This window comes from Haemorhous mexicanus, chromosome 2 (assembly GCF_027477595.1).
Source record: "Haemorhous mexicanus isolate bHaeMex1 chromosome 2, bHaeMex1.pri, whole genome shotgun sequence".
NCBI lineage: Eukaryota > Metazoa > Chordata > Aves > Passeriformes > Fringillidae > Haemorhous > Haemorhous mexicanus.
In genome coordinates this window covers 116,113,037-116,185,125 of record NC_082342.1, presented here as the reverse complement: position 1 = coordinate 116,185,125, position 72,089 = coordinate 116,113,037, and the positions used below count along the sequence as shown (strand labels likewise).

At 43.8% G+C, this 72,089-nt stretch overlaps 2 long non-coding RNA genes across 2 annotated transcripts; both read right to left on the bottom strand.

The window, feature by feature from the left end:
- Positions 1-26,056: 26,056 nt before the first annotated feature.
- Positions 26,057-30,800, bottom strand: LOC132324055 (uncharacterized). Its single transcript, XR_009485505.1, has 2 exons — positions 28,254-30,800; positions 26,057-27,823 (listed from the first exon to the last, which is right to left on the bottom strand). It is a non-coding gene; the product is annotated as an uncharacterized LOC132324055 (long non-coding RNA).
- A 3,371-nt stretch (positions 30,801-34,171) lies between these two features.
- On the bottom strand, positions 34,172-65,177 carry LOC132324054 (uncharacterized). The gene is made up of 3 exons (XR_009485504.1): positions 64,405-65,177; positions 41,342-41,394; positions 34,172-38,996 (listed from the first exon to the last, which is right to left on the bottom strand). It is a non-coding gene; the product is annotated as an uncharacterized LOC132324054 (long non-coding RNA).
- Positions 65,178-72,089: the final 6,912 nt, after the last annotated feature.

Genomic DNA, 72,089 nt, shown 5'->3' with positions numbered 1-72,089 from the left:
AAGGGGCAAAGTTGGAACTGCTACTTCACTTCGCTTCTACTCTTTTATGATCAATTGTGATGTAAATGCTGATGGCTGCCTAACAGGCAAAACAAAGTAGGGAAATGATGAGTCATTTGTACTTGTAGTTTGTCTGAACAAGTAATGTGCAAGTCAAGTTTCATTTAAGTGCAGCACAACTTTCCCCCAAGGATTATCCTTGCAAGGCAGGGCAGTGGAGGACCGAGGAGGGCTTTGGATCTGCAGCCATGGACAGACATCCTCTCAAACAGACAATTTTCATCATGCCAAGGCTGCCCAGCTTCTGTGCCCACTGTTCTAGAGACACTGAGATACACATGGCAGCACCTTCTCTGTATGTTTTGTAACACAACTGTATGTGTAACACAACTGTATGTTGTGTTATGTGAGTGGAATTTTTTCTGTTGCACTTCAAGGATGTGACCCTATTTCTCCTGATGTGGGCTCCCTGTGGAGAGGAAGCACCTATACCTCTCCAGCAGCTGGGAGGAACTGCCTGCCTGCCCTTGCCATCCAAGAGATTCAAAGAAAACTCTGTCTCACTACCCTCACATCTCATCCTCTTCCCAGCTGCAGCTCAGATAGCAGAAGCACCTTTAATGTTTCTCCTGTAAAGCAGCATCTAAATTGCCTCTCTATTGATTATCTTATGCCCTATTGCAATTTTTTTTTAATTAATAAACAAAGATTCTTTTAGTAAAAGGATTTTCTTTAGCAGCAGAATACTTTCCTTCTCCACAAGAAAAGGAATGTCTATACTGGTAATCCAAGATACACCACTCCCTAGGAAGGTGGTAGCACAACTCCCAGTGACTTCAGCAAACCCAGGAAAGAAACCCAAAGCTCATGGAAATCTCCAAAGGGATCTGTGGTGCTGTAGCATGAACCTAACTGTGAGATCCACGCTAAGTGTATCCATCTGTAGCTCAGAAATACTGTCCTTCTCCTGGCAGCTGTTCCGAAGGCTGATCTGAAGCCTGGTCCAAGCTGCCTGCTGTCATCTACTGGGATGTTATTGAAATAGATGCATGGGAAATAAGTCATGGTTGTTCAAACCAGCCAGAAACTGGGGGAAACCAATTTCAGAAGCCAAGGAGCTGTGTGTGCATATATATATATATACACAGCAAAGGTACAGTCCTTTGAAACTGTGAATAGGATGCAGTTGGAAACGTGCTGCAAAGGGAACAAGAACACAGTCTTGCAGTTTTGAAAACTACTGTTTGAATAAGTAATCCAGTTCCCAATTCAGACCTAAAATAGCCTTCCTGTTAGTTCAGTGCTGCAGTCTGTCACAGTTGGCAATGAGAGTTTTCTCTTTTGGTTGACTTTAGGTTTAAGTAACAATAACAATATGCCCAAAGTGCAGTTTCTCTTCACAAAAGGCCATTTTTTGCACATTATTTATTAAAGGGTGGCCCCATCATTTCAATGTTGTACAGTTACATGTTTTGGTAAATTTCCACCTAGAATATGAGGTGCCATTTGAAATACAAGTGTGTTTTCTTCCTAAGTTTTGGTAAATGTGTCTTGGACATCTGCTCTTAGTCCCAGAAGGTAATTTTGCACTTAATCACCTGGCTAATAAAGATTAAAGGTCTGATTCAGATCTTTGTTACAACTGGTGGCATAAATCAGTAGGAGCATTACTGACTTCGGGCTTTTAAAAATTCTGATTAAATGACGAAGGAAAAATTTAATATTACTTAATGAAAGCAGATGCCAGGTAAAGCAGTGGGAAATGTCCTATTATTCACTGAGCAGGCCTTCAGTGAGTCGGTCAAAGGCTCCTGGAACAATTTAGAAGAAGTTGACGGAGGAACCCCGGGAGGTTTGGATGGTCCCACTCTGGCTGAGCAAGCATGTACAGCAACCAGCATCAGCCAGCAAAGCACCAGGGCACGTGAGTGGCAGGAGCAGCTCTAAACCACATCTGGGGATTTCTCTGAACAGGCATCTCGTGAGACAGAACTGCAGTGTCAGCTGTGGGGCAAGAGATGGGCTTTGGAAGCAGCAGGAGTCATCAGAAGTGCAGCTGATCCCAAGGTCAACCAGGAGCAGTGCAGCAAAGAATCTCAGCCATCAGTGTTCGCATGTCTGAAATAGAAAAGTCCACAGGAAAAATTGCAGAGATCAATGTCCAAGCAATCCTGTGCATGATGTATCAGGGACTTATGAAGGAACCCACTTCTTTTGCTGAATTCAGCCAGACATGTGAAACAATCCATCCTATTTCAAACGAGTGGTTGGATAGATTAAACACAAATGTAATTAGCTTTTTCTCTTGTGCTTGAAACTTGTCATTTAAAATGATGAGGAAGCAGGAGAGAGCTCTGCTAAAAGCCCACTGTGTTACACTTGTGAAAAATGCCTGGCTGTTCTGTTTATAGCCAGCTCCATAGCTGTAATCTTCAGCAGCCAATAAGGAACTTCACCATCAGCAAAGCTAAATAAGAACAATCTAATCATTGTGTCTTAGCATTTTGCTTATTGCTGTAAAAACACAAAGTGCTCATATTTACTTGTGAAGGATCTAGGGTGCACTATGGGCTCCTGTGACTAAAGGAGCTGTCCTTCAGTGTAATTTAAACTTCCTTGCTCATTCATAACCACAACCACAAGGTTAAACTGACCTTCTTTGTTCTTCTGAGTTTCATCCCTGAAAAATGCACTGAATACCCACCCCTGCCAAAACTATGGATGTTCCCTTCACATGAATTTTAAGTCTAATATAGAACCCTGTCCCAGGTATGTGACTAATTCTTAGTCACATTAACAGAAGTTTTTCATCTTGAATAAGGCAGTGTGTGTCCTTCCCTCTCCCACCATAAGACATATCTGTCCTAGTGATATGAAAATGAACATATCAACCTCAATCCTTCTTGATGACAGTGCAAACACCCAAACCAAAAGAATGAAAAGTTTGGAGGAAACACACACTGTCCTCAGACCACTACCACAGAGAAGCAAAACATTGCATGAGATGTCAGAGCAGGCCTGGTGAAGGGAGCCAGGAGCTCCAAAGAGAAGGTTTTGTTCTCTCTGCTCTGGAGTGTCTGAGGTCTTCCAGCATGCTTCACCCTGGGAAATGCCAATTCAGGACCATCTGACACAGTGCAGAAATTTTGACTGTGAGAGGCAGTAAAGTGTTTAGAGAATCCCAGAAAATGATTTTGGGACTTGGCAAGCACTGCTCTGATTTCTTGCTCTTGAAGCTTTGTGCTGTGAGATGAGAATCAGAGGTTCAATTACAACAAATCAGTCCAGTGGCATCCGATTCCCAAATAACACAACTGAGTTGCAACAGAAAGTTATGGACTGATAAAGACTAAGCCCTGAATAGAAGCTAAATATGTGTGCAGAGACATGGATACATAACCTCAGAGAGGGAGCTCCTGTTCTGGCTGTACTGACATGGCCCATCAATGACAGTCAAATAGAAAGGGGAAGCAAACCCCTGACAAACAGGCTGATATTGGCTATTTTCAGGCCCCGTGATGTAATACCTTTTTCAGGCACTATCGCACAAAGTTTCTCTTTCTTGAGTTTCTTTTTCCTCTAGAAGAAATAGAAACTTAGCAAGTGCTGCAAAGCAGTCACTCAATGCCTGGATTGTGTCCAACTCACTGAAGCACATGAAAATGCATGGGAGAAATGGGTTGATTATTAGAAAGTCAAGCCTTATAGAAAGTAAAGGGAAATATCAGCAGCTATTTTAGACATCCATGCTTACTCTTGGTCCTTTAACCTGACTGTTTTAAGGCATGTTAAACTAAGTGTGAAATGCATTTATCAGTTACATTGCACTGCCAGTTTAGTGTCAATAGAAAATTCATTGTATCAGAGACAAACTCTTCATGGTTTTGGTTTTTTTAGTAATCTGGAGTAAAACCATGATCCATCATCTTCCAGAGAGGTGAAGAATTTTTTTAAAAATTGAGAAGAAAACTTGAAATGCCAAATACCTATGTTAGTGAGCTTTGTTCTGTGACTTACAAGTAAAACTTTTGAATGTAAATGATAATGAGATGGTCTTGGAATACCTCTAAGCACCTCAGTGTCCTCTAGAGATATGTGTCCTTAGAAGATGTGTGCCTGATGATGTGTCACTCTGTGTAGGAGAGCATAGAAGTTGTTCACAGCACCAACTTTGCCCTGTAATCTACATTTGCTCTCTTACTGTGAGCAATATGATTTTTTTTTCATTTTTCATCTTTCTGGTGCCAATTTCATAGTTAAAGCAATTAAGGCTGCACCAGGTGGGACTAGAGGAACCATTTGAAAAATAGAGTCTAGCTCTGGATATGCAATAGGTGCATTTATCAGCTTCAGCCTTGGTAAGTGGACAGATAAAGCAGAAGTCAAATCCTGAAGGTTCTGGCACCTTCACTTCTTAGCTGTGAGCTCACAGAACAATTTTTTGTCAAGACTTAGAGAGAGCCCAGCTCCTCTTGGCAGCTTTTTGCCCTTGCTCCATGCAGCACCTTTCCTGCTGAGGTGTTACTGGGGTGAGTTTTAGTTTGGCCACGCAGCTCAAGCTCCCCACCCAGAGCTGCAAGGACACCAGGATGAGACACACAGGCTACAGCACAAGCTGCCAGCAGAGCAGAATGATGAGCACTTGCATTCTGATGGTGAACAGTGTGTTAAAAGCCCATGCTGGTAGATCTTCATTCCTGCCTTCAGTGCTGGCTGGCACAGACATGCTGTGCCTTCACTTTAAATGTAGATAGATTCATTCATTCCACATCTCCCTTCCTCCCACTGGCCCTTCCATAACACAGTAGGATTCTGTCACACCCTAACATATTTTTCTCCCCATCCTCACGTTTTTCTTTGGAAACACTCATTGCAGGGAATGGTGGTGCTGAAGCTCAGTGTTACACCATCTGTTTAGCAATCCCAGCCTGGTTTCCAATAGCCCACCTGAAATGCATGGTTACTTCCAGCCTTTCCTTTTGCTGGAGTTCTGGTTGAGCAAGCCACCTTTCTTCTTGCTGGTGTCAGCAACCACAGCCTGTGAGCACATCAGGGTGTGGGGAGAAAGCCTTGTTTCACAGCCAGCCCTTGCAGAGTTTCTGTCAGCTTCCACAGAGCCCAGACGTCACCCAGGATATCCCTGCTTCCCCCACCAAGGGTTGCATAAGTGCTCATGTAATCCCTTGGTGGGTGGTAGGACTGGCCCTCCACGGCCACACCAGCTTTCTCCAGGCACAAACCAGTCCTCAAGCACTGCAGGGATGCACCCAAGTCTTGAGTAGCCTGGTTGTGGAAAGTTGACCCTGGCTGGATGCCAGACACTCACCAAAGCCACTCTGTCACCCCCCTCTGCAGCTGGACAGGGGAGAGAAAATATAATGAAGGTTGGTGAGTTGAGATAAGGACAGGGAGAGGTCACTTACCAAATACCATCGTGGGCAAAACAGACTCAAAGTAGAGATATTAGTTGAATTTATTACTGACAAAATTAGAACGGGATAATGAGAAGTAAAAGAAGACCTTGAAAATACCTGGCCCCACCCCTCCCTCCTTCCCAGCTCTACCTTCTCCCTTCCAGTAGGACAGGGAGATGTGGAATGGGGTTTACAGTCAGTTGATCACACATTTTTTCTGCCACTGCTCCAGCATGGGATCCTCCCCAGGGGACACTGGTCTCCATGAATTTCTCCAAGGTGTGTTGAGCCCATGGGAAACAGTTTTCCACAAATTGCTGCAATGTTGGTAACTCTTCCACAGGGTCAGTCCCTCAAGCACAGCCTGCTCCAATGTGGGTCCCCCACAGGGTCACAAGTCCTGCCAGGAAACCTGCTCCAGGCTGGGCTCCTCTCTTCATGGGCCTCCCATGGGGTCACAGCCTCCTCTCAGCATCCCCGTGCCCATTCTGGGTCTCCTCCCTGGGCTGCAGGTGATCTCTGCCCCCCTGGGCCCTCCTGGGCTGCAGGTGATCTCTGCCCCCCTGTGCCCTCCTGGGCTGCAGGTGATCTCTGCACCCCTGAGCCCTCCTGGGCTGCAGGTGATCTCTGCCCCCCTGGGCCCTCCTGGGCTGCAGGTGATCTCTGCACCCCTGAGCCCTCCTGGGCTGCAGGTGATCTCTGCACTCCTGGGCCCTCCTGGGCTGCAGGGGCACAGCTGCCCCACCAGGGTCTCACCAGGGCTGCAGGGCAATCCCAGCTCCAGCCCCTGGAGCAGCTCCTGCCCCTCCCTGTGTCCTGACCTTGGTGTGTGCAGGGCTCTTCCTCTCACACATTCTCACCCTGCTCTTCTCTGGCTGCAATTACATCTGCACTAAAACTTTTTTTGCTTCCTAAATTTGTTATCCTACAGTTATTCCTACTGGCCCAGCCCTGGCCAGCAGTGGGTCCATCCTGGAGCTGTCAGGGATTGGCTCTGCTGGGCATGGGAGAAGTTTGCAGCATCTTCTCACAGAAACCACCCCTGTAGCCCCCCTCCACTACCAAAACCTGGCCACACAAACCCAGCACATTGGTCCAGGGCAGCAACAGCAGACCAGATTTTGCAGATCAGCAGCTGGATGTAGCACTCCTGGTGATGGGACTGGGGGAAGGAAGATGAGGGCTAAGCACTGTCCATAGCAGCTCATGCCCCAGGAACCATGCAGGGTGTACAGCAGTGGTGCCTGGCAGCTGGAGCTCCTTTTACTCAGCCCACTGCATAAAATAAACCCTAAGGAGATAAAACACAGCCTTTTCCAGGAAAGGAATGCAAGACTTCAAGCACAACAACCCCTCCATATGCTGAGCATCTTCTACAGAATCCCCCATAGCCTGGCAAAGCGTGCTGCCATGCTGACCCACTGGCCACAGCCAGACAAGTCTCCAGGTGCTGGGCACCAATTCATTCTGAAAAGTGCCTGCTCCTGTTTTAGGACCAAATAGCCTTCTTTCCCATTAATGCTCTGCTGTTGGCTCCATCTTCTGCCATCACACACCATGAAAACCAAGCAGGAAAATATAAATGTCAAGGAGAAGTAAAAAACATGATATGCTAATTAGCAAGTGTTCTCAGAGTGTTAGTCCTACATAATAACTACTGACCTGTTTGGGTATATTTTCAAATGCTCTTTCTTTTTTCAAGTTGGCTTCTTCTGCAGCTTTGGATTAAGCAGTTGCCTAAAAGCCTTCATTGTAAAGCATGCGTTGCACTCACCCATCTGGCAACTTTATGTTGTATAATACAAGGGAGTGCACAGTATGTGGCATAAATTACAGACAAGAAGAATGAACAGCACAGCATGTAGGGTAAATTAAAGCAGGCATTCTTCATGGCCCATAGCAGAGAAGGACAGAACAATTTTGCATCATAAATACAGGAAAAACATGTGTTTTCAAATGAGAATTTTTTAAAAAAATAAATAAATAAGATGTGCCCTCAGAGGCAGCAGCTTGTTCCTAGAGGCAGCAGCAACCATGCAAAACCACATAAAGGAGTAAAGAAAGGCATAATGGTAGATAACAAGAGGTAACAGATTGCAGTAGGAGGACAAAGAAAGAAACCAAATGCTGAGATGGAGCAAGCCCCAGTGGACTTTTAAAAACAAGAGTGCAAATTGAAAATGAAAGGAGCAGAAAGCACATACGGATCTGAGGATGAAAACCATTCCTATTGGTTTTTTGGGGCATGAGCATATGTAATGCACACCCCTTGTTAGTGCCATATCACTTGACATCAAAGGGTTCATACACAGGATCTCCTGACCATGGCCTGGTGAACTCAGCATAGCCCCAGGAACCTTCTGCTCTGAAGATCCAGAAGTGCTGACCATCCCATGCTGCTCCTCACCCTCTGGACCATTGTGTGGGCCTGTGTGTCTGTGCAAAAATGCCCACATAGGAGAGAAGGAGTGGGAAAAATTGGACAAAGTGGGAAAAGTTGAGCCAACTCCACTTGCTAGCAAGTGCCAGAGCTTTTACTCTTTGCCTGACCTCTCCAATCCTGGGTGTCCTACTTCTTTTTGTGAGCTTCCACTGCAGCTTATGCCAGCCTAGGGCACAGCTTTTCCACTGTCCTGCCATGGCCCTTCCCTCGTGCCAGCACTGGGAAAAACTTCAGGAGCAAACTCGGCTACACCAACCTTACCAAAGGAAACGGGACTAGTTTCAGATCAGTGCTGCTCTTCTCCTTACTGGAGTGGAGTTACTCAAACTGTGAGCCAGTTTAAGCCACTGAATGGGCAATTTGAGTTCTGGGTTGGAGGTGCAGGACCATGGCAGCTTCAGTTTAGATGAGGTTAAGCTGCCATTGGAACGGTGCTCCGGCTGTTTTCCTTTCCCACCCTGAGATGTTTTTTGTCAATTTAGAATATGTTTTTCTCAAGGCAGGGAGTGTTTCCCATTATGTGTTTGTGCATTGCCTAGCAAGTTGGAACTCTGATCTGAGGTGGAAACTTGAGGCCCCACCATAGTACAAATAATAAATGTAACACAGTGAAGAACAGATGCATTCACATATGGTGCTTTATAATTCAGACAAATAAAAATTCTTATGTTGTATGTTAAAATAATTCTATATGTGCCACAGTTAGCATGAAAACTGAAAATAAAAACAAAGCCATGGAGAGTCCAGGCATTTAGGAGTCCATACCCTACTTCTGCATCCACAAACAGACTCCTCTGTGGCCATCCTCGTTGCCTCATCATGCAGCAGTGCCCTGTAACTTTAGTGTTGTCCAGGTTATGCAGTCTTTTCTTTTAATGTTAATTTCAGAATTCCTTTCCAATCTACTCAGGCAGCTCCCCAGCCAGCCAGCCCCTCTACTGCACATATGGGGCTGTATATAAAATATCCACAACTTTTTCATTTTGCATAGCTCCCAAAGAACACACCATTTTTGTCTTCTTGAGAATGTGGTCCCTAATGGCAGCATCCTCCTGGGGCAGTTTAGGTTTCCACTGGACTCTGAATAGGGACCATTGTGACAGAGGGTATTTTCCTCTGCTGTGCTGGCATTGGCAATAATACTAGCAACAGCTATTTGCAAAGAGGAAGGATATTTGTGGCAATCTCTGGAATATAGTATTATTTAACTCTTTTGGAAGAGACACCTTCCAATAAAAGAAAAAATGACTTTTGAAAGAGTGGTCCAGTACAGTGGACCCATATGGTAGTTCTGAGTGAATTGTATGAGTCAGGTTCTCACAGGTGGATAAAAAAAGAGATGGAAAAAAGTTCTTAAAGTGTGTCTTTATTATTTTTTTCTTTTAATCACACTAATTCAAACTTTGCTGTACCAATTTTCAGAAGATTTATTCTGTATATAACAAGTGCTGCAGATTATGGAGGGTTGTTTTACAGTCTTCAAAAATAATTAAATGGTTTAATTCCTTTTTAAAGCACCAAAATCACATCAGGCTTTGAAGTCATGAGCTTTGCTTCTATAATTAACATTAATAAATACAGACTTAGCAAGGCTGGCTTTCAAAAGGATGATGCATTTCAGGAATACAAATTTGCATGTACAAACTGAAGACACCAAAAGCAGCATTTCTGACTTCTCAATATTAATTTACTTATTTTACCAATTTGCTTCCTTGCTAATCAATGAAACCCTAAGAAAAAAAAGCATTTTGGGCAATTGCCAAAAGTATATCTCAAGGGAGCATAAATCAAGGCACTAGTCTTCTATGCTGAGCATTCATTAGTAACTAACATTAAATTGAAGTGAACCTTTTTACAAGCAGGGAAAACAGGCAATCCTGGAAATTGTTTTACTAGCAGCTCTTTATCCACTTTTTCTTTCCCGGTTAACTGGAGGAAACACAGCCTAAGCAAAACATTTGGCATTAAAGATCTTACATAGTTTCCACCATATTAATAGATTTGGAAAATGTGCAGAAAATAATATCCATAGAAAATGTACATAGGGCCAAGCTGTTGCCCAGAAGCAGGACATCTATCTAATAGGTGTAGACACAAAAATTAACATTTCTACATCAGTCTCATCTATCAGCTTGAGAAATCCATTCTAGTAGATGTGAAGCTCTGACCATACAGAGGATCAGAAACAGTGTTTGGACTTCAACAGCTTGACAATAAGAGAGAGCTGAAAAACATGAAGTATTTCTTCATTCAAACCAAGCTGGTTCTTGCCAGTACAGTGGGGTAAAACCCTTGCCATAATAAGGGATTAAATAGTTGCAGAATAGGGCCAGACTCTCTCCAGCCACTTTATGAACTCAGAAGTTTACTTGGGTTGCTGGACCAGTTCCAGTTTACAGCTGCTAATGAGCTGATCCCCACAATCTTTTTTCTTTTAAATCAGTGAGAATTAACCAAGATAAACTCTTCAGCCCTACACTACTGGATGCCTGAGGAAATATTTTGAAAGGATTCTTGCCTAAAATGTAAATATCTCAGAAACTAACTTCTGGGCATATATTTGGTGTATTACTGGAATTGGTGAACATCTTATAGAATATGAGCATGTCCTGCATCCCATGTGAAAAACCATGTAACCAGTAATTTTCTGGTACTTTTGGAACAGCTGCTCACTTCTCCAGCTAAGTAGTTAGCCCACACTATTAGAAGTGCAATCATGAAGTACTAGAGTTATTTTTCCTTAGTTCTGGTGTGTAAAACCTGGCAACTTTACCTTGGCAAAGGGCTAAGAGTTCACCCAAGCTTGCAGTCTGTCTGAGCTTTAGCTCTGCTTAATGTGGGGAACACCCTGGGCTAGCACCTTGGGCTTTTGTGGTGCCCACCAGCTCCGTGTCAGTACAAGTGACTGAGAACAGCTCATGAAAACTGAGCAGAAATCAGCCTCATTGCTCCAGAGTCATTCCTTAGGGAGAGCAGACTCAACTGGACCTGCCCAATGTTGCTTTCTCCCTCTGTCTTCCCCCACAGGGAATAGTTGGTTGGATTAGTGAGAGGCTGGGATGAGAAAAAAAAGCAGGTCATACTCCAGCAGTGAAGACTATCACCACCCACTTATCACTCCCTTCTCTGATTTTTCTCACAACCATCATCTACAGTGAGAAGAATATGGTGTCTTTTGGGCTCCCACTCCTATCCAGCTGGCTTATCCTTTTAAAATTCTATTTCTCTAATGATTTTAGCTTTTCCCTCCTTTAATCCTGGAGCCCTTTTTTTGACTCAGCACTGATCACCACGAAAAAATGCAACAACAGAACTTCCTTCCTCCTTTTTCTCCCATTCGCACAGGGCTGGCAGAGTTTCTCAGTGCTCAGGATCTGGTTCATTTGGTGACCTCCTAGTGAGTCACCAGGAGAACACAGTCACAGCCACAGCCCTCTGAAGGCACGTGGTGACCTGCTCCAGCCCTGCAGAGCCAGTGGGGAATGACAGGACTGCGGTGGATGAGTCCACAGCCAAGGAGTCAGCAGCACCCTGACAGCCAGGAGGAGCTGTGGGTTGGCAGGAGCTTCTTCCCTGAGTCTCCTTGGGTGGCAGCAGCTGGCTGGGCATGGAGAAGCCCTGCTGGACCTGGGTTTTCACTTAGTTTTCCACCTGTGGGTGTGCAAGGGCAGTCAGTCTGTCTGTGAGCAGAAGAGCAAAGAACGTGTGCATGTGGACAGGGCAGAAGGAAAGGGGGTGAGTAGGGGAGGGAGTTGTTTGGAAAGAGAGCTTATAACCATGGTTATGTGTTTGTACACATGGGGAGAAAAAAGAGACCAGCTTGTGGACTGGAAGTGATGGGAAAGTTTTGCAGTTTTGATTTTGACAGTTTCTCTGAAGATAGCTCATTGCTGCTTGTGCCGTTCACAGAGGAGCTGCATTATTCCTTTTCCAGGCTAGTGCTTTGAGAAAAGCCTTTCTGTGAATTTTTATGGTATTTTTCTACTCACTGTGGTATTCACAGATATGAAGGGAGGTGGGAGCAGAGCAAACAGGCCCCCTAAGTCCATAATCACTCTGAGCAATTACATTCATGACAGTCACCATTGATAAGTACAGTGTGTTGTACAACCAACCCCGTGTTACCCAAACACAGAGCATTTTCATATCACCCATCAGAGCTATAAGGAGATATTTTGATGCCAGGAGCATGTCCTCCATTCCTCTCCAGCCTGACTTCTCCAACTCCAAAAATTCTGGCCACCACTTCTGCCTTCAGGTCTTCAGGTTTGCAGCCATAGAGACGAGACCTGGTACTGATCTGTTGCCTTTTCTCCTGTTCAAAATGCCCCTTTAACCCTGGTGTTCTTTGTCCATGGAGACCTTGCACCCTTCTGTAAACCATGTCTTCCCTTTCCTGGGAATGAGACCTTGGTCTTGTGTTGCAGCCTATCCAACTTGAAGAAGTTCTTCTTGCATGTGTTTGTTGTGTGACAGAAGACATCTGAAGCATCTTCCAAACATGAACAATCGGCCTCTTCCACTGCACTCAAGGGGAGGTTTGCCAACAACTGTACAAAAATTGGGCTCAAACTCTCATCTGAAGGACAGATGAATAAAAAATGCAACAGACATTGCTGCTGAAAATAGATAATTTCTAATTCCCACAGCTCTCTTTGTGGTTTAAAATAAGCCTTTCTGCATTAAGACTGCAGTTTTTAAACTTAATGAAATTTAAAAAACCCTGAAATGTTCTTTCTGAGTGTTGTTTCAATTACATTTCCATGAGTCTACATACTTTTGATGTGTGAATTTTCCCATTAGATTCAGATTGCTTTGGTTTGGACTCCATCAATGAGGCACACAGTGGCAGTGGGATGAGACCTCTCATTTTTACATCCGAGGGACCAAAGGAAATGAGTCAGCAAATTGGCAAGGTCCTATCTGATTGCAAAACTGCTGAGCATGATCAGTCCTTGGGATTCAATACCTATCCCCTGCCTTGCAGCTCCAGATCAGTCTGCTAAGGGATCATGGTTTCAGGGTCAAGAATGAGTGGGTACTTTTATTCTGTGTTCTATCCTAGTCTCTAGTACATGCATTTGAAGGATCTGACTGTTAGTTGTTATTAAGAATATTTTTTACTCCTGTGATTGAATCAGCTGCTGCCTGGAAGCATTATATTTAAGTAATGGATTGTTGTTACTAGTGGGTTTTGAGTTAAAACAGACGCCACCAAGATTGTTCTGGCCACAAAGAAGCATGTGGAGGAAATTAGAAAAAGATAACTTGGAAGAGTAAGACATGGGTAGCCTTTCAAGAAGCAACAAGTTGTCTTCTTTTCAGGGTAGAACTTGACCCATTTATGAAAAGTACTCTATGTTTGTGCTGCCTGTGACTGAATATGGTGGTTCAGGAGTTTTTTTCCACTTCTGTATTCCCTGACCTTCACCTTAGGTGTGCTTTAAGCCTACTTGGTGCAGCAGGGAGCCCCAAACAGGCTCAGATGCATTAAGCATTAATTTGTTTTCTTTTGTTCATGCCTCTTTCTGATCTATTTCATCTGCTATGAACAGCAAGTGTGAATCACATTGAAATAATGAAATGTCAATACACAAACAATACCATTTCTCAGGGACAACATAAAGGGCAGGAATATAAACTTAAGTCTCAAAGGCAATAAATGCTCCTAAATTAGCCTTGAAAAAATGCATTTCATCTGCCTAAAATGCATGAAAGTTTACGTATTTTGGTATTATTTACTCCTCTTCCCTAATAAGTACATAGTGCTTTTCTGATTGTGGAATATGTCTAGGGAAACAAAGTAAGTTAGTTCTAAGGGAAGCTCAGTAATTGCCCCTATATTTCCATTCAACCACTCTCCAGTTTTTAGTGTCCAGGCCCTCCTATTATCTTATGTCTAAATGAGGCTGAAAATCTACTCCTTTGGGAATTTGCTAGTGATTTGGTTTGGAACAGGATTTCATCCCAGGAATGCCCAGAGCCTGGCAACTAATAATGACTCTGCATCTTGGGCTTTCACCTGCACTGGTTCTGGGGGAGTTAAAAATTTTGTATACAAAGCAAAAAGCGCCGTTAAAATTTTGATTTCCAGCACAAGTCATCATTTACCATATGGTCAGGTATTTACCCCAGCTCCGTGTTGCTCAGCAATTGTAGAGGTTTGCGTGGGGTGGGGCTGAAGCTGGGGGTTGTTGTTTTGATTTCAAAGTCCTGTGCATCAAACTGTCTCTACACTGCTGTCACCACGATGCCTGTGAAGCAGTCTGCCGTGTGAGTCTGACTGGAACAAGCCCCCACAAACACTGTCCTTTATCCTCCCCCTCCCCACACTCCTGCTGTGTGTCCTTCAGAGCTGGGATGGACTCTGGGTCCTTTCGTGCACTGCCCCACCTCACCTGACTTTTGAGCACACCAGGCCTGTCAAACCAAGCACAGGAAAGACAATCAGAAAGCTAATCCTGGTGGTTTCAACTTTGCTCCTACTTTCAGCGGTGAAAAGCAAGTTTGCCTATCAATAGTTAGGCTACTCAAGTTGCTAGAAAGGCAAATAGCCAATAAACACCCACTGGCCACCTCTACAGGGCTTTGTGTTGTTGTTTGTCATTTATTTCTGCGGCTGGTACTAATTTTCAGTTTGTCATCCTTTGACTCATCGGAATTCTTCCCCTTCAAAAAGGATGCATCTCCCTGCCGACCGCGGAAAAAATGTGGCATGTATTCAATCCTTTCCTGATAGCACCGGAGACAAGGAGAGGGCAAGTTAGAACACCATGATGAGGAAGTTCTGTCATTTCCAGAAGGAAGCATGATTCACTGTGCAGAGCATTTTTGGGAGCCTGAATCAGAGCTGTCGAGGAAGTCAGTTCTTGGACAGTTTAATGTTTAGTTTAACTATGACTTTACCGGTGAAACGCGTGCCTCTCCCCACAGCCAGTGGGTATGGAGAGATCAGATAACATGCCACCGAGGAGCAGGCAAGGAGATTGCCAAGGAAGCAGCTTTCAAATGTTTCGGATAAAACGAGAAGTGCCCCAGAAAAATCTGTCCTTAAATGTCATCGCGAGGCAGCGCTCTCCTGAAAGCAGATTTGAGGGAGAAATATTTTCTCACACTTTTCCTGAGCACAGCACAGGCAGTGGGAGGGACCTGCAGGGTGGCCATAAGGAGCCTGCGAGGAGGGGAGGGCCATGCAGTGAGCTGCAGCCAGGCTCCTTCCCAAAAGGTCTGGAATTAGCGCGCTAGCGCAGAGATGGCTTCATTAGTCATGGCACAGACCTGCTAAGTGAAGCTATCCGCAGAAAGAATGAGTTGTGTGTTAGCTGCCAGCAGGCTGCAGGAGAAAATCAAGTTGTTGTTTTTAATTGCCTATTGTACCCTAAAAGGATCATGATTTGATTAATGTAGTGTCCCCCCTCCACCCACTGCACACCCCCTCACATGCACACACCATAATGCAGGAACAGGATTAGTTTGGAGTGTCTTTCCCCAATCTTCTGCCTCCCCATCCTCCCTTTTCCCCCAAAGACTTACTGGCAAAGTGTACATCTGGGAAGGGTCCTCAGCTCAGGAACTGGGCATATTCCTGGGCTACCACAACTGGCTTGGAGCAGGTGGCCAACTATGCCTTTTCTCCCCAAATGTAGTTTAATAAAGTAAAGAGAGAGAAGAAAAATCTATGTCATTACTTGTGAAGATTAGCAGACTGTTGATGTGTTTGTGCCTCCAGGGATGTGTGTATATCACTGAGGTCGAGCAGAGGGAACTGTCAAGATATTTACTGTATGGAAATACATGCAAGAACCCAAAACATAGTGTAGGAGGGCGGTGTTTATAGCCTGTACATTTAAATAAATAGAAACCATCCTTCAAACTCACTCTTTGCACTCTGTTGCATGGGGATTTACATTTCTGGCCTCCTGGATAAGGAAAGACTGAGTCTTAGGGAGAGGCAGTGTTCTTATAGGATGTGAAAGGAAATAATAGGATACACTGAGCATGCCTACCCATCCCTCGAAGACGTCACTCTATCTGGGAGCCAAAAGGTAAGGGAGTGGGTTTGCTGACTATGACACATGGTGGGAGGAGATCTGAGACACAAAGGAGTCATGGGTGTGAACCAGGAAACAAGACCGTGCCCACCCAGCTTTTTTGTTTGCTTGAGGAGGATGTAAAATATGCTTACACCAGTTGTGCTCCAGCTCCAGCGCTAATTGTTAACAATAAAAGGTCACCAGAAAACAATTGCTGGGAACCAGCATTACACAAGGGGCCTGGGTAATGCGATCACTCCTTCATGAGGGAATGCCATCCCGCCAGGGAGCGGGTGCTGGGACATCCCTGGGAGGACTGGCCAGGTCAGCCCAGGAAGGGAGGTGCTCCCCTGTGTCAGCCAGACCTCCCTCACCAGCTCCCTGCTCCCAGACGGGCTCCACGCACCAGGCAGCTTCAAGCTTATTTAACACTTATTTTAGGGAGTTTAAATGCAAGGTGAAGGGCTGTTCGTTTTCCTATTATCCTGGGAGGAGAATATTTGCTTTGACATCCCTTCCTGTGGCAGTGTTGGGGCTTTGAAGGGACATGCTGGGTAGGTTTGCACAGCAGGAACAAGGATTGCCATCTGAGGGAGGGCCAGGGTGAGCTGGAAGCAGCACATCCCAAAGGAGAAAGAGGGAGGTACCACTCCAGTGTCTTATTCCCTCCCAAAATACATCTCTACTTCATGGGTGTGAGTACTGCTCTGGAAGGAATTTCTGAGCTAGCATTAAATTCATCTGTGTGAACACCAGTGACAGCTGAAAACTCCTGCCAGCATGTTGGATAAGTATTTTGACAACCCATCCTGTCCAGCTCTGTGCTCTTGTCTACTTGCACATGCCTGCTTGTGTGTTCAGCACACCATGAGCTGTGCTCTGACCAGGTTATTTAACCTCCAGGACTGAACAAAATTAAAGGAAGTCTGGAGCAATGAGAGATGCTTTTAGGCCATGTCCATGCTGAGGAACAGCCTAAATGTCAGAGAGGGGCTGAGTTCAGGCCATTTGACAGTCAGTGGTGGGTACAGCCACAAAAATGCCAACCCTGTGTGGATTTAGAGGCATTCTGGAGCATCCCCTGTCTGAGCAGATTCAGACCCTGTCTGCCCTGCCTTCATTCCATGTTCACACAAGTTCAATTATTACTAAAGGTCCAAAGACATTTATTTACCTTTTCCTATACCTTGCCCTCTGAGAAGTTGTATGTGTGTCTAGCTCACCCTAACCTGAAGTGCTGAACCCTGAGCTTTCTGTAGGTGCATCCACCCAGAACAGCACAACTTTGTTATCCCCACAAAGGCTTCAATCAGCCATAACCAGCTCTCTCCCAGCCCTTCGAATCAATTCCTGCAGCCAAACTTTACAGGCAGGGAGAAAGACCAGACACATGTGAAGAGCAGTCACTGGGGGACAGAGCACAACTGTTTTCCCTTCTTCCAGTGATTGCACGTGTCTGGTAGTGCCCATGCTGTTCTGTTTTGTGATGAGGCTCAAGTCTGTTAAAAGAAGCCACTGCCAAAAACCATTTTCTCAACAATTCCGTCAAGTCTAGAGACAGAAGCAAAGATGCCACAGATGACCAAGCAGCTACTTCATAGGTGTTCAGTATAGGAAATTTCTCAAGAAAGCTTCAGGAATAGCATGATGTAAAGCAGGACAGGGATAATAACTTCTTGAGCACCTGAAGGACACTGTGAGAGATGTTAGATGATTTATGTGAGGGGAGCTTGCTGAATTCTCAAACCTTCCTACATACTGTTCCCTTGTGTGAAGAATTTTGTGTTCTGCAGACAAGGAGAGCTCAAGAAGTGACAAGGTGCATCCCTGTGAGGTCTGGGACTGAAAAGGGGAACAAAGATTAATTCAGGGCCTGGTTCTCACTGAAAACACCATAATTATAAAAAGTGGAGGCAAGAGGCCTTTAGTTCTCTTTGAAGGGATGCCAGGTATGTGCTAGGAGCTGTTGGAGCATGTCTGGGCTCATGCAGATGCCATAGGCAGGTCATAGAGTCTGGGCACTGTGGTGTGCCCAGTACCAGTGCTAGAAAAGACACTCAGGAGCCACAGGATTCTGGGTGCTGTAGGTATTTTGTCCATCCATGAATCCAGCCCCATTTAGTTCAGTTTGGTCACAGCACATAAGAAAGATGCTGATAATCTGATGAGGATCCAGAGCATTGTTGCAATCCCCACAGGTACAACAAAAATTACCTGTGGGGGAAGGACTGGACAAACTGCATCTGCTTACTGTAATTAAAAAAAAAAAAGAGATTGGAGTGAATGCTGAGAATGTTTTTAAAATATCTGAATGGTTACTACAAATAGCAGAACACAGATCCTGTGGTGAGATAGAGAGGTAAGGAGAGGCTTCAGCTGGAATAGGGAAGATTCTTATTAGACACCAAGGAAGAAAACCCCAATCTTTGTGATAGTAGGATTATGAAGCCCTGTAATGGATTGACTGGAGAAATTCTGGGTTTCCAGACTGGATGCTTTTCAGAGTAGAAAAACATCAGCCAGGAAGAACAAGGATGTAGCTGATGCTACCATGGATAACCTCCTGAGTTCCTTCCACGTAGTTCACAAGCTGAAGAGAGGAAGGAGCTATTTTCCAAGTTGTCCTTCATTCATTCCTGTTTCTGCCTGCATCACTTTTCATTCCAGCTGCATTTAAAATGAGCAAAATGATTCCTCTGTTAACAAATGACTGTGTAGTAAAACCCAGGAGTTAGGAATGAGCAGTTCTTGAAGAAACAGAGGATATGAAAAATTTATACTTTTATTATGGTGACCAGATCCTCCTTTTTCATGGAGCAGGTCTGATTTTGTTCATTTGCTCTCAGCAAGCAGAGTTAATGGTTACCAGTTTCTGTAAAATAGAACTTCCATTACTGAAGAAAAAATCATTTTACAGCACTCAGTCTTCAGCCAATAAAGTTTAAAAGCTGCATGAGGAGTTTTACATTTTGAAACATTTACTTTTGAGTGAACTATAAAGATGAGTCTTAATGCCCAGCTTTCTGAATCAATGAAAATGTTCAAATGTCTCCGTCAACAGCATAGTGAAACTGAAGCCAAAATGCCACTAAACAAAAGATAAAATCTTGGATTAAATACCCTGGCCTTTACTGTCATTTGTGAGAAGTGCTGCCTCGTCATATAGAGATATGAGCAAAAAGTGAGTGCTGCCACTGTGACCAATGGGTCCTTATGAAGTGGGCCCAAAATAGACCAGTTAAAATAGTGCAGTTTGCTCTGTGCACAGAGACTTTTAGCACATGCTTTTGATGAGATCTTTATGGCAGTAAATGTAGATACTCATTGTTATATTTAAGGTTGAATTCCAGCTTTTGTCCTAAATCCTTCCTCCTTCTCCTCTCTACTATATTTTTAGCTGCTCAAAACTTTTGGAAGCAATTCCTTTTGTGATTACAATTGTCACGTTTGCTTTTATCACTTCCTGGTAAAAGAATCCATGTTAGATTGAATAATCTTTTTTCTGTTTTTCCTACTTGTTTGGCTATCCCTAAGCTGTAATTTGAAACTCAGCCCTAGCCCAGCTCAAAACTAACAAACTACACACCCCAGAGGTATGTGAGAGAGACCTGTGAAACAAAATCAAGCCCCAGGCAACAACTGAATCTATAAGGGTTCAGTACCCACATCACCTTTTATGGACTCATGGTCCACAGTTGGAATAGAGATTTCAATGAGTAATCTAAAATTGGAAGGCAAAACGCCCTGGTTCAGCTTGTTAAAAAGCATTAACATCCTGGAAAGTGCTAATGTGACTGTGGATTTGAAATCTCACACTCTCTTGTCCCAGGAGGGACACATACATGTGTGCTCTCTCCTGACCCTTAGGTTTGGTCCAAGGAAAGGATGCCCCATTCTGATGGTGCTCATAGATCCTGCAGTCTCAGAAACCTTCATGTCAGTGGTATAAAATTAGGAGACAAATCGGTTGAAGCATGATGATCAATCATGACTAGAGATCACCATGCACACCTGTTTGCAAGTTTGGCTTTCCACTGTTGTTTTTTATGAGCAGGTAGTGCAGTGAGTGCTCACCAAAAGCAGCCCCAGCCTTCAAGCAGGGTGTCTGAAGAAAAACCCTTTCAGTACCTGCAGAGCCAGGCCTTCAGCAAAAGGCAGGGGTGCTCCCCATCACAGAGATGTCAGCGAGAGCATCACAGACAGATCTGCTTAACCAAAGCCCCATTTAGGAAAAAAAAGCATTTCTAGCATGTGAAGTTTTCTGTTATACAGAGCCTGAGGTACAGTCCTAACTTTCCATGGGATTGGGATTTCAGGAGCCTGAAGGAAAATAAAGACATAGCTTTGTAGAAGCCATGGTCTACAGTGTAAGCAGCTGTTGAAAAATTGGTGTCTTTCCTAGGATGGAGTGGGGAGATAGGGACTGCAATATTTATCTAACATATAAATGTGTGAAGGCATTAATATCTCAGAGCAACCTGTAAGGGGAAAGCAGCCCAGCCTAATTCCCTTCCTCAGGGCAGAGCCTGGAGTGTGCTGCCTGTCCCATCACGTGTGCAAATCTTCATGGACAAACAAGAACTTTCTCTGGCTGGAAACCAGTAACTTGCAATGCAAAGCATGCCAACCTATGTCAGCAGTATTGCTCCCCTGGCACTGCTCCTCCCCATTAATTGTAGAGTAGAAAACATTCTTCTTCAGGCTTTTCCTCTAACTACCCCAGTGTGAGAGCCAGGAACTGTGGACATTTGTGTGGAGGGAATTTGGCAGCTGAAACCCGTGGAAGCCTGGCTCTGGCAGGAGCCTTTCCAAGACCAGCATCTGGACTCCTGGTTAACTTCCTGACTGATCTGCTGCCTCAGACAGGATGCCAACCTCGATAAGTGCACCAGCCATAAGGGGAGGGCTGGGCAGAGGCTTGGACATCTCTTCTGGTTTAAAAATAGAGGAGCAAATCCAAAGCACATTGGTAGAAAGGCTGGAACTTCAAAGCTCAACTGGGAAGTGCTTCCTCCTGATGTTTGTCTTGCAGATTACTGCCTGGGTTGAGTTTCTGCCTGTCTCTGCAGCAAAGCTGCAGCTGCAACCTCACTTACACAAAGAGGTGAATTTGAAGCTCAATCACAAGACCATTTTTGGGGCACAGTGAACAGCTTGGCTCAATTTATGGGAGCATCTGTATCAAAACTGTTGTGATGTTTGCAAAGCCCGTCAGCATTTTGCTTGTCTGGGTGAAGATGGTAGTTCTGTGTGTGCTGTTTTCCTTGTTTATGCCATTAGGAGAAACCTTATATTGGCTTTCCAAAATAAAAGGGGGAAAAGGTGCTGTTTAGGCTACATCTCAGCTGTGTGCACACGTGCATGTATAAGGAATAGGGGAGTGTGCACATGTGTGTATAGGACAGCCTTTCCTTCAGAGCTGACTCAGAGATTATAGGTGACTGCAAAGTTATTTGGAGTTTCTTCCACCCAGACAGACCACCCCTCGAGCTTCTCCCTCGGTGTTTGAGCCATCCACATTAGCTCCTTACCTTCTAGAATTCCACGACTGTGAAGATGAAGAAGCCAAAACACTGAAGAAAAGGGCCTAAAGCTGGTGGCAGTGTGTTATTCCAGTACCCCACTCCTACACAGGGCTTGTACAGCCCAACCCATGCCTGGCTTTCACCATCATGGTGTTTTCAAACATGAAAATGTGCAAGGCTTCGGTAACTTCTCTGGGACCAGAGTCAATCCCTTTTCCTGCACACCAACACTTTATACATACACAGTTGAAACATGCAGGTGCTTGCAAACAGTATAAACATCATCCAGCACACCCTTTATACAAAAATCACCCACTTTGTTGATTCTCCATTTCTCTTTTCAGCACAGGGAAGACTAACACTTTCTGAATAACAGACACAAAGCATTTTGCAAGTGGGAAACAAGTGGCATCGGATGAAAACTCTTGAACAATTGATTTCTCTTGTCCTTCTGCAATTCTTTCTCTCCATTAGCATTGTTACCCTGCCTTTCTTTTTAAAGCTGAGGAGGAGAACAGAAGAACAGCTAAACCCAAAGGCAGTTATCCACTGCATCCTGAGAGTCCTCGCCACAAGTACAAACGATGTTGATTTCCTGCCACAACAAGGTAGCAGGGAGGTGTGCCAGAGGAGGAAAATGATCTTTTTACAAAGAGAGCCTTGTCCAAGACAACTTTATTACCAGACATAAACTCGAGAGAGTTTAAAAGCTGCTTTTAAAAAAATGATCAGGTGCAGGGCAGAAGGATTAGGTCAGGACTTAAAAGCTTTCCTCCAAAATGTGGCAAATAGATTCTGAATTCTGATCATGTCTGCAGTGTCAGCAGGTGACTGATTCATCTGCAGCATGGGAAGAAGACTTTTAACACTGTTCAGACAAGGGATATTCCACTGCTCACAGGACACCCTGGCCTACTTCAGTCACTTGGCAATTCTCATCAGGCCATGAAGGCAAGTTAGTCATGCTCCTGTTCACAAAGTTTCTGACACTTCTGCTTTGCAGTAAGCCATGAAGCCTCAGAGAGACTTTCTGCCTTATGGGTGTCGTGCAGCGAGTGAGACTGTAATATCTTAAATTTTTTTTGCAGGTTTGTCTGATAAGTGGGTGGCAACTGTTAGAGGCCAATTTGTGCTTTTCCATCACTCTGTCTAGACATATTTGCAGGGACTGCTTTGCCTAAAAGAGGAAAGGGTATATCATATATTACACAATAATGGGTTATTTTTACTTGTAATGCATTAAGAGGCTGTTTTCAATCAGAAACCATTTGATATGAGGGTATGTTCTGGACGATAAATGGAAAAAGTGGAGCATATCTTTTTTTTTTTTTCTTTTTTCACACAGCAGACAATACCCATACTTTCCATATAGACAGGAAATGGCTTAGGTTTATATATAGAAATACAGTTGATTTTATATGCATACATAATATATTGATTTATTTAAAAACTGTCACTGTAATTGGTTGAAGCTGCAAAATTGATACACACCTATGTAAATACTTCAGTGCAGCCCAGAAAAGACAAATCTGGAAACTTTAAGTGGGATTCCTTGCCATCAGACTGGGGGCATGACACACACAGTGTGAGGGTCATGTGCTGTTCAGCAGTTGCTCAGAGCCACCAAATTGCTCTGTTCAGCATCTGTGTGTCCTAACTTACAGTCCTACTGGATTCCTACAGTATCTTCTCACAGATGTATCTTCTCAGCACCCCTTCATCCCACAGCTCCTAGGGGGCAGCAGTTTTTGTTCTTACTGGCCCCACAACCAGTGGGGCTGGCTCCCATCCTGGCTCAGGGCTGTGGAGTTCTCCAGTCCTATATTCCCTGGCTACCTGCCACCTCTTTTGGCTGGAGCTGTCCACTGTCCTCTTCTGTCTCTGGATTGGAAAAAGGTGCTCTACATTCCTCAGGAGTGGGGTGTGTCCATAGCAGAGCACTTTTCTGCACAGCCACATATTGTCTGTACTACCCCTTCCTCACCAAAAAAAACCCTTTCCTGAGAGGGGCACAGTTCCCAGGCAGCAGCTCAGTTTGGATTTGGGTTTTCTTTCCACATCTTGGTGCTTGTGCCTCTGAGGACATGAACTTTGGGAAGGTGATGAGCTGCTCCCAGGTTTCTGGAGTCCAGGCTGCTTAAGAAGTCAAGGAATCCCTGCTTTATCAGTGCTGCTCTGCAGTTCAACAGAGCTAAGTCACTTTTTGACTCTAAAGTCTTGCAGAAGATATTTGGATTGTTTTAAGATGATCTTCCACTAAACTGAGACTCTGGGAGTCAGGAAGGTTAGGAGCTACGTGTTTAAAACTGTGTTCAGTTCAAATTGGATGAATTCCTGCTCACCAGACTATGATCCACAGTCAGGCATTATGGTCAGATTATTTAATACATTAGCAAAAGTGAATTTGATGGACACAGCCACCAGCTGGACTGTGATCTGGTAAGGCAGTCACAGAGAAGACACAGTAATAGGACAGAAAAAAAAATTCTTTCTTTTGGGCACTGTAAACAGATCTGTGTTTATTTTATTGCAAAGGGCTTTCTTTCCCTGTGCTACCAACATGTAATCTTTCACTTGACTTAATATGTGTTTGATATTCTTTATTTGCTTTTACATATGCTACGTGCCTTAATGGGATTCTTCAGCCTTGTATTTCATTCCCTGCTATAACAAAGTTCTCCAATGCTTCCCTTTTGATTTCTCAAGCTCCACATGACTGCACTGCTTTTTTCAATACATTTTTTCCCCAGCTGTTTTTTAATAAGGCAAGAAGTGCAGTAAGAGCACTTGGCTACTTCCTATGCAACCATTAATGGCCATGGTAGGCAAAGACTCACAAACCCTGTTACAGATAAGAAAATAAATCTCTCTCTACCATGAAGCTGTGGTGTAAGGACTGAAATACTCTCTAAGCCGTAAAAGTTGAACTTGGAGTGAGGAGAACTCCAGCCGTCACCTTGCATATTTCATTTGTTACAGGCCATCTGTGTGCATCATCAGGGATCTCAGGAAAATATTACTCAGCTGTCTTTTATCTCTGTCTAGTCTAGCTGCAGCGTGGGTAGCAGAATACAAAGAAACAGGTTCCTACCCTCAGCCTGATGATAAAAGATGCTGGTAACCTAAAGGGAGCAAATGTTCTGTATTGATTAATAATAGAGGGCTCCAACCCGCTGAATGTGCTGCATGGAGCAGAGTTTGGAAAACAAGTAATGAGTTTCTTCCTTCCTAATAAGCTCTTTATTAGTTGTTGAAGTGGAATGTGAGAGTAGAAAGTAAAGCTCAGGTATCAAAAGAAGTGGTGATGACGGGTTGAGGGGGGTCACTTGTGAAAACAGTGGAAATCAAATCAATTAGGCCTGTCAGCTGGAAAACATCATGGGGAATTAACACTTGTTTGTCTGGATTCCTGCAGCCTGCACAAAAGTGCACAAAAAGAAAAGTGTATTCAGGTAACAAAGAAAGTGTTGTATTAAAACTGTGGTTTCACTAAAGGAAGAAAAAAGGTGTTGTGTTATGTAAAACTTACAGCCACTGACAGATGAAATAACTTAAGAGGATACAACTTTAAAACCAGCAATGAGCTTTTACCCTTCAGAAACAAATGCATCTGCTCAGCAGCAATGGAAGGAGGTAAAGGTACCACCTCTGTGAACTTTAGGGCTCATAAAGAATAGAACCTGGCAGGGCCCTGCTGAAAATGGTGAGATTTTTCCTGGTTACCATGAAACTGGAATTACAGCTGGTGGCATAAACGGAAAAGGCATGCAAAAAATCCAGGGAATATTTGGATCGTGGAGCTACAAGGGAGGGAAACCTTGGGGGCAGAGACCTTCCAGAGTCTTGGGATGTCAACCTCATTTCTGGTTTATTTGCTTTCTCTCACCTCAAGTTTGAAATATAGTGAAAGTCCCTTTCCTCTACTGAAAAAGGGTTGTTTTGTTTTGTTTTTCATATCACTCTCCAGGAGAGCAAAGATGGTGCCAGGGCAGTTACAACCACAGCTTCTACTGGATCAGTGCCTGACTGAGGAGAGCAGGAATTAAGGTCTACGGTCTCCAAGGCCTCTGACTAAACTCATTAAAACTTGGACACAAAAATTAAGCAGTGAGATGCATTGGCCCTGTTCCCTTCTCCTCCCCTAACTCTGGCAGACACCAGGGAGTTCCCCCCAGCCCCTGCCCCTGGGGCTGCCAGAGGGGTGACCACCCTGGGCACAAGGCAGGGATGACCTCCTGCATCAGCTTGGACTATGCAGAGCCCAGACTTGGTTTCCAAAGCCAGGGGCTCGAGGCTACCTGCCAGATGGACTGATCTCATGGGTGCTTTTTATCACTGGTTAATTCCTGTAGGTTCTACTGAGACACCCCAAATTGCCAAGAAATACTGTAGGAATAAGCAACAGGATCAAAAACTTTCAACAACTTGCACTTACGTTAAAATGGAAGGGGACTGTGAATAACTTCTTTATCTTTTAAACTTGTGTTTCCATTATTGATTTTCATTGCTGGTTTTTGAAGCAAAGTAGTTGCGGTAGCTTTCAAAGTCTGACTGGATTCCAGAATAAAAAATGCAATTGTTCTTTCCCTGTTCCCCTGTTTTATGCACTGACTACACATACACATTCTTGGCACACACTGCAGCCTTTAAAGTGCACAATTTTTAATGCAATTAGAAAAAGAAACAATTCCAAATGACAGGAACAAATTAAAGGAATGGCTTGAAGGTGCAATCACAAACGGCTTAGTACTTTTTATTCAGAGGGAATTTCTTCATGAAAAGCATTTCTTCTGACACTCTAGCAGTTTTTGAATCACCTTGTCCAGTGTTTCAAGAGTCATGGCCATCCCTAGCTGTAGTCTGAATTATTTTATTTGTAAAAACATTTTTTTCCTACACTTGGGTGAAATAACAGAAGAGCAATGTGTTGTTTAATTTTTGTCTTTGTTACTCCAGCCATTGAAAAGCCCTGATCACTCCTGCTTTCACATATCTTATTTCACAATGAAGTTGGGACATTAAGTCAACCAACTTACACATTTCAATGCAAATAAAATATAACAAAGCAAGAGCTACTTGTTGCCCTTTACAGATCAGTGGTAGGGAAGGTGTGGAAAGCTACTTGGAGCTCCCCCTGCTCACCCCTGTTAACACATGCGTGCTTCCTTAAAGGAGTGATTACACCTTGCTGTTGGCAGTGCAAAGCTTACTAAATCTTTACATTTTCACTATGAAAGAAGGGAATTTCCTCTTACTTCTGTGGGCAGCCCGCCAGTGAAAGGTGATGGGAAATACATGACATCCTGTTCTGTCTACCTTTCATCTTTCCTGTTCACAGATGCATTTTGAGCCTGACATGCAGGTGTAATTAAAAACAGGTTGATGCCATGCACAGCTCAGCAGATGCACACAAAATTAGTACCTGCTGTGAATCCAAGTACTTTAGCTTTTATGAAGCAGCCAGGCATTTGCAAATTGTCTCTTGTAACTGCAATAATACGAACATAAGAATAAAGTGGATTGTGTGGCTTTCACTAGCACAGAAAAATGGCACTTTCCTCATTAGTACTCAAAGCAATGTAATCCTAACTATTCGTGCTGATGGTTTTCAAATAAGCTAACACTTATGCACTGGTGCATTTCACACTTAAAAAAACAAATCTCTCTTTTCCCTGCTCATGTGGGCAGCAATGCAGCACCCATATTCTCCAGCTGGCCACTGCTGTGCCGAGGCTGGAAAGGGCTCTGGTCAGCCCCATTTGCCATGATCTTTAAAAGCACTTCTAAGGAGGATTCAGTTCTCCAGCCTACTCACTGGAGGCACTGTGCTTGGCATGCCTAATGCAGCTGCCATACCTTCTCTTCCCTGAAAGTCAAGTCAGGAGAGGGAGATGCAGGCAGGAGGTGCTTGCTCTGCAATTGCCTGGTCCTGCCCTGCTCCAAAGGATGAGAGACTCTTGCCAGGAGGGGATTCCAGGTGAGGACACAGACCAAGGTGACAGGGGAGGATAGGGGAGCATGGGGCCATAGAATTTGATGGCAGTGGAGCTTTCAACTGCAGTACTTCAAAATGATGCCATGCTGGCTCCTCCCTGGCAACTGGCAGCAAGAAAAACACAGTGAAAGGAAAATCCATCTCTTGCCTGCCTCACCAGCAGCTCAGGCAGGTTTTGTTGCTTTCAGTACCAGGGCAAAGTTGGCTACTAAAATTCTTCCCCAGCTCAGTTTAGTGATCCCAGACCACGAGTAGGAGCAGTCCTTCCCCTCTGATGGGAGCAGCAGCATAAATCTGTTCGGCTGCACATTTCAGCTCCGTGGTGTCAGACAGGCATAATGAGAGCTCCAGAGTCCAAGTGCCACCACTCCAGTCTTACAGCAGTGCCACTGCCCACGCTCCATGTGAGTCACCTGTGGGAGGGGAGAATTAGGCCCAACATGTCTGGGCTGAAGCAATGATTTAATCAAACTGCTCCTTCCACCTCTACAAGTGCCTTTTTATGCTTCGTGGTGTTTAGTTTGAAGTTGCCAGTTGGAATTTTTCACACCTGTGGTTTATTTAAGTCCTTATTCTGCTATAGCTCCACACATTTGAGACAATAAATGCATCCTGTAGAGCTGTGAAGTATTAGGTGAGGGAAACATTTATGTGCAAGTGATGGGAATAAACGAATGATACAGGCATTGCTACATTTTCTATTACTTTCCAAATACAGACAACTGCTACTCATGACCTCCTAGGTCAGAAAACCACTTTTAAATGCTGTGAGTTGCTCCTGGTGGAGTCCTCAAAAGTATTCAGTGTGTGTTCTAGCTATTCATGCAAGAAAATTTTTCATACCACTTATAAATATTCCCAAGAATGATCACGTGGGCCAATTGTGTTCATCAGGAATGCTTAATAAGAGAAAAGGAATGATTTCAATGTAACACAATCACACCTGAGATCAAAATCTGCTGAACAGAGAGGAAATGAGAAAATATTTACAGAATAAAAATTCCAAAAATAAATAGGAAACCCCCACTGGGGGGGGAAATTAAAAAAAAACAGGTAATACTAGCAAATCAGACTGTAGGAGAACATTGCCATACCTAAGAAGTGGAGTTACAAAGTAACCCAGAATTATTTTAGACAGTACAGTAGGTTTATCAAGACTTTAATCAACAGGTAAGCAGGAGATGATTTTTTTTCAGTCATTAGACATTATTGTAATAATTTGTTAATCATTCATTTTCAAAAATCCTGGCTTCCTCCAGCAGTTTAAAGTTAACCAAAGAATAAGCAATTGTATCTATTTGAATTACCTTGCTTCAGACATAGTTGTTTCCATTGTCAGGGCAGCAAGAGCCAAACATTTCCAGCTTCTATTCTCAGCTGTAACAATTCAAACTGATTAGTCCAAAAAAATTTGTAAAAGAAAATAAAAATAAAGCAACACATTATATATTTTCTTGTTATAGCATCTTCTTTAAAGGCATTTTATTCAGAACAGCTGTGTCCCTACTACTTTCCATCACTGTCCTGTTCATCTCACTTGCACTATCAAGATAAATGATTGCTAGATATACATGGCTGGACCTTGCATTTAAACAGTCTCTAATCCCCATGGCCTGAGATACCATGAATAACTGAAATACCAGAGAATGAATAGTTTCACTAACCATGTTTTGCCTTAAATAATCAGAGCACCTGGTAGATCCACACACATTTAATTAATTTGCTGTTTGCTCCATTGCATAATTAACCATTTAATTTCATTGCCCTCTGGTTTTGCTCACTAATAAATTATTTCTTGCTATTTCATCGATCGGCTGCTCGTACATTTCTTGCTTTTCCAGCTACCATGTTTTCTTTCTTCTTTGTTATTATCAGCCCTCCTCCATTTTTGTTCCTGCCCCATTTCCAATCCTCTTTCTGTCCTTTCTCAGCTGTTGCTCACTCTTTGTCTCAGCAGTGGAGCAGCCCAGTCCCCACTGGGGCACAGCCACTGCCCCCAGACAGAGGGGACCCGGCTGGGCACCACGTTCAGGTGTTGGACAGGGTGGGGACCTCACTGGCAGAGCAAAACCTGTTTGAAGTGTGATGATCCCAGGACACAGCATCCTCCTGGCTGCAAATGATTCATTTCCAGTTGTTCAAGCAAACCTAGCTGGACTGGGGAGACATGATTTAGGACAAATGCTGCTTGCAGTCGTTTGAAATGGGAAGGGTTTGATGACTTGGGATTTTCTGTTCCTAAGACAGGAACTCCTCACTAGCTGATGTCTTAAAACTACTGTTAATGCTTCATGGCATCCTGCAGGTTACTAAAAAAGAATGCTGTATGAACAATATAGAAGAAGAAAAAATTATCTAGGAAATTAGCTCCTGTGGGTACACACAAATCTTAGCTGACGCCTAGAATACAGATTTGTTTCCCCTCTCCTCTATGAACTGGTGTGCTCATTGTCCAATTTGGGCTCACTTAATTCTCCCAGAAGTCTTTAAAGCGATTTCTACTAAACATTTTGGATATTTTTTCCTCACAAACTGCTTTAGTGAACTTGCACTTTCTGCTGTAACCCATTCAGTCAGCAAGTTTTAGGAGTGCAGTGGTGACTTTGAATTCAATCTCCTGATGTTGTGCTCTCATTATCTAAGTGTAGCCGATGCTTTTTATTTCTGTGAAAGCTTGTTTGGATTTCTGTCTGCCCCACTCTGCTCTGGTTTAGATTTCTTGTCTGAATGTTGTCCAGAATTCAGTGCTTATGCTACCATTCACCATATCACTTTTTGCTAATTGCTCCCATATTCGAAGAAGTCACGTGTGCCAAATTGCTGGATTGTGCCTGCACTCTCAGGCGGCTTCTAGCACCTCCCCAAAGAGGCAATTAAAACTCCAGGCAGTGCAGGGACAGGAAAATTGCCTGTCAGAGGCTCTGGGGGTCATCCGACATTCCTTCAAAAATGTCTTTTTTGTGTGTTTGACCTTTCTAAAAGAGGGAATATTTGTGCTGCTAAATTTTCCTCTTTCTTGCAGCAGACTGAAAGCCTGTTTTGGATGATCATTGCTTGAGAGGATCAGGGAATGCTCCCTCTGATGGATAGGACAGTTGTGGCAGCTCTGCCCCGGTGGTGGTTCAGTGAAGGACTGTAGTCAGCTCTTCATTTCATGGATGTGAGGAACACTGCTGACCTCAGCAGGACTGCATGCACCTCTTGATCCTGTCACTGGCAAACTGGTCCCAGAGACAAAGAAATAGCTCAGCGTGAGCTGAATCTGCAGAAGAGATCAGTATACAACCACGAGTCTTGATGAATTCAGCAATTTTCCTTGAGATTGCTCCAACAGGTTGGTACCATTCTTGGAAAAGGGCAACACAGAGGCTCTGGAACACAGAGCAAAGTCAGGTCTAGTTACTGCTCAAATCTAGTCCTAATTAGGAGCTTTTTGTTCCTATTACCGAATAAAAGGAAGAAAATGCCTTAATTTGGTATTCTACATAACGACAGGTGAATGTAGCAGGATGAAGGCAGATGACATTTCTGGAAACACAAAGAACCTCCTGTGACTGAAGGAGCATCATTAAAAGCAGTAAGAATGGTGGTTTCAAAATCAGTTGAGAATATTGTATCACACAGGAATTCATTTGGCTTAGCTGTAGTAGAGGAACTAGTGGGAAAAAAGACATTAAATCCTCTTTCTGCCCTGTGCTGATGAGAATCACTGAATAGCTCCACATCATGTCCTCGGTGATCTGGGAAAAGCATCTTTAATGCTGGGTGAGCTCTGAGCCCCAGAGCACCCAGGATGGGTCATGTTTCCCTTCATCTTCCAGAGGAGCCTCCTCTGGCTGCAGGGAGACACCAAAAGTCCTTAAATGTCCAGTGAAAACTTCTCCATATGAAGCTTCAGTCACATTACACCTGAACACATGTTTTTGGACATCTGTCTTCCATTGAAAAACAGAAGGCTGAAAAATGTTTCTGAGTCTTGGGAGGGGAGAAGGGGAGGGAAGGGACAGAGGATGCAGCTTTTCCAGCATCAGGATCCTTGAAGCAGCTCTCCAGCAGGGTCAAGTGTCTCATTCTTTCTCAAGACCTCATTTTTATGCTGCTTTCTATTTATCCAGGCCCCTTCCTACACATAGGGAGCTGCTCAGGCTTGGCAACAGACACATGTAAGACAAAATGTTCAGTACTGGCTAAAGAGCTCCAAAAAACCCCAACAGCTCTGGGTGCTCTAGTTTGCACCTTGGTAAAATATACGTATCCATTCACCCTGAAGGTGTGACTGACAATAGAAAACCTTTCCATAAAGAGGAAGAAAGCCTTCAGGAAAAGGGGGAAAAGCTGTTTTTCACCTAAAGTATTCCACTTCTAAACTTTGTAAACTGATAAAAGGGTGGACAGCATGGGCGCTCAGCGACTGATGGGAAAGGTGAGGCTCTTCAGAGCTCAGCTCGTCCCATGGCAGCAGAAATGGCCCTGCTTGCCAGGTGCCAGCCAGCAGGTGCAGGCTGTCCCAAGGCATTCTCCCTCAGAGGGCCACCAAAAGAGCAAAGCTGGCCTCCAATGTTGGCCTCCAAAGAGGACAGCTCCGAGGGGTCAGCTACACCTGATGTCCGCACATCACGGTGTCCAGAAATGTTTGTTTTTCAGATTCAGCCCAAGTTTGCCAAATACTTGAGCCATTTCTTTGTCTCTGGGACCAGTTTGCCACTGACAGGAGCAAGAGGAGCAGCAGTGTTTGGGTGGCCCAGCCCTGGAACAGGGTCCACACGGGGCTGCCACAGCCGATCCCTTTGGCCGCTGCTCCACCAGCCCTGCACAGGAAATGTAAAGGAGTGATTGTGCAGATTTGTCTGAAAGTGCAGGTTTTTCTGTGTTCAGTGGCTTTGAGACAGCACCTAGCAGCACAGTGCCCACACAGACACCAGCCTTCACAAACAGTTGGCTCTGTCCCACAGCAAGTTCTGAGCTCTCCCAGGCGGAGTGTCCAGGCAGTGGGCATCTTCCTGAAGGGAGTTTTCTGGCATAAGGGGCACATGGATGGAAACAGCTCTGGTTCAAATTGCCTAAAGTAATATTTGCTGGGGAAAATAACTCCAGTGAGGGTTGTCTGCAGCCCTGTTGGGGAAGGTGTCTGTCACTTAGGCAGAGGATGATGCTGTGTATGGTTCCTTCGCAGTTTGTGGCAGATCCTTCCCTCCCTTCCTGCCCTGGCTCGTCCCTGTCACCTGGTCACCAGTCCCAGGTCTGGTTTGCTTTTCCTTCCCTCCCCCTGCCAATTCCTTCCTCTCCTGCCACTCTGTACCAGCAGATCAAGGCAGGTGAATTTCTGAATTTTTCAGAAAATAGCCACTGGCACTACACCAGGGACCTCCCTCACCTCTGGCTGCACTCAGTGCCTGTCAGGTCTCTGGTGAGGGTGGGAGGGGGTTGGGGGGAGCAACCAAGAGAAGTGCTTCAAGCTGTGAGACATTTTCTGTTTATGTTGCAGGCCAAACCTCTTGGATTTGAACCAGAATGGCCAATTTATTTTTATTTTTTTTCCTTTGGAGGCAGATATGTCTGTGGAGAGCAGGAAAGAGTAGCACATATCCTGGTCGTGGTGTTCTCTCAGGGAAAACAATAATGTGAGGCAACACTCTCCCTGCTGCAGGCTGCACATTGTCCTGTTCCATGGGAGGCCAGGACAGCTGGCATTGCTCCCTAAATAAGGAGCAGCTCTCCAGTGCAAATTCACCTCTGCACCACCAAAATCACCATTGCTACACTGCTCCAGATTTTCCTTTGGAGGGGCAGATTGCTCAGAAGGAAGTAGCAAGGCAAGCCCAGTGTCATGTGGAATAGCTGAAATTCCTCAAGTTCCTTTTTGCCAGGATTTCAAGCTGTGAAAGACACATGATCTCCGCTGCTTGAGACTTTAACTGAGGATTTTCCCCCACAGAGATGGATAGGTAGCTGTACAATTTTTCTCTTTTTTTCCTACATCTGAGTTAAATCATTGCTAGGACCTGCATTTGGAAACAGTAACCTCAGATGGGGTTTATCAAAAGGAATCTATGACTCCTTACCCTCAGGAACTGATCTGCCCTATGATCACTTTTAGAGGAAAATACAATTAATTCAAATTTTTTCACCTTTTCTGCCATTCACATTGTTCACAGCACCCCGTGAAACGAGGGGTTGAGATCCAGTGGCCTCAGACCCCTTATTGCTGTATTTGGTCTCAGTCAGGGGCCAGTAACAAGCTGTATCTATAAATCTCTCTTGTATGCCTGTAGCAGGAGCTGCTGTCCATTTTCACACTGATAGGGGATGAAGTTTAGATACTGAACAGCTTCATGCTGATATTCACTGATTCATCAGAAGTAGATGAGGTGGGGAAAAAAGAAGTTTTATTCCTTGCCACATCAGTGGTTTTTTAATTGCCCAGCCCAGTCCATCAGGGGGTGCCTGGTTAACTGCAGAGGCATTGCCATTTGAGGGGAGAAGAGGGCTGTCAATAATTTGTGGACAGGAGTGTTGAAACTGCCTCTTAAATAAAGTTAAAGATCAGCAACCTTTGGGGAGGGGGCGAGAAGATTTGGATTTGAAAAAAAACAGCTGTAGGAGGCACCAAAGGAACATGGTGTAAAATACAGGTTAGCATGATTTAGCAAGAAGGCCCTGTGACTTTGAGCTCCATGGGAGACAATGGGGTGTAATTTAATTTAATTTTTTTATCTCTCATGTCTTTATGAACCTTTGAAATTCTTGTTCTCTGTTCCAGATTTTTTTTTTCCCAGATAAGTATTTTAATGAACTTAGAATCACAGTTCATTTCCAGATCATTTCCAGATAATTAGCTAACAAAGGCATTACACACAGAATTCCTTCTCCCTGTGTTTCTGGAGCACCCATGCAAAGAGCCAGCACCTCTCTGCAGTGTCCAAAGTTTCCATTTTCCATGTCTTTGTTTCCCAGGACAGCTGGAGAGCTCATAGTGCAGGCACAAGAGGAGAGGAGGTGTTTCCTGGTGACCCCATGGTAACCAAGGCAGTAAGGAGCATCCCTTCACCTTCAGAAATTTTGCCACAGATTTCACTCAGGGCCAGGATTTTACTCAGGGTCTGTCAAGCTCTTTCCTGGCCTGTGGATGTGAGTGGTTTTGGAGCACATCCACAGAGCATGAATGACCAAGTCAGCAACATGCAGCTGCCAGCTCAGCCATGGTGGCTGCCTGGGAATGCAGGACGAGCTCCCTGCTGGGGAAAAATAGGGCAGGTAAAAGCACAAGGTACCACGGTGCTGTCACAGTTATTTCACTTTTACCCACAGCTTTGAATGCAGCCAATTACTGCTGGTGAAAAGCAGCTCTATCACCTCCATTTGAATTTTTTTCCCCTTCTAATGCAGATATCTACAGCTTTGTATTATTGCCTTAATTTTGGAAATGAGAAAGGAGAAGAGAGAAGGAATGACACTTGTCCCTGATGATACAGGCATTGTCAGACCCATGAGGGAGGCTCTGAAATGCCTCCTCTTAGTCTTGTTCTCATTCCTCTGGGTTATAAAGACGTGACAGATACAGTACATGTTCTGTTCTTACACTCTGCTTAGCAAAATCAGACAATTAGGAAGACTTTTTGAACATGAAAACTGAAGACTGAATGATCCAAAAATGTACTATCTGCTGTTTTCTTTGTTTTTTGAATTTAAAAAGTGTTTATTTAAACTCTGAAATAAATTGTCTATTTGTTACCAGGTTAAATCTTATTTCATTTTCTCAATTCCTCTCTCTAAAGGCTTTTTTTCTCAGCTTGCATTACATTGGATTACGTTTGGAATTAATATCACATAATGTTAGTCTAAAAATACATGTACCATTATTATTATCAAATAGAGATAAGTGTGCGTTGCCAAGTAGAAAAGAAAGCTGTGAAATATAATGCCATGTACAAGTATTTTTTTCATGATCTTCCAGAACATGAAGGATAGACATGGGCTGCCAGATACTCATTTCTGATGGATAAATGCAACTGTGGTTTCCATAGCTATGCAAGGTTTTGTACAGCACCCATCACCACGGTATCTAAGCATCTGTTGCTGCTGCTGTGAGCTTGGGTCCATGGAACACTGAGAGAATTAATTGAAAAGAAGATCCTTGAGCCTGGCCACCCTCAGTGTGGAGTGACTTGGGCCAGGTTCACCTGTAAAAGAGGTTGTTTATTGTATTTGCTGAGAATTGCCCCGACGAAGGCAGGAATGATGCATCTGACTCCATGTTCTCAGAAGGCTAATTTATTACTTTATGATACTATATTATATTAAAGAATACCATACTATACTAAAGAATACAGAAAGGACACTTGAAGAAGGCTAAAAAGATGATAATGAAAACTGGTGACTCTTTCCAGAGTCCCGACACAGCTTGGCCCTGATTGGCCAAAGAGTGAAAACAACTCACACCAGAATCCAGTGAAACAATCACCTGTGAGTAAACAAGCTCCAAACACATTCCACAGGAGCACAACACAGGAGAAGCGAATGAGATAAGATTGTTTTCCTTTTCTCTAAAGCTTCTCAGCTTCCCAGGAGAAAAATTGTGGGCGAAGGGATTTTTTTCAGAGAATGTGAATGCCACAGTTGTTTGTTAATCTGTCTTTTCACAGCTCTCCAGTTGCTCAGCTCCTTGTTCTGGTAGCACCTTTTAGGAAAGCCCGAGTGTCTCAGCTGGTGCCTCTCCCAGAGCCCCAGGACATGGCTGGTCAGGACAGGACCACCCAGGTCCTCAACTCTGCCCCTGCAGTCTCACTGCCTTCTTTAGGACCTATGGATCCAAAGATCCTTCCCACTTGAAACTACAAAACCATATCTGTCAGTGAGGTTGGAAAATGCCTTTAGAATCATCCAGTCCAACCACTAACCCAACACTGCCAAGTCCACCACTAATCCATGTCTCCAAGTCCTTTAGATGCCTCTAGGAATGCTGACTACCACTAACCTGGGCAGTCTCTTCTAGTGCTTGACAACCCTTTCAGTGAAGGAATTTTTCCTAATATCCAATACACACCTCCCCTGGTGTAACTTGAGGAGATTTCCTCTTGTCTTATTGCTTGTTACCTGGGAGAAGAGACAAACCCCACCCGGCTACAGCCTCCTGTCAAGGAGCTGTAGAGAGCCAGGTCACCCCTGGAACTCCTTTCCTCCAGGCTAAACACCCCCAGCTCTCTCAGCTGCTCCTCACCAGATCTGTGCTCCAGACCCTTCCCCAGCTCTGCTGTCTTCTCTGAACATGTTCTAGCACTCAACATCCTTCTTGTCTTGAGGGGTCCAGAGCTGTAGTTGATGTGAGAATTTGGATGTATTTGATGTGAGAATTTTGTGTCTGGGATCACTTTTAGCGGTTTTCTTCCCTGGTCTTTCTAGCTGAAGATCTCTTATGTGATTGTCAGGCTTCCATCCTCTCTGCACTACAGGAAGTGTTAAGTGTTGGGAATTTGGCTTTCCCTGCACAGTTGAGATCCCTCTTTGAAGATTTATTCAGCTTTTTCTTTTCTCCAGGAGATTTCCTTTATCTTTAATCAGGAAGGTTTACATCTTCCTCTTACCAGACCATTGGTTGTTCTCTCCCTTTTAACTGCACAAATATTTCTTTGGGATGGTCTGATGCAGTTTTTATTGGCTCAAATATTAAATAATTCCTGGGCTATCTCATCCTTGGCTTTACTTTTTGATGATGCAGATGCTCCCCATACTTGGAAGGCAGCATCTGAACTCAGAGCAAAATCTCCCTCTAATGCAATCCTCACGTTGCTTAAGAACTTGTGTGTTGACAACACAGTTTTATGCATTGGGAGCAAGAGAATCAGGGGTGTAAGTTTTTAACTCAGCTCTGCCTGAGACCAGGTACAAGAGCCACTACAAATTTTGAGGCATTAATAGGGCCTGAAGTAACCTGATCCACAGGTTTTTCTCTGAGGGAGATTTAATACACCTCTGCATGAGGATGCCAGGATCGGGTCTTGGGAGGTGAACAGCAGTGTCTGTACATCACCGTCCTTAATGACAAATCATAGAATGGTTTGGATTGGAAAGGACATTTAAAGGTCATCTAGTCCAAGCCCCTGCAATGAGCAGGGACCGCTTCAACAAGATCAGGTTGCTCAGAGCCCTGTCCAACCAAGAGGTCACAAATTCACAGATCCTTTTAGACTACACAGACAGGCACTACCACTATTGAAACGGTACCATCAGCACCTCTTCCTTCACCCACACCCTCCTTCTACCTGAGCTGGCACAAACCTTTGCACCAAAGTGTTTTGGAGAAGTGGAAAAAGTCAAAACTAACTCATACAGACGTTTCCTTTTGAACCTGTCCAGTGCCCTGCTCCAGTTCAGGGCACAACATGTGCTTGGGAAAGGAGATGGCATTAGGCAAAAACTCCCAGCTGGGACTGGAAAGCATCACTTCTCCTGACAGGGGCCCTGGCTAATTCCTGGTTTAAGGGAGTTGTGAAATTGTGCCATCAAGGACGGGTTAACTGGTTTCTGAGTGCTGAAACGACCCCACTAATTGCTGAGCCAGGCCAAGTGTTTCCTCATTAAGCTGTGTTGTGTGACTCCATCTTACTCTGGATGTGTCACATTACCAGTCTCCAGTCCCAACGCTCCAGTCCTTTCATCCATGTCTTGCAAATTAGCTGCAGGACTTCAGGGGATGATTCCTTATCCAGCCCTTTCAGAAGGACATCCATTTTAGTGAGGGGAAATTACACCAGGCATTTGTAGCACCAGATTTTTTAGCTGACCCATTTCCTCTGGTTTTCTCGGCACATTGTCATTGGTTAAATAAAGCCTCATTAGGAGAGCTGGCTCCTCTGATTGCCACGTTCAATTTTGTATTCATGGGTTCCTTTACTGTTTTCTGCATTTCCTAAAAAGTCTGCCTGAATGTGGGGCAGGAAAGGGAAATCTGCATTGCTTTCTTTTAGACTGCACTAGCAAATACTGTAAAAATCAGATGCTAGAACTTTCTATAAAATCAGATGTTTTTGAGAAAAGCCTGGAGCCTCTGCTCACAGCCCGAGTGGGTGGATGTCCTGCAAGAGCAGCAATTACTGTACAATAAACTAGTCAACATGTCTTGTGTAACTAGCATGAGTGTTTATTATGGGAATATCACCGGTGCTGACAGATCAGGCCAGGAAAACCACCCTTCTCCACGCACACATGGGCAGACAGGAGGGCTGTGAGGATGCTCCACACCAGCACCCCCCAGCTCCAGCTGAAATCATGCTGCTTTTCTTTCACTCAGCGCTCACCACGAGCCTGGAGATGGCTGATTTTGTGGGACAAATGGAAAGGGAACCCAAAAAACCAAATTATCTTCTCAACCCTCTGCCTTCCTCCCCCAGGGCAGAGACTGAACAGGGCACAGCAGCCGTGGGCTGTGGGCAGGGGCTGACCGAGCTCTCCCTGTGCTGCTGCAGCCCTGGCACAAAGAGCTGTCCATGGCAGCGATGTCCCTTCCATGCTCCATCGTATTCACATCCCCTGGTTTGCTCATGGGAGGGGGCAGAATCCCTACTTGCCACTTGAAATCTCACTTGAAACCTGAAGGGATGAGTGGGAGAGAGAGAGAGAGTAAAACAAGTTGGCATTTAAATTTGTCAATTAAATCTGCAAAGAGTCACTACCTTGGATTTTTGCTGCATCACTCCCTAGTTATCCTTTTTCAATGCCTCTGTCCTCTTTCCTTCTGCAGGTTTTGCAGCAGCCTCCTGTGCACAGGCTGCCTTACAGAGCACCACAGATAATTTTCTGGTTTTTATTAGCTTTCCAAAAACACATGTAGCCGGGCTCCTTCACTTCAGCCCCCCTAATAGGGTGTCTATTGTAAAGCTAACTTCTTCATTCATTTGCTCGTACGGGGAATATTTCCTTTGAACAGCAGGCATGTTCTGCTGGAAAAGTCCCTCTGGGAAAATATGAAGCTTTGAGAAATGCTCTGTCCTCTCTCAAAGAGGTCCCATCTGAGCACAGGCAACTTCTACTGCAATTTAACTATCAATAACCACCCCCTGCTGTCCCAGTATCTGCTGAAGCACCGAGCTCTGCAGCCATCCATAACCTCCAGTGAAATGCAAGCAATTAACCTGATTTTAATGTTAGGCAGGTATGTTAGACAGTCATCTGTAATCCTTTAACATTCTTGTCAGTGTAAATCACCTCGGAGGCAGGGCAGCCCCTTTCCTAAGGAATTTCAGCAAATGCTGAGTTACTAGCCAAGGAGCAGAGAAATAACTTAAAAAAGGAAAATACACCTCAAGATTTTTCACTAAAAAACCCAAACAAACCACAAACAACCCAAGACAAAAACCTTCATTTAAAATTAATTCAAAATGTAAATGGCTTGGTAATACAGCTGCCCAAGAGAAGGATTCCAAAGAAAACCTTTATGGAATTTTTTTTTTTAAGGTAACTGAATTTCATATGATTGCACATGATTAACCAAATATTTCTGCAGATTTGGAGTCTGAAACACATTTCTGCATTTGAACCCAAATATTTCAGTTGCTCAGAGACCACGTAGGTGCATGGGCTCCAAGTAGGTGCTGGATGAGAGAAGGAGAAATGCTTTTCTTTTACTTTCTTTTATGCTTTTCTTTCATTTACTTTCCAAATTCAAAATTCAGGCTTCTGCATTTAGGACTGAAACTCCAAAAACCATTCTCCTGCCTGCTTGGGCTCTCCCAGATGATGCCTCCAGTGCACAAGAGTGCACCAGCAGCACACAGATTCCCACTCATGCACAGTTCCTCTCCCACTGAACCCATCCCCGGGAGCTGCTCCTGCAGAGGGAAGGGATCAGGCCCAGCTCTATTTTCAGTGTCACCCTGGCAACCACTTTCCCCTCCATCTGGATGTCACATCAGAGAGATCCTGTCACCTCTCAGGTTTAACACAAGCCTTAAAACTTCTGGGGAGGTCTCACAGCCCCAGCCCCAGACACTGAAGAATATCTTCCTGCACACCTCCCTTCTGGAACTTAGGAGTATTTAGCTTTCACACAAAGAAAACCAAGAAAATACGACATAGTTATACTTTAAAAATTGGAAATTGAGGGGATTAATTTAGGGGGATTTGTGATTCTGAGTTTACTCTGGATAGTGGAATGCCTGAGGTTAGCAGTATTGCCCCAATTTAGCCCAGAAATTTGAATTTCCATTTATGCAGCTAGTAAGAGAAATGGATTTTTTGTATGTTTTGCTGGAGTGCCTGTGAGGGAGCCATATTGTTTAGCCTCACAAATATCCAGGTTTTTGGGTGGGAGTTTAGCCTTTCTGGCTGGACAAGTCCCCCAGAGCAGTGTCTGCTCACTCCCCTTGCCCAGCCAGCCCCAGCCCTTGGGCTCCTGCAGCCCAGCCCCACCAGAGCCCAGTGCTGGCCACCCCCAGCCCTCACTTCTCCTGCTCCAGTGGCAGCAACAGCAACACCCCTGCAGGCAGGTGAGAAGAGAGGATTTCCCCTGGCACTTTATTCTACTTTTATTTTTGCTTTCTTGTTGTGTTGCTGATGCTTCATAAGTCCATCAGAGCATCCCTGGCTTGCAGAGTCACACAGGTTGGGACACCTCATGAGACCATTCAAGATACAAGGACTGATCCTGAGGCAATCAAAATCAGAAAAAAAAAAAAAAAATCTCCACTTGTAATTATTTCCCATGGCCAGAGCTGCACAGTGCAGAGCAGAGAGGACAGCATATGGCCTCTTTCTGAGGCAAATGTTGCAGCTGCCCATTGCACAGCCTTAAAGTGCTTTCCACCCAAGCTGCTCAGGGTGTTTTGGCCTTGTTAAGTATTATGATGCCCATTTTAAAAGCAGGCAACCTGTGGCCCATGGGGCTTCCTACAGCCAGACAAATTGTCTAAGATACACTTCAAACAGCAGGAAAATACCATATGCCTTCAGTTCTGTCTTTTCCTCCCATTGGCTGTTCTTTAGTGCATATCTGAAAGAAAAAATAGAAAAAAAATTACAAAAACAACCACAACTCCACAACTTAGGGAAAGCAATTATTCTCCCACGATATCAATGAAACACTCCCACAGTCCATCTCTGGGTCCACAGCCTCCCATCTGCCACTGCTGACAGAGGAAATCAGTAATTACCAGAAGCTCTAAGGAACTATGCAATACCAGAGGTGAGAAAGCAGCATGTGTGTCCCTTGCTGCCTGTTAAGGATGGGGGCAGGAGAAAAAAGTGCTTTGCCTTTAATCCACCATGATCTCTGGCCAAGTTGACAGTGCCTGGGAAAGGAAAACTGACTTTTAACTTCCACAAATCACCACAGTCCCTCCAGGGCTCTGGAGCTGCTTTTGCCCATCCTCAGAGACACAGAGAAGTGGGACAAAAGCGGGGTGGGTGGGAGGAGGATGTCTCAGACACCTGAGTGTAGCTGGGAGGTGCCCAGCTGGCAGTGACTGGTGCTACCTGCAGGTGAGGGAGCCTGTGCTGTGAAGTTCTACTTCTGTGTCACTTGTCAGGGGCAGCATTTTGGGCCAATATAACAAATAAACCTCATTATAGGTGGATCTAGAAGACTGATCCACATCCAAGCTTTCCTTGACCATGGAGGAATCTCTTCTCCCATTCAATCCTTGTGTTTGAATGTGAGTAGACACTGGATCAGATACAAGACTACTGTTCTAGACCAAAACTTTACCTCTATCTCACATCTTGGGAAAAAAAAAAAGAAGAAAAAAAGACAAAATCACCTTTTAGAGAATTAATTTACAGACAGATGATTACTAGTAAAGCCAATAGAATCTGAGTGGAATAGGAGATTAAAAAAACCCAGAATTCTCTTGGAAGTATTGAAAAAATATCCTAAATATAGAAAGAAATTTCCATTTAAGATGACATTTGAGATTCACGGCAAGAAAGAAAACAAACCCAAATCAATCTTCCCTGTAAGATCCTCAGTACAGTTGCTCCAGATTAATGCTGATAGAACTGAAATCTGCCTTCCACCCATGTAAGAAATCTGTGATTAGCAGGTGGGAGATCACACACAGTTCTGCAGAAAATTTATGTATTTAAAAAAAAAGAAAAAAATCAGCAATGGAACAGAGCTGGTTGGTTTCCCATTCTGGGTTTGTTGCCAGTAGCTCTTATGCAAAGTTGTGGGTTTTTTCCTCCTTCAGGCAGATTTTGGTTGTGTGAAGCAGCACAACTTGCTCTGGAGTGCGCTGCAGAGCAGCAGCAGCCGCCTGCCAGGAGCTGCTCTTCTGCAGGTCCTGCTCCCCCTGAGCATTGCCACAGCCAGGGCAGGAGTGAGCAGCATCCAGAGTGAGATGTGCCACCCCTTCTCATGGTGCTCGAGGTGGAGAACATGTGGAGGAACATCTTCTTTTGAGCAGAGGCAGATGGAAGCAGGCACTGCACGGAGAGAACGTTTCTGATGTGTTGTGCTCCCACCAAACCCACTGAATGTCTCAATGCCAGGATTGCACTGAATTTAAAGGAGAGGAAAATAAGTGGAAAAGCAGAATGCCTGAAGGGTCTGTCAGATCTGACACTCCAAAAATACGGGAGACAAGTGGGAGAAATGTAAGCCACACTTCACTCCATGTCTGTAAGCAATGAGTGCTGGTGAAAAAGGACACAGATCTTGCTCCTGACAGTAACTGGGTCTGATACCTTTGATATATTCAAGTTTCCAGTTTCTCAAGCTGAACAGGATAGTAGAAATTTAGCAATCCCATATTCCCAATGCAATGAAACATGTAAGACATTTCTAACAGATCTATAACATGAAGGTAGAAAAATGAAGGAGTAAAAGTCACTGATCTAATGATTAATCTTGTGATGTGAGATGCCACATGGGATGGAGAGGGGATTGTGATTTAAACATGAGGATAAAACCCAACTTTAGGGATGGCCAGGAGACCCACAATCACCTTCAGGAGAGGGAGTGCAGATGGGAGAGGACAGTGCTTTGCTGCCAGGTGTCTGCTCAAGGAGCCACACCACCAGCATGGCTGTGTGGCTCAGAGGCACTCAGGTGATCCCCAGCACAGCACAGGTGCTGTGACACCTTTCAGCAGGTGTAGGAACTGGGCTGGTCAGTAAAAAAATTATTTATATATATATATATATATATATATATACACACATATATATATACATATATATATATATATATAGTTGTTGTTGCTGAATGAGGTTGCAAAGTGAATGAGTCAAGCACTCACAGACTTCTTGCATCTCTCATTCTCTCCCTGGGCTCTGGTCCCCCTTCCTCCCAGGAGGGAATACACCTTGCAGTCTGGGAAACATTGCTGTAGGATAGAAACTGGAAGGTAGGCCAGGAGCTGGAGGCTGTTACAGGGAGTGTTTGACAGGGTAGGAAAATGATGAAGCAATCTGCAGTAATAGCAAGACAAAGTTTTGTTTTGTTTTGTTTGTTTTGTGTTTTACTCTGTGTAACTCTTTTGCTATTTCATTGAATTCCCAACCTCTCCCTCTCCAGTATTGCTCCATTCCTCCTCAGCCATCCCCTTAAACCTCCCACTCACACATTCATTAAGGATTAATTTTTTCCTTTGCACTCGTCCTTGCCAGCCTTGGCCTTCCCCACATGTTCAGAGCTTTACCAAGCTCCTTCACCTCTGCATCACCCAGCTTCTGTTCACTTAGAATTCCCCTCTTTGAGAGATAGCAAATCTATCCAGCTAGCCAGGACCATTCCTTCATTCCTCCCCCAGGGCAAACCACCACTCCAGCCTCAAAGCCAGGCCTTCCCTTGACCTTGACACTGAGCATCACCCAGAAAGCCTCTCATCCCTGAGCCATCTGTTCCATAAAGGGGCTCAGAAACCCCTTTATTCCTGTTCTGGACCTAGAAAACTGAAGAAAGCAGCAGGAAATCCTACAAGTGGCCTTTAGATCACTCTGGTCTAGGCAGAAGCTGATGCAGTCTGTGCTTGGGCAGCCCAAGGGCTCACAGGGATGTTCATCCCAAGGGGATGTAGCTAAGCTGCTCCAAGGCACTGTGGCCACCCTGGCTGTCATGCATGTATTCACCAGCATTGACCACATTGCATATTTCAGGATAAACACCCCCTTGCCCCTAAAAACCCAACCCAGCCCACCTCAACAGGCAGAGTTTGAATAGCTGCAGCTCTGGCTTAGTTGATGTGGCTCAGTCCATCACCTATATGACCAAAGGGCAATGCAACTACATAAAATAAAGCTTCTGTCTAGGGAAAGGCTGGAGGCAGCAGAGGGGAAGGCACAAATCACCCAGGCACAGAGAGGAAGAGATAATGAGGAAAGCAGGTATTTTTATTTTTTTTTTCCCTGCAAGGACACCTACACCTTACCCACAATGGGAGTGTGTCAAACACTCAGATCAGTTAGAACTGGGGGGCTGGGAGGTGGAATTTTTGCCTGACTCTTTCCCTTTTAATGGAAGTGTTACTCCATCTCACTAGCTGAACCTCAAGGAGCCTCCTGAGAAAGAGGTAGCCCCTCCACTGCCACTCAGGATGAATACATTCATTTAAAGACAAAACAAATGTGTTTGTCCTTGAAACAACCATGACGCTGCTGGCTGTTTGCATTTTAAACGGTATGAGAGTGTGAAGTGTGAAAGTTATATATACAACACAGACTAGAGAAGAGCAGCCTTTCCTCCTTATAAGGAAAATATTTTTCCCTTTTTTTTAATTTTTTTTTTTTTTTTTTTTGCCATTTGGATCCCCACATCACCAGGATGTGGCAGGTACTGATCGTGTTCTTCCTTTGTGTCCCGAAACGCAGGAGGGTGTTTGCCTAAACATGCAAGCACAGAGGCAAGACTTGTGTATTTTATATAGGAAACTGCTTTTGTTTGCTGCCAGTAGGATACACAATGTGCTCTCTACAGGGGATCAAGATGTAGGGTTGTACAAACACCAAGCAGCAATACCTTACATAACCAGCCCTAGGGGAGAGCGATGTGTCATGAGGAGAAACAGTTTTGCCAGGAAAGGTAAAACACAAGAGGCGATGTGGAATTCATGGAAGAAAACAAGAGGCTGGTGGAAAGCACAAACCCAAAGAAAACAAACTCTCTGTGCAGATTATCAGCAGGCAGGGGCTCAGTCAAAGAAGGTTCACAGTCAATTCACTGCTTATTGCAGTCACTGCATCCGTGACTCTGCCCTCCTGGGACTTGCCTTGTTTGCCAGCAGCAGGCAAGTGGGAAGGCAGTGGGCACCAGCCTCTCCCACCTGGGATTAAAGGATAGGGATGCTGCAGTGGTGGTGGAGATAGGACCAGCTCTAGGGTGGGAGTAAAGGTCCACTGGCTGTGTGATTTGGGGAAGGGTTGCTCTGAGGCTGGTGGGGAACCTAAGGATGGAGAGAGACCCTGGAGTAAAGTGCTGGGCTTGGAAGGATCAGGGATCTTGGGGACCTGGTAATGCACCTTTGCTCCCCACCAGGGGACTGCCTGGGTGTGGGATGAGAACAAAGCACACTGGGCTCCCCCTAAGAGGGCTGTTCAGAAACTCTCTATTCCCATAAAAAACACTGTGGACCTACCTGATCAAAATAACCCTGTAATGGCATGACGTGGTGGAAGCTTTGCTCATGAATGAATAGAGAGGTTCCCCCGTGGGTGAATTGGAAAGAAAGACCCTCTGGGAAGAGAGAGAGACTGGAGGAAAACGTGAAAAGGGCTTGTAATTTATTGACAGTCTGAAATTTTGCTTGCAAGGTCACTCACTGCTGGGCCTGGCAAGAAATACAGCCCGTTGGGACCAGCAGCAGTTTTTGTAAACCTGAACCAAGAGAGCACTGTGAAATTATCACTGACCCTCTGAGGGAGTACCCTGAAACTGCAGATGCTCCCTGATGCACCAACAACAGCTTCTTGCATTTTAAGCCACCCCATTGACACTCATTTGTCTATGGGATGCTCCAGGATATCATGAGACCTCTTGAAAGCCTTGAGGACCACATGGAGAGCAGGTACAGGAAATCAGCCTCACCTGTACTGTCCATCCAAAAGGAAGAAATTAAGGCCTAGGAAATGAGGAGCATTCCTTCTCCAGCTTCTCACTAGCACTGTCTTCAAGGATGATCTCTCTCAATACAGGTGTCCTGGAAATGCAGGACGCTGTAAGGAGCTGAATGTATTAACCAGGACATCAGCAAACACCCAAGCCAGGCTCAGTGCTCTGTCTGATGATGTGCATTATTCCTGCCACTTCTCTCAGGGTCCTTCACCTGGCAGCTAGCCTTTGCTGATGGTCACTGCAGGATCCTGAAGAAAAGATGGAAAACCTAATGTAAGCTGGAAGCAGCAGTGAGCTGCTGCACTATGTGCTAAGCAGGGAGATGGGTTTGATTTTTATAGATGTCTTTTGCACTTCAGAAAAGTACTGTAATTGCAGATACCAAACAGAGTAAGAAATAGCAGTTCTGCTGCCAGTGCAGACGAAACACTCCCCAAAGCCTGTTATTAATAGAAAGACAGGGGCATTGCCAGCAAGATAAAAAGGTCAGGGAGAACTTTTAGCCGTTTTCCAATTAAAAAGGAAAGAAAAAAAAACAAAAGAAAGGAAAGTCACTCCAGACATATTCTGAGGTGAAGCAGAAGTCAGACTTAGAGTGAACTTGCAGGCAGTGAATCCCAATGTCCTGAAGTCCAAATCTGCAGAGAGCAGGGACACCCTGGCTGGCTCCCACTCGCTCCCACCCCAAGCCCTGAGCTGGGAACAGGGAGTGCCACTGCCCTGAGCAGGAGGGCTGTGACCTGGGCTGCAAGCACTGAAAGAGCAGGGGAATTTTGGTGGTGCTGCTGTTGAAAGCACTAGAGCTTTGCTGAGGGCTCAAGAACAAGCTGGGAGATACTCCAGATCTGCTCCTACGCCTTCTCTGTCTGTGAAAAATGTTCACAAGACTCAAAGCCCCAGAACTGGCAGGATTTTTTTGGTAAAATGTCAACAATTGCATCCCAAAGTTCCCAACCCAAAAATCTGAAGGAGTTCTGGGGAATAAAAGAGTATCCTTGCTCAAAAGATGCATAACAAATTGTATTTAAAATATCAAAGCCACAGAGAAAGACCATACAACAAGCCCTGTGGAGAACAGATGCCTAAACAGAACTTCAGGAAGAATTTCTGTAAGAGGATGGTTTTGTAAGAAGTGATTTTGTTACTCCTTTGCAGTATTTGTTCTTATGTATAGGCTTCCTAAAAAATGAAAATATGGAACTGACATACCCTCCACCTTTTTCCTAAAACTGCTTTTTTAAAATAGCATTAACTGAACCAAATAACACTGCTTTAGGAACAAATAACACGTACTTTTAATGAACTCTATGGAACCTGAATTCACTTTGCAATCACAGAAATATTTGATCCTGGATTTGGCAACTTCAGTTTATGCTTGCAGGTCAGACACAACCATTAAATCTTTTCCAGAAGTATTTCAAGCCCCAAGTTCTATGGTATTGGTTTAAGTGCTTGCAGAAATGGATCATAATATACTTTTGAGAAAGGATTAATTGTAATCTGTTAGGAAAAGGTGTTTGAACTACAACTGCAGAATAATTTTCAAGTGTGTTACACTTTCTTCTGGCCAACAAGAGACAACCCTGAAAGCTTGAAAGTTTTTTTTAGAATTTTACCTCAAAATCTTGACACTTTGATATTTTGTCAGGACCTTGATAAAAGAGAAGTTCATGATTTTAAATATTTTAGAATGAAACCTCAAGAAATTATAACTTCAGCTGTATTCCTTGATTCCTTACAATTTGAGCTTGTAAAACTCAAATTGAACCCATACAAACTGAAATAGCGACTGAGAAAAGTGCAAAACATAAAATACACTTTAACCCCCCAATAAAAATCTATAATTATTCTTCCATTTTTAAAGCACTGCAAATGGATTAATAACTTTTCAGAATTACAGCTTTATTTCTATCTCCATCAAGGCAGTAGAGTATGACTGATAGGATCAAAAAAGTGTTTCCTACACTGGAAAACTTTGCTCTTAACATAAAAACGTGGGTAAGATGGAAAGATAACTTATGTAATTCTATGATTTAGTTAAATAATTATCTCTTCCAAGATATATATGATATTTTAAGAGGTTTTATTCCAGTCTAAACAATTTTTGATAACAGATTACATGAGATGCCAACATATCATTAATGGTCAGTTTTCCTTTTGATATAAAACACCACAAGTCTATCATGGAGACCATTGAGTGTGAGACATAAAAAATATTTGTATAATTCTTTGAAAAATAAGTGTTTATTGAGTATGTTTTAATCTTGCACAACTGAGAAAGTATAAACATAATCATTTCAAAAAGAAGTGAAATGTCAGATGCTCAGTAAATGCTTTTTAATTTATAATAATATACTTCACCATATGCATTATAAAGCATAACATTTCATCATGGAGTAATTTGCTCAAAAGATATTTTATGTTCAAATTCAAAACAACTGCACAAAGTGAAATTTAAAATCCTGCTTTTCGGGGGAAAAAAATACCAATTAAATTTTGTAACAATAACTGTGGATTTTTTTTCATACCTTTTCCTTTCAAAATTAACACTATATTTGTTTGGGTTTTGTTGGTTTTTTTTTTCCTACTCTCCATGCTCAATAACGTCCGCTTTTTAATTCATAGAATCACAGATCATCAGATGAAAAAAAGCTAACATAAAGACAGACAAATGCCAACAATCTTAGGTGGTTTTCACTGTTAAAAATCCTGAATTGTGAACACTCTTAAACCTCATAAATGGATGGTTTGGGAAGTGTTCCACGTAGGCTGTAAAGGGAGGTAAGGGAAATGTAAAGCTTTTTTTCCCTAGAGTGAATGGATGCCCATTTTCAGACTTGTGCCTCACGTTCTTTGATCTGCTCTTTCCTTTATACCTTAAAAAAAAAATAAAACCTCCAAGTGTGATCTGAAATTGGTTGGAATCCAAACAGGTCACCTGTGCAAAGCTGCTTGCACCTTGACAAGGTCCTCCCCCTGTCTCAGCTATGTGGGAGCAGTTCCCAGCCTCTCATGCAAGTCAGGGCAATTCTGCATTCCCTGAGCTAAACAAATATTGCATGAGGTACAGCTTGATGGGGACTTAGGGATGTTTTAAAAACCACAGGAAATCACATTCTACCAGTACCCCAGGCTGAGCAAAGCCTCACCTGCCTACGTGCTCCGTGCTGGGGACAGGGTGCTCTGCTAGCTTTGTGCTCACACACAGGAAGGAGAGATTAATGGGAAGAATTTCCTATGCACACATCAGGTACAACAACAACAAAAAAAAGTCTTCAGCCAGTAATCTGATTTTGGAGTAGAATTAAAGGAAAAAAAATTACACAGGGCATAGGGAATTAATAGATTCCATATCTTCGTATCAGTCCTCACATTAATTTTGGGTGCCATGTCTGTGCCATAGCAAAGGGCAAATGCTGCAGCTCAGGTAACCAAACACCTCCATGTGTTGCAGGAAAGTCTGTTCCTATTAGCTGAGGAGCACTGAGAAGATCCTCATAGCTCATGTGCTCCCTGAGGCAGTATTAATTCATACTAATGATTATTATGGAATGACTATAATAAAAAATGACTAATCATTCATTAATGATTATATTAAGTGTTTTATTTTGCATGGATGACAGCCTTGTGCCAGGCAGTGGGATATATCTGCTTCCCCTAGTGTTGCCTACTTGTCAGTGTATCAATCTTCATCAAGCTCAAGGAAGTGGCCAACATGAACAATTTACTACCACAGATAATAGCAGCAGCTATTCCTTTATTTCAAGTGAAAGATGCTCATCCCTTAGCCCTGAAGGTATTGGTTTAAAACCCCATTAATCCTGGTTGGGAAATACTATATAATGGACCAATACTTATCCCAAAGATTGTCCAGTTAAAATAGAGAAAAAGAAGCCCCCCAATTTCCACATGGTCTCAAAAGATTTTAAGCAAATTATTTTAACATAAGCATTTCTGTCTTCTTTGACTTCTTAATTTTAAATTTCAGCCAATTATCAAATAATTTTTTTTTTTTTTGCTATATAAAAATTTCCAAGAAGCAAATGCCATTCTCCAGTAACACTGCCAGAGTATTATAGATTTTTCTGGTCCCCTCACATCTGCACTACTCCTCTCCAGCATCAGTGCTTGCAAGCCCTGCTTCATCGAGTTCAGAAGGGTAGCTTGTGAGATAATGATATTGATTTCCTTCACCCCTCCACGTTCTTGGCTCACCTTCTCCCTCCACATCCACCTTCCTTCAATCCCTTCAGCAAGGCTTTGCTGCCCAGCTCTGGCTGTGTTACCCAGACAGGACCCCAGCAGCAGGGTCACTTCCTCCCTCCCCTCCACTCCTCAGCCTGATCCCAGCACTTGTGCAATTCCCTCTGCTGATCCTTGCAAACTGGGAAGGCAAGGCTGCCAAAGTCTGTGAAACATCAGCTCTTCCTCCCCTGAGCCACCTGCCAGGGTGGGCTTCACCTGGGGCTGGGCTCTTACCTGGCTTTCTCTGTTCAGACTCTGCTGGGTCTCATCCACCCACCTATTTCTGCCTCCAGGTATTTCTCCTTATGGATTACACCATGTTGTGCTGTCAGACAGACTGTCACTGAAAAGAAGGGCCAAATTAGGGAGCTGAATGCTCAGAAATGGCCACTCACAAGAGCAGCAGCAAGAGCTGCCTAAAAAATAGATCAGCCTGGATATCTCCAGCTTCCTTACTTCAGTCTGTCTTTTTCTTGACGTTCTTTGCCACAAAAGGGAGATGAGGAAGGAGACACAGGCACTTTTAATTTCCAGATTAGCCAAAGTGCTTAGGGAATCTTTGTTTGTTTCTTTGTTTGTTTGTGGGGGTTTCTTTTGTTTTTGTGGGGATTTTTTTGTTTGCTTGTTGTTGTTATTGAGTTTGGTTGGGGTATTTTTTGGTTGGTTGGTTGGTTGGTTGGTTGGTTGGTTGGTTGGTTGGTTGGTTGGTTGGTTTGTTGGTTGGTTTGGGGGGTTTTTTATTAATTTGGGGTGGTGTCTCTCAGTTTCTGTGAAGATTTAGTGGGTGGCATAAGATATGTGTGTCTCACACACACAGTGATCCTGCCTTTCCTTTGCTACTGTCCCTGGGATCAAAGCTGCCCCTGAGCTCGAGATTGCAGATAGGAATGGCCTGGTTCTCTTTCCTTGCTGTTGAGAAGCAGGTTTGGGTTTGCACTTTCCTCTTGCTTCTTTTTTGGTATCTGGTGCTATTGCACAGAAAGCCTCAGCTACATAAAAATCAGAGAGTTTCTCCCAAATTTACATTTCTCATGAAGCTTTTTTCCAACAAGATCCCTTATTTATGCAGAAGGATGCTCCTTAGGGCTGCAGTCAAGACTTTCAGAGATGTGCTCTGGGCTTGTCACGTGGCTGGGGTATTGTGCCCTACCCCTAGGTGTAGAGAGCATTTTCATATTTCACCCTGGTTCTGGGGGTACAAAATACCTGGGAGATGCTCTGCTATCACCCTGAGCGCTGTGGAGAGACAGAACTGCCAGCTGGTGACAGGGACTCACTGGAAACTTCCCAATTTCTTGCTGGGTTCAGCTAACAGTGGTTTCCCAGTGTTGTACATGAGCATTATGGCTGGATGAGCTTTAAATGACCTGGAGAACAGATTTTTGGCAAAAATGTGCCTTTTTGAACAGTTCTGTAGTGTGGGTACCATGCTTTACATCCCCACATTATTCCTTTCCTGTGGAGGACAGCAGGGATCCCACAATCCTTGGTCTCCAACTCAAAGACTGCATGAATATAATAAAAATTCCAAACTCCCCATCTGTAGTCACAAAGCCATAGGCTAAAAAAATTGTAAACCTGAATTGAAAACCTGCATTCCTGTCATACATACTTATGTTTGTACAAATATACCTATATATGTGCCCATATATATGCCTACACCTTTATGAACTGAGTGATGAAGATATATTTTAATCATCATGCTTGACAGTCAGCAGGTGCCTGGGTGCAAGAACATTTTTTCAAAGCTGCAGAAGGAGGAAACAATTCAAACACATCTCTGCTTGTAGGAAATAAATATAATTTTGATTCAATATAGCAAAAAGCTTGACAAAGCTGAAATCTTGTGTCTCCCAAACTGCTAATGAAAGTGAGTCTTCCAAAAGTTTGCTGAAGGAATGCCTGACCACTGCTTTACCTCCCAATCCTCTGTTTTCTACTCCTTTCAGATAACAGACTGACTTTCCTGTTTAGGTCAGAAACTGTAAAGCTGGTCTTTCAACATCACCAGCCTGTATGCTGAATCCTAAGCTTATACTTACTGACCTGGAAAAAAAAAATCCCTGTTACCTTCTGAATCAGCAGACATTTCAATGCTGTGCAGAACTCACAGAAGTAGGCATACAAAATTTAACACCAGTGCAAAGCAAACGAGGAGCAATCAGAGCAATGGAGGGCTGGAACAAACAGTTTGATGAACCTGAAAGCTTATTTGAAAGAATACTGATAGTCCATTTGAAAGTGAGAAAACTGCCTGAAACTTCAGAGATTTTCTGGAGGGGGGGGCGGTGTGTGGAGGTTTTTGTTTGTTTTGGACTTTGCTGCAGAAAAATATCATGTTGGTTTATGTATTTTAGAGTGACTTGTGCAAGAATAAGAAATATAAAGCAGTAAGCAAAAGCAGTAAATGCAGCTCCCCATAAGAGTGTAAGTGCTTTGAGACAGTAAATATGGGAAGAAAACTGGCAAGCTCTAAACATCTCATCTTTTGAGCCAAAGCACTGTGCAGTGCCCAGCATGTGTTCTAGAAGTACCTATATTCCTCATTGATGGGAGAAGCCCATTCCCACACGGAAATTTTATGCTTGAAATGAGGTGATCTCTGGGTATAAATGAGTCTGTGTTTAGAAGCTGCCCTCAGTGGGATCCAGACCTGAGATCTGAGCTCCAGGACACTGAGGGTTTACAAACCAATAAGGTGAAAAGTAAATGCAGACTTAATAGCATTCAAAAACTAAATCTTGTAAACCTTGCAGGCCTTGATTAGAACATCCTGTCTCTGAAGTTTTGCTGAGGTTGTCTGGGAATGAATTCACTCTAACTTTCTATTTTGTGAACATCCTCAGGGAAAAAGGGTGAACAGCTGAGAGCTGTGGAAGTCAGTAAGGCACCACATTAAGACACAGCAGGTCAGAAAGATGTAATTTTGTGCTAGGCTGCTACAGCATGAAATCATCCTTGAAATGTCTCATTTCTATCAGGAACAAGTCTACTGTATGAGTGAGTAAAAGAAGTAGGAAGGAACACAACAGTCTGAAAATTTAATGCGGTTGATGAGGCACCATAAAAACCCCTCATGTTTGGTATAAACAAACAGACATGACATTATGCCAACAGAAGGATAAGGAAATGCTCCATCAGGAGAAAAGGACATGGAAAGTCCACCTGAAAGAAAGAGATGAAAGAAATGGAAGCACCAAGAAATGGAGAACAGAGGCAGATAGACCTGAATGTTCTGTAAGAGGGCTGGTAAGGGGCAGCCTGACTGTGGCAATTAACTCTGGCAGTTCCGTCACCCAGATGAAGTTCCTCACTGAATTAAAACTGGATAGAATTGATTGCAGTTTTGCATCCCATGAGAAATGGACCTCCAATTTGCTTCTGAAAGGAGCTTAGAGTGAAGTGGCTATGAGCCTCTTCTCCTGACTAACAAGTGATAGTACAAGAGGAAACTGTCTCAAGTTGTACCGGGGTGTTTAGATTGAATATTAGGAAAAATTTAATCACTGGAAGGTTTGTCAAGCATTAGAAAAGGCTGCCCAGGGAAGGGGGAAATTGCCATCCCTGAAGGCATTTAAAAGACATGCAGATGTGGTGCTTGGGGTTTGATGGTGAACTTGGCAGTGCTGGGTTAATTGTTGGACTTGATGATCTCCAAGATTCTCAATGATTGTATAAGAAAAATTCCATATGGAATAATGAAAATGGGGGACCAAGCCCACCCTGGCTGCCTTTGCTTTTACTTCCTCTCCATGTCCTTCTCTTTGCCTTTTTATATTAAAACCTTTGGATTACTCATTGAGATATTGTGTAACAGGTGAATTTGAACATGGGGATAAAAGCAACCCATGCTTTGGAAACAACAGTGTAGGCATGCTGTGAAAATCAGCTTTTTCCTCCAAAAAAAAGAGAAAAGCCTAGGTAGACCCTGCCTGTTCCTGTGAGGAGCTCAGAAGCCTGGCTGAGCACCTGGCTGGTGGCTGACAGGGGTGGGTGGCAGATCTGGGGGGACCCTGGTTGCAGCCCTCCCTCCCTGCCACGCTACCCTGGCCTTATCCACACTCAGGGCTGCTGTCCTGGCGTTCCCTTCCTGCTGCTGTGGGATCAAACAGGGCCAGTGAGTCAGCCCTCAGAGCCAGGGGAGCTCCATCTCCTGCCAGCCCCACGTGGGCACTGACTGAAGTGGGTCATCCCAGGCCTGCCTGCTTCCCAGGGTGGCTTCTTGGCTTCTGGAGGATGGCTCCCTCCTCCGTGCTGCAACGCTCCAACTGTTAGGAGCATCTGTCCTTTGCTGGCACTCAACACCCAGACCTTGGGGATGTGAACTCATTTCTGAGAGTTAACATGTTCTGGCCTCTTCCCCTCCACAGCTCCCCATTTTTCCCTTCAGCCCACCTCCCAAAAAACCCCCACCCCAAACCACGATGCTCAAACCTCCCTTCTCTGAAAGAATTGCTATTACTGAACTGTGAAAGGGAGGGGAAGGGGAAAAAAAAAATGGTTTCCATGGCAAATTTGCAGGATTTAATCTCAACACAAAAAGAAGAATTTTAACATTCTTTCCCTGTTTTAGAACAGGCTGGATAGCAAATGAAATTGTCTGTTGTGTGTTGGTTTTCAAGGGTATCACAATGATTTATGTCCACAGAGACTTTGTCCCAGTATTTTTATATTTTGTTCTTGTAATCAGAAAGTTGCTTATCCCTGCCCTGTGAAGAAGATTAACATAATTTAAACCAAGAGCTTTGTCCAAAAGCTAGTCAGAAGCCTGCAGAGCTTGCTAGGAAATAACCAGGTTTCTAGAAGTTTCTCCCTTCTGAAACCCCACTGATGGCAGTGATATGTTTTCCTCTTTGGTTCTTCCATGTAGTACTGGATGCCTTGGTGGAAATCACCCTTTCTTAAAATGCTCCAAAGGTCTTTTCTAAACTGGCTGAAAATATCTGATTTGTTGGCCTTGGGACCCAAGGCATGTTCAGTGTATGGACATAGAGGAGACTTCGGCTCCCCCTGGAACATCAGCGGTGTCACACTGATTTTGGCTTCAAACATTTGTTTTTCCCCTTATGTGAATTCAACCAAATTGATCTAGGAGGAGAGTGCTTTTCTGATTGGCATCATCTGCACACTCTTAATTTTTCCAAGATACAAACAGATCCAAACAAAGCCTGCAAATGATCAAAGATGATTTAATTAATGGATCTTTTGTCTTCTGTTTCTTTCACCGTGGTAACCGTTCTCAAATGTTCCTGATAAATAACTTCTCTCCCACCCCTCAGCTCCACTTTCTTCTGCAAACCACACAAGTTCAGAGCAGAAGATTTACCAGGAAGTAAATCTCCTAGATATGTTTCCAAAAAAGCAGCATGTATACTGTTGATAAAACCACCTCTCTGCTTTGCTGACACATTTCCTAGCTTGGCACCCTTTTTACTGAGAAACAATAAAAAATGGAAATGGTAGGAAAAATATCAGTCTATGTTTAGTTTATGTAAGGGAAACAAGATTCTTGACTTCTGGTATTCAGTTGGATTGCTCCTCCTACCTGGAGGGATTTTCATGTAAAAGCAAAATCAGTTTATTTGTAGAAAACTCATTGGACAAAAACCTATACATTGAAAAATGTTTAAATGTACAGGTAAAATTGAGTTATATGAGAGCAGATTTGATCTCCAACTGAAAGTTCCTCTTCCTTGCTCTTCCCTTGTATAAGAATATACATGTTTCTATATTCATACTAACTTCAGATCTAACTTCTCTTTACTTGAGACCCCTACCATGTTTAGTTAATTGTTAGGTCTCAGTACATGGGTATTGTCTAAATATCAGCTTTAGGGATTTTTGAGGATCCCAGTCCTGCTTGTCCCCACAGAATAACTACTACTGCAGGCATGAAAGAAACTACATTATGATCTTTGTAAAAATGCATAGAGATTTGGATTATTTTTTCTCTCCATCAAAATTTCTACACAATGTTCCAAGAAGTAGACTCAATATTCAAACTCAGACCAAAGATTTTGAACCACCTTGCATTTATTAAAAAAAACCCCAAAACACACAAAACTAAAAGGATTTGTTTGGGCTCTCTTATTTATCCTAAGATACAATGTGCAGAAAGTAAAAGGATGTGTCAATCTTTATTCTGAGATCAGTGTCTGCACTCCAGGGCTGTTTATTATTTATTATTTGAGCAGCTTCTATAGGTTTTGGTGGAGGTCTGGGTGCTTTCCTCCCATGGAAATTCTGTGTCATTATAGGCTTTTAAAGACCTAAACATAAGAATCCTCTTGGCACCACCAGAAGATAAATAGTGACGGAAATGGCAGTTCCTACTCTAAAGTACTCATAAAAGTTTGGGGGTTTTACCATTTTTATTTTTCAAAAAGAAATGATGCAACAATCCTAGATATCTGGGTATTACCCTGTTTTACAGATAAAAGAAGAATTTGCTGCTTCTTATGAGTAGGGAACACAAATAAGTATAGCATAAGCACATGCTTGTTTTATTGTATAGACTTCTAAAATGCTTGTGAAATTATATATACATATACTTTTAATTGCTCTGCTGTATTTTTTATAAAGTTTTAATAAAAGGCTTAATCTACAGGATATAAACTTTCAATACTGTTAAAATATCAGATGCACAAGTAAAGTTCATGCTAAGATAAAATTTTTCAATGAAAATTTATGACCAAGGCACCTCAATTCTGCTGGGTTGGCTCAAGAGCTGCTCAGTCTTTTGAAGAGCTTATTCCAAATCTAACAAGTAAAACCTAAACAGAACAGATTCTGAGAAAGGTTTTGGGTTAAGAAAGTGAAGTGTTTACAACCCATCTTAATGGGAATATAGTGAAAATGGAATCCATCTGTAAATCATTTTTCATTACACTTCCACCTTTAAACTTTTTTTTCCTCACTAGCGGCTGGTGAAAAGAAAAATAATTTCATATCAACAAAACATGTTGTTACAACAGTTTCAGGGTTTCTTTCAATACATTCCCAATGTAGAGAAGCTTTTCTTTGGCTCTGTTGCTTGCAAGAGACAGAAGTTGAAGTGGAAGATGCAAAACTCCATCAGGCACAGCTCTCTGGGGATCCCACACCTTCGTCAGCACATCAGCTAATTGTTTTTGCAGATTAATCAAATCTCACTTTGTCCTGAGCTCCATGCAAAGGTAAGTCCTGCTTACAGAGATCCTGATGATTTCATTTCTTTCAGCGCACCCAAATTCACACGGTGGCTCTAGAAGGAATTTTTAATTGATGGTAATTGCATATGAGCCTCCTAATGAGTCAGATGAGCTTTTGCTTTCCTGCTGCATTCCAATGAATTCATCTGGGTGTGGGAGCTGGGGAAAGCTTGTTAAATATAGAGCCCTGGCACTGAGAGACAAATGCAATGCTGCAGGACTGCTGCTATTTCTTAAGAGTTTGGGCTTGGTGAGGGCTGTCCTTGTTAGCACTTTGTAGTCTTTCATAACTTTTTTTCTAAATTGAATAGCAGAACTAGAGAGTGTTAAATATACCCTAACATGATTTACTTGCTGTCTTCATTGTCATACTTAGAAATAAACTCTTGTGTATTTGTAAGTCACTTTCTCAGAGAGATGTAACTAGCTGTGTTCAAGACATGTCCATTAAAGGTTAATCTCATTTAAAAGCCTAAAAAGTACAAAAATTACAAGAAAAACTGGAAAAAAAAATCCCACCAAAGAATTACTTAACTGGCTTTGCTGATTTTTTTGTAACAGAGTGCTTCAGAGCAATTGGAATGCTTTTTCTTGGTGCATTAAATACAGCAAAGGTTAATTGAGTAAACAAAACATCAGACCTTGAAAGTCTTCTCAGGAAGCATCATCCTCTGTCATCTTTGCCAAAAGTACAGCTGCACAGCATGTATGGATCTTTACTTTAGATGTACTGCTCATCTACAAACACTGCTCAGTGCACATATTTCTGGAGGTGATATACATTGATTTAATCAATGATTCTAAGATTTTCTGGCCAATCTCTGTCCACACACACACAGAGTACAGTCCATACCTCAGTGTAGCTGTGCTTAATTCATTGTAAAAATGCAAGCAGGGCTGATTCAAAAGAGCAGAACATTTTCACCTCTATCTGAAAGCTCTGTAGGAGCTCTCTGGGCAACCAGGGATCATCATCCCTGGACTTCCAGTCTGACATCCCCCCAGCTATAAGGCTGCTTTTGTAAGTGCCATTTGCTGACAACACCTTCTATTATGTAGCAGTGAATAAGGTCTGGAGATTGCTTTTTTTTTTGGTAGGAAAAAGTTTCAAAGAGCAGAGAGCCCTGCAACAATGGAACAGCCACTCAGGAGTGAGGTCCATGTTGTATACTTCAGAAATCTCTTTATGATAGGAAATCTAACAATTTGATGTGAAAAATACGTCAGAGTTGTGTTCTGTAGTCCAGCAGTAAGGCCTGGCTGCAGAACACCCTCAGTCATGCTATGATGAAGAACAGTCTAGTTCTTTTCAAACAACATACTCTGGGTAAATTGTCAGGATATAAGTAAAATTTACCCAAAGATTAATGCATGCTGTACAGATTGGAACATTTCAGACCACTCTGTACTAAATAACAAATTCTTTAGATTTCCTTGCGACAATTAAAAAGGGGCCACAGAAATTTAATTAATGCCAACATCAGACTATTACTGGTTAAACAGGCTAGATTCCTGGGTTTAATTTTGTCACTTGCTCAAAAAACACTGCAGAAACTGGTAGAGGATGTAAATGGAGAGGGCAAGCAGGCATTTGAAAGGAAAAAGAGTTCAGAATGTTTCCTGAGTTTTCAGCTGTAATCCTTTCTTTTCCATAGCTGCAGTGGCAGGTGATCTGTAATGGCTTCTCAGAGGCTGTGTGGATATTTGCTGACAGCAGAGGAGTAGGATGATGTGAGCATCCCAGGTTTCAGGCTCTGTCAGGCAGCACCTTCTTTCCACTCTCCTCAAGCTTGGGTTTATCTTCACCAGCTTGTCCCTGTCTCCTCTCCTTGTTCATGTCACTCTCTTCCCACACTCATTGGTGCTGACTGTTCAGTCAGTCCTAGCCTACAATTCAGGATTTCTAGACCCAGTCTCCTCATTCAGCCCATCCTTTCTCTCTTCTTTTTCCTTCTTCTTTCCCTGCTCTCATGCACAATTCACTCAAAGACACACTTTACACCCATGGTCCATCTCTCTGGTTCCCCATCTGACCTGTCTCTTTGCTTCCCCCATCATATCCTGACCTCTCTTCTCACCTGGTCAGGCAAGATGTGATCTGTCTGTCTCCACTGGGCTGTTCTCTCCTCTGACAGAAAATGGAATTTGGGATTCATGCCCCATAAAACAGCTGTATAAACTACATCTCTTACGACAGCTTTTCTTGGGATCAGGCCCTGCAGTAGTAGAAGTCCTTGAACCTTGCTCATGATTATCCACTTTTCTTCCCCCATCTCTTGAAATAATGTGCCTTTCAACTCGATGTAGCTTTACATTCTCCTGAATGCTTATTATTTGGCTGTATTTTGAGTGCTCTTCCAGTTTTCCCTCTGCATGTGACCACCCACCTCTCCACCTACAGTCTCTATAATGTGATTTCTATCTGCTGTAGCTTATAACAGTTTAAATTATGCTAATTGTATTCAGAGATTAAAGTAAAAATCAGTTTGACTATTATTCTGCCCATATACTGTACCAGTGCTGGTAGTTATTCACTTCAGAAATGAACGTGGCTAATAAGATAAGAAAATTACACTTGCATACCGTTAGTCAGTTTCATATTTAATTAGCAAGAAAAAAATTATTTCCATGTCTTCTTCTTGAAGCAAAATTAACCCTTTTTCTTCTGGCTATGCTCACTGTTGAAACTCCATACCATGCTAAGTGCCCTCTATAACACCTTGCCATTTGATTTTCTAAATTCTCTCAGGCTGGTTCAGTAAGTAATTTTTTTTGAAATACCATGGGCAAACACATGCACACACAACTCTGTGGGCCACGGAGGCCATGCCTTGGCAGCACACACAGCAGGGAGCACACTCCCAGCAACCTCACTCCTTATAAAAGCACGAGAGTTTGTTCAGCAAAACATTTCCTGCTCTAATTTTGCTAATGTGTCATGAACAGACTGGTCTCCAAATCACTCACAAATTCAAGATTAAACTTCTTAAACATTTACTGTGGCAACAACAACAACAAAAAAGTGCTTTCAGGATTTAAGATGGCCATGATATGCTGTCAGAAGGGGCCAACACACTCCCACTCTTGCTATAAATAACGAACCCGAACACAAGTACAGGCTGGATTTAACTGAATCTCCTCAATTGCTGCAAAGTACACTTTGCTACATGGTGAGGAGATAATGTGTCACAACACATTTTGTGTCAAGTGAAGAATCTATCCACGAGAAACACTTCTGCTTTGGATTTCCCTGCAGCCAGCACCATGGCAGGGTCCCTCTAGCTGAAAGTTGTCTAAATCTCCATCTGAAGCCAGTGGACACCACCCTACAAAGGGAAATAGAGGCTCAACATCAACATGCAGGTGGAGTTTGCCATGTGGAGCTTCACTCCTGTTGCAAGCAGATGGACAGAGTGCTCCAAGAGCTCTTGAACTCATCTCTGACACAGGTTCAAAATACATTTTAAACCCCCTGGTTAGTTTTTGATAAAATCACAGGTGAGGGCAGAGAACCAATTCTGCTGAAGGGGATTAATTTGGTTTGTGCATCACCTTTCAGACTGTTGTGCCCAGGTTTTCTAAAAGCACTTGTCAGCAGTGGTGAAAGCCCTGCTGCCAAGCCAGCCTCCTGTGCTGTGAAAGACAGTTCAGGTCAGACTGTGAGTAAGGGCACTCCTGGACATCATGTCTCCTGGGGCTATGATACATTTGGAATATTGGTAATAAAATGCAATTTGCTTGTGTTGATTCACTAAAATCTGAATGCTCTCAGTTGCAAATTGCAAATTTATCCCTCTGTGACTGCAGGGTTTAATCCACCCTGAGCAGCTCAAACGTTCAGCCAAGTCAGTGCAGAGCAGCTATTGCATTTAGTCTTTTAACAGCATTTTATAGCCACACCTAATTGCTACCAAGGATGTAGGGCGATGGAAAATCAGTCATAGCTAATAGAGATGCTCTGCCTTTCCTGTTATTGGACTTTCTTTATTTTGTTTGTGTTGTGACTCTGTCTCTGATCCTGCAAAATTAACTTCTTGATCCAATACTTCACGTGTCAATACAGCCCCTATACTTTGATGAGCCACAAGCTGCATATCCATATTCATACTGAACACTACAGTTTAAGTGACTTAAAGATTAGGTACATTTTTATTGCAATTCAGTATATTTGTCTCAAAAAAAAAAAAATCTGGAGAAGTCATACTCTTTTATACTCCCTTTTCCAGCAGATTTTAATTTTTGAAATTTTTAAGCACACACATACACACACACAAACACACATACATAGAGGTAGATTGTTATCCTCCCTGTCAATAGAAAGACTTATGGGTGAAATTTGCATTTTATCACCATTGGAAAACCTACAGTGCCCTTGCCTAGAACATGAGGAACATTAAATCCCTTAGCACATGCAGGAGAACCATTTTTCGCAATAGCAGAACCTGGCTCTGTGCCTGGGAGGTTGAATTTCTTTCAAGCTAGCGTGGTTGTGGAGATCTAAACACCTGATTTGGAGTTTTTATGATTCTTCTTAGTGCATTGAAAGTGTTTCTGGGCACATGACTGACAAAACCAGCAAGAATTTGGAATGGTGTGCTTTTAAGAGATGCAGATGTGATACAGATTAATATTAGCTTTACAATAGCTGCAATTTATTATTTTTGACCATTGCAATTATTGGAAAAATTTTTGGGAAGAATGTGTACTTATGTTTATGTAGCACACTCAAGGATGCACGGCAGGGGAAGTACCTTGGCATGGAATTACTCAGGTGAAGGGAAATCTGCTGCAACACCTTCATCTGCTTAAAGTGAGTATTTGTGCCACCCTTTTTCCCCTTGGATCTTCCCATTTCTGAGATTTCCTGTGCTTCCAGGACTGCTCAGCACCACCTTGCCTGTCACACTGTACCACACCTGCCTTCCCACAGGAATTCTTTTCTTTACCCCCCCTTTTACCTGCTCTAGTGGAAGGTTTCCATGCCCGTGGCAGGGAGTTGGAACAGGGTCATCTTTAGGGTCCCTTGCAACTCAAACCTTCCCATGACTCTATGAATGGCAGTAAAGGAACCACATTTAAAAACAGTTATCTCACAGCAGTGACATTATATCTCCTTTCTGACATGATCTGTTCAATGTTGCTCTTCAGGAAAGAAGTTCTATTCTCTCCTGGCTCATCAATTAACAGCTTTGTATAAATCATTCCCATTAATAATTACATCTTCCTGATTCAGGAGCCTTAAAATGAAGCATATGACTATTTTTTTGTTGTATAGCAGCATCAATGGAAGCCTAAATAAATGTCAGCCCAGTCACTACTCAGCAAGAAGGTAGGTGGGAATAGGCAGAAGTTTTAGGATCCCAATCAAGTTTGATCCCACGGTCACTGTGGCAGTGGCAATGTTCTAAATTGGCTTTACCTACTAAAAATCAGCCAGTCTCTTTAAGTCCTGGACTGCATTAAAAATTTTATCCATTTAAGCTTCCTTGGATCTCTGACATTCAATAAGCCATCTGCACTGCCTTTGAAGAAAAGCATTAAACCCTTTGCTCTGGAGGGAAAGTCAAACTCTGCATCAAAATTAGCAATGATCAGCTGTGGTCCAGACATGAATAACACTCAGCTTTACAAGAAATCAAGACTGGGGCTCTGAAAATGGAAAAAACCTATTTGTTGCTCTGCAAAATGAAACACTTGAGATCAGTAGATCTCAAATGTTACAGTGGAATGGACTGTCCCTGGGCTCCACCTGATCACAAAAACCTCAGCTGGGCACTGGAACCTCTGCTCTCCTGGCACCTTCCTTCTGTTCTCTTCCACAGTGCTGCCCCAGACCCTCCATATGCCCAGAAAGAAAGAGAAGGCTCAGGCTTGGCAGAAGATGGAGCTGGACTGGGCTTTTTTCTGCTGATGAAGCAACAAAATGATTTGTTTTTGCCTGAAGTAATGATTGCAGTGTGACAGAAAAGCAACTGGTGCCAGAAAGTTAATCATCAGACCCTTTGCACACTTGCTTCCCACACCCTGAAAATTCATCTCTGTGTGTTAGTGCAAGTTCCTTACATTGCCATTGCAACCATGAAACCAGTTAACCTGATGTGACCATTCTGGATTTTACCATCATTTTTTTTCTGGGATATGTATTAACTGCATCAAAGTATTGCCAGGAAAATGAAATCCACATTGTTGGATCGCCACTGAGCTGCTCAAATTAAAATACACTTTAATATTTTATTTTGGTATCACCCCAAAGTAGTGATTACCAAGTTCATCTACAGATTCTCAAATGGAGATCAACACAGCCACTTATCACATAGACATAAGAAAAATTACTTGTAAGGATCACATAGTTAAATAGTACAGAAATCCTGAATATCACTTAGGAGAGGTCTATCTGGAAAGGACTGGAAACACAGGAGAACCTACAAATCTTGTGTGTTAAAAGTTCATATCCTAATTATTCTTACTTAATGATATCTCATAGCATGACTCCATGCAGCTGAGGAAATAAATCTCTTACCTCCTTATGAGTCCAATAATAGCTCTTCCTGCTCAGAGCAATTGATGAAAGCCTTGCCCAGATTAACAGGAGAGCTTTCTAGAGCACTCTGCTTGGAGGATCTCATCTTTCCAGTATTTGTTATGCTTATCTGAACTTTTGTTTAACTCCTTTGCTCTTCTGCATTTCCCTCTGAAATATTGATTTTGATCAGAGGCCAGAAAGAGGGTGGGGTTTTCCAAAACTCGAGCCGTGGCAGCTGGGACTGCAAGGATTAAAGACATCAAGGAAGAGAGCGTCCACTTCTCTGGGATCAGCACTTCACTGCCACTGCTGGGAGATTTCATAAATATTCACAGCCATTAGCTAATTACAGACGCTTGGATCAGCTCCCATTTTGCTCCTCTTTCGAAAGGTCTTTCTTCACTCATTTTCCTTGTCACAGTTTGGATCTCTTGTTAGAAAACATCAATAGTAAGGGAGTTAGGGAAGAAGTTACAAGCCACATCGATCCCCATCACTTTGTCTTTTGAGATAATTTGGGGAGCCCTGTGTGGGCTGTGCAGCCAGAGCCCACGGGGCCGAGAGGAACACTCATGGGGTTAAGGTTCAAGCCCAGCCTCCACCCCTCCTACCCCTCCCAGGCTTCAGGTTTATTTCAGAGTGTGTCTACACCAAATAAAACAAATTTGGAAAAACACCCCTCCAGATACGTTCCTCCTACACAGCTTTAGATGACATTTGCAGCAAGGCAAATATACAAATTAACAATAAAAGAGTATTTCATATCCCTTGAGACCACAGGCTTAGTTTTCCTTAGCAAAACTACAGTTCTCTCCTTTGGAGATTGAGAAGAGCTGGATTCAGTTTCAAGGGGCTATTTCACATCCAGTAGCAGATGCTGAGTTCATCCCTAATGCTGGTCCCACAGAATTACACTCCTTCTTCCCACAGGACTTCCCAGCTGGAGATCTGCCATGCAGCAGGGCGAGAAGCTCTCCCATATCTGCCCTTGAAGACAACCACATTCTTATCACATCTTCTTTCCTGACAAAGTCAAGTCTTTGGGTTACTTTTTGGGAGATATGGTTTTAATTCGGAGCCACAGCCAGGCACGCAAAGTTCTATTTCCTGCTGGAAAAGGGAGTGCAAGGTGTTGAGCTCAGTTCTCTGTCAAGCTGGACCCAGAATATAACATCAAACAGGTCTGAAAGCTCATCTGGGATGGTCTCAGGACATTTGGATAGGAACAGCCTGTACTTCCCCTGGTAGGCAAAAGTAGGTCAACCAGTATCGCCAGAAAAATAAACATTTGGGTGTAGCAATCTTCTTCAGGTGTATGGAATCACTTTCAGTGACATGACTGGGCAAAATTTAGAGATTTAGCAGTTCTCCCAGCCTAGGACACATGTGGCGTCAGTCATGCTTAATCATGTTAACTGCTGTACAAACTTCTCCCTTGCTTGAGGCTAAGACAGGTCTGGCAATCCAGAAATGCAATGCTGTTTCTGGGTAAGATTTGCCATTCTATTGTGTTTTCTTCACCTGAGATACACAAAGCACGCATTAAACATGAAGCAGTTGATCTTGGCAAGCTCTGTTTGAAATGGCTGAATACACTCATGACTTTATGCTGGAATCTGGGGTATGGATAAGGTGTAGGGACTGGAAATTGTCATATATTAGTACAATCAGGACCTCTGTCTGTTTCATTTTAGTTATTTAGCATCAAGTTTTGAAGTTTTTCTTTACTATTTTATCCATAGGCTTATCTGGTTTCCACGAGGAGTTTCCATGGCCCTCCTGGAGTTAGCTTTAAACTAAATAACTTAGAAGCAAGATAGCTCTGTTGGGTTTTCACCTGGATTTCTGCCCTTTCCCAAATATCATAGAATCACAGAATAGCCTGGGTTGGAAGGGACCTTAAATATCATCTACTTCCAAGCCTCCTGCCTTATGAAAATCCAACATCGAGATGATGGGTTTTCCAGTGGTTGCTCATTTTTCAGTTTCCCAGGTATCTTCTTAAATTCTCTCTGTGAGTTGCAGAGCACATATCTCAGAGCTTCCCATTTACCCAAAGCACCTCCAATGGAGATGCAGCTCTTCTTTAGCTGGAATGAATTATGTTTTGTATTCATCCCAGTGAACCCAAAAGTAATGAGAAACTTTCCCACTACAAGCCAACTTCAGCTCAGAGGTGAAACCTCACAGAAGCTGGCTGGCTAGGATCTAAATTTCACAGCTGTGATTCTCCATTTCCAGTGGCAACAAAGACACAGGTGAGAGCCTTTACCACTTCATCTTCCTTAGTTGTGGTTTTTCCCAGGATTTTCAAGTCCAGATCCCAGACATTGTAGAAACCAAGGAATGTCAAGCCTGTGTGAGCTCACTATGCCACTCTTTTCTATTCACAACTTCTGTTGAGTTAATTTTCCTCCTGCAGACTTCACACTTGGGCCTCCCATGGACCTTTTCAAGCAATCCTTTTTGTCTCCTTCCCCTCTGTGAGCACGGGGTCACCAAAGCTGGTGAAGCAACCGTGATGAGGGGTGAGCAGTGCATGTTGGTAGCAAGGAAAAGCCATCAGGCTCATGCTGACCAGCTGTGGTGCCCGTGTTTTAGAAAGCTCATGGCCTGCTCCCCATCTATGTAGTTATCTGCTGAGGCCCCAAGGGAGGGTCTTAGGGGGTGAATGAGGCTGCCCAAGAGGGCAACCAGACAGGAGTGTGGGGTTTTGAGAACAGCACTGACCTGAAGCAGATGGATCTGACTGTGGAGCAAAAGCCAAGCTCAAGGTGCATCAAACACAGGTAAACTGCACCTTGCCAGAGCACCTGGGACAACATCTATCCCCGGGACTCTGCACTGACATGGAGCACACCAGCCCTCTCCTCCCGCATGCCTCACTGCAGGGAGGGGGATGATGTATCAGGATATGTCACTGCCAGCACCCACGGGGAATCCCAAGCCTAAAAACCCCACAAAAGTATTTTATATCCCCACCTACAGCAGTATTGTAGGCTATAAATTTTGGATGTGGTCACTGTGTTCTTCCAGAGCATGTAGGCGGCTGTCAGCTTCCTAATCCTGGATTTATTGGCAGCAATGAGAGGAGAGAGGAGACTCATTTCAGGGACCAAGAGGACAAACCTATTCTTGGCACCTTGGAGGGCTTTCCTGATACTGGTTAGAAGCACTGGAGTCCCCAGGGGCCCCCATGAGTGTCACCCTTCCCAAACCTGAGGATGATCCACCTCTACAAGCAACCCCCTCATGTTTCCTTTACAACCAGCCCTCAATTCCCCTTCCTCTCTCAATCCCACATTCTGGATGACAATTCAGCAGCAGCACCTTCACAGCTACTGATGAGGAGCTCAGACAGAGGAGACAGCTCAAACTCTGTCCTCTTGCAGGGAGGCAATTCCCAGGGCAGCCTCTGACCTCTGAAACACGGACTTTGGTGGAAATGTCAGTGATGGACTGTGGCTGTGCCATGGTGCTCAAACATTGGTTACAGCTCCAGGATCTCCAAATCAGAGCTCCTGGTGCCAGGTTTGGATTCATTACCAAGTTTACATGAGTTTCCTCACTGTCCTCCATAAATTTTAGCATTTCTTTCAGAAACGAGAGGACTGTTTCTGTTTTTACCTCTGAAGAGTGCCTTAATCTGGAGTGCTCTTCTATGAAAACAAGGCAAGAAAACATTCCAGAAGAAACTGAAAAACAAGGAAACCCAGCACTCTCTTTATACTATTTATATGGACTCTGCTACCTACAGAATGTCAAGCGCAATTTGTGTGTCTCACATTGTGCAAACACGAGCATCTGGCAGGAGTGCACAACTGACCCATGGCTGGTGTGAGAGAGGGGAACTCTTGCATTCAGCAAAGAGCAACAAGTATTATGTCATATAAATAATGACAGCTTTGGAAACGAATTCATTTTAAAAGAACCTGTCAACCTGAAACCTGTCCACTTTGCACAAAAACATTTCAAAACATTTTCAGGTTGATATCTTCCCTGAATTTTCCCCATCACTCTCAGTATGTCATTTCTGTATCATTGAAGCTTGCTCCCTCTTGCTCTGCTGGGAAGAATACACACAGAGACACAAATCTAGAGGAAAACCAATCATGCAGATTTACATGATAAGGCAAAACAAGGAATGTGTCATAACTGAGGAAAAGCTATCGAGAGAAATCAGCTCAAACCAGAGAGGGAAGGCAGGAAAGAATGTTAGTTCTTGTAAAACAACTTTCTAACATACCTGTAATAAAATTGAGCCTCATCTGTTTACCAGGACAAGCAACTCCAATTCTGTAAGCTCTGTACAGGCCTCTAAACCAATGCAGAGTTGCACTCTTTTAAATTTAATTTTGTTTTGTTTTGTTACTGACTAAGAGCACAGCTCAGAACCACCTTTAACATGTCATGCCTCGATGCAGGGAGCTGGGTTTTCACAGGAGCACTGCTCTGCAGCAGCACTGATTCCTGGCAAAAGGGTCTCATCAGGCTTCTTTGCATTTCCCACTTTGGCCTCATCCACAGCTAAAAACTGAGTCTGTTTAAGCATAACTCACAGTTATCTCTTTCAGCTCGTCTGTAAAATGTTAATGCAATGTGTTCCCATTTAAAGATCCCTTTGCACTGCAAGAGCCACGTGAAGCAGTCTCTACAGACAGGAGTGCACCCGGACCAATCTGCCGTGGAAGCAGGAGGGATGAGGAACCTTTCCAAAAGGCACGGTGAGATCCACCCAGCGCCAGGGAGCCCACTGGCTGTGTGGGCAGGCGGCACGATCAGGATGGGCGACACTGTCCACCCTGGTGCCAGGGAGTGCCTCGGCTCGATCCTACAAACCAGGCAAGATGTGACTCACGCAGTTTGCTTGCAAAGAAGGAGGACCATCTGCTAGTCATGAGCAGATGACAAATTCACTGCATTGCGTCTTGTCGCTACTTCCAAATTTGTAAGTAAACACATTTTGTAACCTCTCTCGGAATATTTGAGATCTTCGATAATGGGGAAAAAAAAAAAAAAGAGAGAGAGAGAGAAAAAAAGGGGGGAAAAGTTTAAATTTATGTAACTCACGGAAGGGAGGAAGTGTTTTATCCTGGATGGGGCTCGCAAGGGCCCGCTCCGGCTCGGTGCGGCTGCCGCGGAGCCCCGCTGGCGGAGCGCGGTGCGGGCGGCGGTGCCTGCGCTCCCCCGGGCGGCCGCGGCCCCGCTCTGCAGCCGCCGCATCCCCTCCCCGAGCGCTCCCCGGAGCCAGCAGCGTGCCATGGGAGCTCTCGGATCCCTCCCCGCCCCGCGGGATGAGCCCCCCGCCAGCCCGCAGCGCGCCCGCCTGGAGCGGCGCTGTCTGTCGCAGCCGCATCCATCCGCCAGCAGATCCTGAAGCAGCTCAGGGCAGGAGTTACGGCCTTCTGGCAAAGAAGTGAGGCAGCAAGGGCTTTCAGCAGTAGCACCTGCACTGACAATCTCTGCACCTCAAAGAGATCAGCCCAAAACTCAAGCAGGTACCTGTGCGCTGAATTCAAGCAAGCATCTCCAATGGAAGTCTCAGGAATTGCACCAGGGGATGGTTAGATTGGATATCAGAGAACAATTCTTCACTGAAAGGGTGATCAGACATTGGAGCAGGATGCCCAGGGAAGTGGTGGAATCACCATCCCTGGAAATGTTCAGAAGTCGTCAAGATATGGCAGGTGTGGACATGGTTTAGTGTTGGACATGGAGGTGCTGGGTTGGACTCAATGAGCTCATGGGTCTTTTCCAATCTTAATGATTGGGAAAAAAGCACATTTTGGATTTGGTCTTTTCCAATCTTAATGATCTAAAAATGTAAGCATCCCTATCTTTCTGCCCCTCGGTAAAGACTGAGAGAATTAATGGAAAGAGCAACCTGGAAACACTTATTTGTCCAGACAGAGTATTCCCACAATTTTTGAAGGACAAGAGCCTATGATAAACAAAAATTTGTACTATTCAGAGTTATAGAAGCTATACATAAAATGCAGACATAAGAATGACCAAAGTGACAGGACCACCTTCATTTTACATCAGTCCAGCCCTTACTGCTCTTAGACATAGTGCTGTCTTCACTGTCTGCAACTTTACTGCTTTTAGAGAGAGACTGTCCTTTTCCAATCCCTCTCTTGGTGAATAACTGCTTTGCTCTGAGTCTCTGCCATCTGGACCAGACTGACAGGATGATGAAGGACTAAAACCATGCTGTCTCTGAAAACTGAAATCGGGGGAGTAGGGTGATGATGAAGCCTGTAGCTGTGCAACCCAAGTGTTTGCTAGCCCAAGGAAAGCCTCTTGCTGTTCTTCCCCTTCCTTCCCAGCTCTCTGTACTCCTCAGTGCACCTGCCTGACTGATTGCCTGACTCTGACAGCCTTCAACACCTCTTCTTCTTCTTCTGGGTTTCAGTAATGCTGATCTTTCAAGTGCTGCAAGAGAATGCAGGATGTCCCAGCCTGTCCTCTGTCTCCTTAGTGTTTGTTCACACCTGAGCAAGGAGAGCAGAGCAGCTGAAGACAGAGGAAGAAAGTCAGAGACTTCTGCAGAGCAGCCTGTGAAACCACAAGGAGCAGTGCACTGCCTTGAGGACATCACCTGAGACTTTCACTTGCCAGGCACCCATGGAGCCACCATCCTCTCTTGGTGACCCACTGGCTTCTCTTCCTTGCTCAAGTCTCCTTCTGCAGATGCTTCTCTTCACTGCCCCACTCTCCAGGGACTCCTGCACCCGCTTCCCTCTTCTGCTCCTCTGTGTCCTCATGCTGTCTCTGTGTCATCTCACCACCAGCCCCACACTCTAATTCCCTTTCCCAGTCCCTTGTGATTTGCAGATCCGCTTCCCTGCTCCATCTCTCCCAGTTGAGGCCTCTCCCTCTAACACCACCCAAAAGACAACTCCCCCCCAGCTGCAGCCCAGTGTGGTGGGAGCAGAGCTGCTCAGCTGACAGCTCTGGGAGGTACCCCATAGCCTCAGGAGCATGCTGCCTGTCCCACAGGCATCCTAGGAAACAGCTTTGGCTCAGACTTCCCACATCCTCAGTGATTTTTAATTTTTTTTTTTCTCAATACCATCTTTATTCTGTGGCCTTTCGTCTCCTTTCAGCTAAAATTCCTGTGCAGGCTTCTGGCATTTTGAATCTCAGCTACTCCCACCTTTTTTTCTTTCTGGCCTTGAAAAGCACTGTCTCATCCAACTTGTACCCAGCTCAAACACTGCTGTGAGCATCCTTTCCTCAGGGGTGGCTTTTGCTCTGCTGCTGCTTCCTCTGGCCCCCTTCCTCTGCCCTCCTATGCTCAGGAGAAGCCCTTTCCTTCTGCTTTCAAGGCTTCTGCTTTCAAATAAGCTTTATTTGCCCACTTGATAGATTTTCAGGCAGGCACCTTTGCCCATCACTCCCAGCACTCAGGTGTGAGACGGGCCCACCACAAACTCCCACGCAGCCACTCTCTTGTCTTCTGTCAAAATCACTGCTACAAGCTCTCAGAAAATCTTTGCTGTGGACTGCCCCTGTACTGGGCTCATTTCTGGTGCTGCTGCTCCATCATTTTGTTCTGCTTTCCCTTCTCTTTGCCTCTTTTGTCATTCCCCTTGGCCTCTGCTTCAGTGCTAAGCTCTCCAGCACAGGGCCCATCTTTTTTCCTTAACCATTCAATACTCAATCTGGTGATGTCCTGC